Raw genomic sequence first — 65583 nt, 5'->3', positions numbered from 1 at the left:
AAGTCCAGGGTGATCCAGTCAATAAACTAGCGAATGGCAGAGGGCAAAATGGAGTCCAATGTGCAAAGGAAACAAACCAGCAACAGACAAAAGACTGAGGAGAGCTTATAAAGGAACAGGGACAAATATAACAAACATAATTAGTGAGCCAGTGAGTGGAGGAAGAGGGTTTTCAAGTATGGGTGTGGCAGGAAGTGGCTGGAGATCAGGTGAAACACAATAGGGAAACAAAATGAAACCAACCAAGGGGCTGAAGGGAGGAACTGTAACAGAACCCCCCTGGCAAGGTGCAAATACCAGACTGCCCCAAACAAACCAGGACGGGTAGGAGGAGGGGGCCCAAAGGAGGGCCCGGAGGCGGTGGCTGGTTAGTGTAGTGGTAACATCATCGCCTTCCATGCTCCATGGTTCCAGGGATCAAATCCCAGCTGTAGCCAACCTCCAGTAGGGGACCTTACGCAAGACCTCCTCACACTTACCCTCCCTGCCCTTGTAAGTCGCTTTGAATAAAAGTGACTAAATGTAAATGTAAAATCAAACCAGGTGGGCAGTTGAGCCTCGGGAAGACGGCCCGGAAGCAACCAACCAGGAAACAGGGAATCCTCGGGCGGACAGCCCAGAGGCGCCAAACCAGACAGGAGCGCCGGACAGCCTGCTGGCAACTCGAGAACCGGTGGCTGGAGAGCTGGCTGAGGAGCCTCAGGCAGATGGCCCAGCGGGGGACAAACTAGGCTGGAGAGCCCTGGGTGGACTGCCCAGTGGCAATGAACATCACCGCCTTCCATGGTTCCATGGTCCAAATCCCAGCCACAGCCTACCTCCAGTAGGGGTCCTTGGGGGTCCTTAGGCAAGACCTCCTCATGCTTACCCTCCCTTGTAAGTCGCTTTGGATAAAAGCATCTGCCAAATGACTAAATGTAAATGTAAAATCAAACCAGGTGGCCGGTTGACCCGCAGGCGGACGGCCCGGACACGACCAACCAGGAAACAGGACATCCTCAGGTAAACTGCCCAAAGGTGAAGAGCCTCGGGTGGACGGCCCAGAGGCGCCAAACCAGACAGGAGCGCCGGACGGCCTGCTGGCCTGCCGGCATCTGGAGAACCAGTGACTGGCTGAGGAGCCTCAGGCAGATGGCCCAGTGGGGACTGGAGATCCCGTGACTGGAGAGCTGGTTGAGGAGCCTCGGGCGGACTGCCCGGCGTGGACAAACTAGGCTGGAGAACCCCGGGTGGACTGCCCAATGGCGACGAACTGGGGGCCAGCTGAAGAGTGAAGGCCAGAATGGGACCACTGGTCTCAGGGGCCTCCCAAGGAGACAGGAGCAGGGTGGTGGCTTCATCTCTACAGATCTTGGAGTGACAAACAAAGTGCGTACAAAATCCCACTAACCAGACACAGAAAGTAACAACGGAAAACGCTGCTATAAGACAGATTTTTTCTATGATGATGTAGCTTGAGTGAGTTCAAACTTTACATTGCATCCATAGAAAAATTGGATCAACTGTGGAGGAATTACTTCACACAGCGACACTCTTGACATGTCAGACCAAGAAATTTTCTCACTTTTGTGCTTCTGCATCATCCAGCTCTGCAACTCCTCCGTCCCTGCTCCTACCTCTTCTTAAACCAGCTGGTGGCAGACTTGTCTTGAACCTTGTCTGGGATGAGCCCACTGATTTATATGACCCGCACTGTCAACTTTTTCTCTGTCTGGTTTTGTGGCTTACACACACAGCAGTTTAGTTCCAGACACGACACCTTTTATTTACTTAAGACCAAGCTGTTATAGAAAAAAAAATCTCTGCACAGTAACCCTGCAACACTAAAACATGAACCACGAAATTATTTACTTAAATACAACTAATACATTAGTTTGAAAAGAAGTAAAATTACTCACCATTTCAGAATGTATGCATTGATCACATTAATGCTATTTTATATACAGCTGGGTAGCATAATGTATAATAAAACATCAGACACTATTTCTTCATCATATTAATTGATATCTAACCAAAGACTAAAGCTAAAAAGTAAAATGTACTGCACTTCCTTCTAAAATATAAAGGAGTACAAATATCTCAAAAATGTAATTGAGAATACTGCATTCAAGTTGTTTTCCACCGCTACTTTCGTTCACGTTTGCGAAGCTCGAGTTGTCACTAAGATTCATGTATTAATAGTCAAATCAACGCTTATTTTTTTTAAAATCTAAGATTGAACTCGTTTTGATCACAGTCTAGCAGCAAGAATATAAGGATGAAACAAACTTGGTAGTAGAAGAGCTTGAACTCTGAGTTCCTCTGGCTTCCGTGCAACTTGTTACAGTTGTTTATTGTTGCTGCTCTGGAGGTCTTCAACTTCACATATAACTGTTAAAAGGTTTTCAGCAAAGTTGTCTTTACTTGGCGTGCAGAGTGCTGTTTCCCACATGCACCATAAAGAGAAATCTGTTCAAACGTTTTCTGAAGTACTGTACATATTCTTCTTTTTTGGTAGGATTCACTCCTCTGGTGATCTTCACAGATGTATTAATAGTGGGATTGGCACCTGTATGACAACACATCAGGATCAACACATCAACCTTCTCCAAGGATTAGTTGGTGCATGTCCATCTGCCGTTGTATAAACATGAAATGACTGATGTTGCAACACTTATTATCATTACTTTTTTAAAGTCTGACCCGCAGTGCTGATATTCATTTTCACACAGCATAAAACAAACAAAAACAAGAGGTTCTTGCACGGGAAACACAGGACCATGGTTGCAGGTTTTGCTTGAAGATGAATTAAAGCATCTTTTTGTCATTTAAAAAAACAAAGCAAAAACTCTAATTAGGGTTGATCGATTGGACACAGAAACCCAAAGCTATAACAATCTATAAATTATTAAATTGCAGATGTTATTGTGGTAAAAAGCTGGATCATCAGCTGAGCATCGTGCGGTCCAAGACCCCGAGGGGCCTCGAAAGCTCTGGGTGTATTATTAACTGGTTGTTCTGTTAATTAATTTGAATCATTAAAAAGCAATATGAGCTAAGATGGGCTTTTCATTACTGACTCTCATGGGCAGCATGTGAAAGTTGTACTTTCCATTTTTGCTTGTTTAAGTTTGTTCTTTAGTTGTATATTGTGCTCATGTCTAAATGCAGTATGTTTTATTACAAAGAAAAGCAGGAGGAAGTATTACTCCAGCTCCAGACTTGTATTTATCTGTTACTCTGGCTTCTGTATTTATATAATTTACAAATAATTAAAAAAGTTATATTGTGACAATTTAATTATCTTGCTTTGACCAGACAACCACCACAGGTTTACCATCATACACACAGGAGAATTACCATTTAGCACATTACCATTATTAAAATTATTAATAAATGATTAGAAATGTCAATAAAAATTCTGTCCACAAATGACTTCATAAACTAGTCATTTCAGCTCTTAAGTGCTGAGTAGTCTGCAGGAATAACAACAGGGGCCAGACAACAAATTTAGCCAGAAAAGTTTCCTTTAAGCCCAAATGCGGGACGAGAAATGCCCAAATTCGTGAGGAGGCGTTTGATAAGACGTCCTGCTCGGCCCGATGGCACACACGATCCCTACCGCGGATTGAATACTACTTAGCCCCGCCCGTCCGTGCTTCCCTGACAAACATATGTAACGAACCGGTGGGTGAGCGTCTTCTCTCCGCGCTGAAAACGTGCAAACGTTTCAGGTCGAGGAATCGTGGAGGACCTGCAGTGAGCGAGGTTTTACTGCAGGTTTGTTTTCTTTACTGTCACGTTTTTGTAGCTCGGTAACACCGCGTCGCGTCGTTTAATCTGTCAGCTAGCTACGACTGCTCTAATCTAATTTGAGCGCTGGCGTTGGACGGACAGCCCCGGGGTGTCCCTCGTGGTCTTCCTCGCCAGTGAACATCGTACAGTCGCAACGTGGACACTGAAGCAGACACACCTCGCAAAACAGAAGACGACTGGTTAGCTTAGCAGAGCTGTTAGCACAGTAACGTAACGCTGTCATACGCAAAAATCTTATCAATAACGCGAAGAAGCTAGTCAGCTAGCTAGCTAGCTAGCTAGCAGTGAGTTAGCTAGCTAGCAGGCTAACCTGTGATTGCAGCCACATCAGGTGACGACGCGACGCTCCCACTTAACGCGTAAGGAACAACGCAGTTTATGGATAACTTTGCTGTTTTGGATGCAGTTGGCGTTAAAACTTGCAAATGACGAGCTTTCTCCACTAAGCTTAAAGCAAATCCAGTTGCCGCTGAACAGCAACTGTTGGGGTTTTTCTGGAGACCCTCATCTGAACGTTTGGGTTGATGTCTGCGCTCTTAAGTTCAATAGATAAGTTGGTTGCTGCTAACTCCTGAGCTGTGTTGGCGTTGAGCAGCATCGCCCCTTAAGTTTAGCAAGGCCTCTGCAACAGTGGGCAGTGCATGTAGGTGGACTGCATGTGCACTATTAAACTATCCAATCCCATATTCCTACTGTTATCCCATCTGCTCAGACACATTCATGCTGCTATAACCACACTTGACTCGTGATTTCATATCATTTGTCTTAATTAAACTCTACATCAGATGTTAAAATTAGAGCTGAAAGGATTAATCAAAGACAAGCTTGACTGAAAACTAATCTGCTAGTCTGATGATTGTCATTTGCACTATTATGCAAGAGTATCTTTGTTAGGAAATTACTGGAGAAAAGTGATTGTTTGTTATTAATAATTATATTTGCCTCCTCTTTTAGCAGAACCAGGGAGCACAGCCTGTTTGCATTCTCCTGCAGGTACAAGACAATGGAGGTGAAGAACGAACAACAGGACGAAGATATCACTTTCAGTAACACTGACGCTAATGGTAAGATCACACACACACACACACACACATTCAGAAATTCATGACCATAATGTAAACTGCATGAATCAAGTCATGCATGAAGTAGAACTGAGCCTGTCTATATAGAAATACATTGTGTAGATATTTACTTCACACAAGGGAGGAATGTAGAAAAAAAACGGAACATTCCTGGCTTGCACAACGTAGCATGTGGAGGTTGTCAGATGGTTGAGGGATTCTCCTGTCCAAGATACTGCTGTTCGGTGGGCCCTGAACAGATCTGCCTGTGTTTTAATCCAGGAAGGGTATGTGGTGGTGCTGGACATATTCCAGGATACAGTTGGCTGCTGAATGAAACCCATTTTGAGGTGGAATAGACTGTAGACTTAGCACTCCACATATATTTATATTTTTGTCACTTTTCCTAATCCTCCAGTGGCTGTAGCCAGTAATAATAATACTAACAGTTAAGTTCCCTTTTTTTTTACTAAATATTACAGTGCCATAGTCCTAAAATGTTTATGCTGTCACAGTGTGGCTTCAGAAATGTCAAACTCTATTCAGTAGCATTGAAGTTAATGTTTAGGATGTTACTATTGTCTCACAGGTAAACGCCCAGCTGAGGACATGGATGAAGAGCAGGCCTTCAAACGTTCGCGCAACACAGACGAGATGGTGGAGCTGCGTGTGCTGCTTCAGAGCAAAGTAAAAGCCTATTCAGTTCACACAGTGGGCGATTTCAGTTGTTGGGCTACGCTGCTGTTTTTTTTTCTTTCTCCTATTGATCAAAAGACTTTTTTTTTCTCTAAGGAAACCCCTCTTGTTCTTCACAGAATGCTGGTGCTGTTATTGGAAAAGGTGGAAAGAACATAAAAGCTCTACGTACAGATGTGAGTAAATGGATAAAATGCTGCTAAAAATTCTGCATCCGAGGAGAAAATGTGGTTGGCTAGGGCCTCCTCTGTTGCAGAACACGCACAGGACGCAGCAACTGTGCTATATTTAAATATTGGTGAGAGATATTTAAGTAGAAAAAGGATCCAAACCTGAATTCCAAATAATTTGAACCTCCTACTCATTGGATTCCCACAGAAACAGGCCCAGATTTTTTTAATAATTTGGCATTAAGTATTGACATGCAAGTTGGCTCGTCTGGAGAGACAGAGAAGGTTCAGTAGACAGATCTGCCTCCAGTCCTCTGAGTAAGTGAGTTTCAACCAGAGTTCAGTTCCTTTCACAGAGTTGAAGGTGTGTTTGGTCTTGATGTGACAGCCGGTTCCTGAAAGCCTGGTTATAGTCTGTTTTTGCAGGGATGTAAATCTCTGTAACTCTGCAGACTGTTTATTAAACTTATCTTTTGTCCAGGTCACATTCCTGTTCTTCTTCACTCACCACAGTTTCAAGTGTCTCATTTCACTTTTGGGACAAAGTATAGCGTGTATTCAATTAAAAATGTATTCCTTCTCCCCCTCTTCCCTTCTCCTTTACTTTTTTGTTTTTATTTTTGGCCACCTTCCTCCGTTGCCCATGTACTGGATCGACATGCCCCTCCTGCGTTGCTCACCTTGACGTTGGCCCAACCTCCGCCCGCCCCTGAACGCCCGCCCACCTGACACTCCCGGTTGGCCCTGCCCATAAACCGTGCCCCTCCTTAAACGGGCGCCTAACTTGGCATCTTGTGATTGAATGCCCCCGCCCAATGCCAACCTCCTCCACCACAACCACCACCACCACCACCTCGGCCCATGCAGTACAATGCCAGTGTATCAGTCCCAGACAGCAGTGGCCCAGAGCGGTATGTCCCACCAGTTATTGCCTCACTGCCTGATTAGAACAGTGAAACACATGTCTTTTGATAACCTGCCTTCTGTTTCATTTTAACATTTTTATATACATGACGGTATACACCCCCATCCCCCAAACACACACCCTCCCCTCCACTTGTAAGAGACCTGTATTGTTCCTTTTGATTTTTCTGTCCATTTTAAGCATCTCCATTGAGTTGCACTTTGTCATTACGATTAATTGTCCAAGCAGAGAATCACTGACAACCCACTACCAAGTAGTTGGTCATTTATGGTTAGCGACACAGCTGTGGTTGTTGTTGTTTTGTTTTTGTTTTTTTAAATCTTGCTGTGATGTTTAATTTTACCATAAAACTTGGAAAGCAGACATCTTTTTTTTTTTTTCTCTCGCTCTGTTCTCTGTGGCCCACCTGGCCCTTTTACCTCCGTCTCCCCCCTTCCTCCTCCACCCCCTTCCCCACTGTTTTCAGCATCACTGTCCATAATCTCTGAGGGAGCACTGGCTGTTGTCAGGAGGCTCAGCCCCCCCCCACTCTGTCACTCATTAATGTTGTCTCTGTTTCATTGTGCTGCATCCCTTGTGTTAAATTTCTCTCAGGACACATCAGATATGAGCCGTCTGCCAAACCTTTCATAACCCCCCACCCTACCCTACCCCCCTTGCTCTTGTCCTGTCCCACAGAGTAGTCGATGACCACTTGCATTTCTTTTCCCACCTCAACTCTGCTCTGTTACTCTTTTCTACTGCCCACATCGTCTCCTCCTCCACCTCAGCCCCAAGCCCTCTCCTCCCCCACCTCTCCTCTCTCCCCCAACTCCCTGGCCACAATGAGAAGGTGTGCTGGTGGCGCAACTGTCATGGCAAGTTATATTCTCAGTTTGTTACGTTCCTTTTCTCCAACTTGCTGGTGGTGGGATGGTTATAGAAGATCTCTCTCACCCCCTCCCCCAACTCTGTGTGGCCACTCTCACGTTAATTTGAGCCGTTCTGAAGTTGCCCATTCTCCCGAGGCTTCTCTTACTTTGAACATAATATTACTGTAGATTGAGTGCATGTCAGCTGCTTATTTAATCAGTTTAGTTATGGGGAAAAGTTATAATTGTGCAACAGTCTTATTTTTCCTTTTTAATTTGAAACCTTTTGTACTGTTGTCTCTCTGTAACTGTTTGCTGAACCGCTTCTCACATTTGTTTTTCATTAGGTTTTGCTTTGTGTTCTACTTTTTGTCCCCTTTGTAATGCCTTGCTTCCTTTTGGTCAAAATGGTTCCTGACAGGATCCTGAGTGTGAATGCCAGCATCGATGTTATTGGAGAGATTCTGCTGAAAATCATACCAACTCTAGAGGAGGTAAGCCACCATGGTTAATTAGCTTGTTAATTATGTGTACATGAGCAGAGGGCAGCCTAGGATTATTGATGAGATTGACTTTTGGAATACCTAGCCTGTTGGAATTGGTAGAATAGAAAAAATATTTAATTGTAATTGTGCAGAATTTTGAAATGTAACTTAAAAGGGGAGAAGATTTTGCAGGGACCCCAAGCTTGTGTGGATGCAGATGATGAGCTATGGAAGTAGTTTTGAGCAAGTAACGACCACAGGGCACCTTTTAAAGACCAAAAACCCAAATGGGTGCACAAGTCTAATACTACACTGAAGATGGGTTTCTATGTAAATGTTGCACAAAATGGAGTCTCATTGACTCTCATAGATTGAAATCTTTGCTTATTTAATGAACTAAATCTTTACTACCACTGTTCCTCTAAACTAAGATTTATTGAGAGTTTCTCTTGCTTATATAATTTTTTTTTTAAACTGATGTTACAGCAGTTTTTATTTACATTTAGTTATTTGGCGCTTTTAGTTAAAGTGACTTACAATGAGGTACAAGATACAAAGGCACGCACAAGGTCTTGTCTAAGGACCCCTACTGGAGTTAAACCACAGCTGGGATTCGAACCCGGTGGCAATCATACACCATCCAGCCGCTTTTTGTGCTAATTACCTGGTGCCTTTAAGTTAGTTAGTAGCCCTATTTGCTTTAAAAACATGTTTGTGACACATCCTTCAGGTTTTGTTACTGTTTAAGTGTTGCTTATAAAACTCTAAAGTGACAGATATGTTTCATGCTGTAAAATGTCTATGTCTATCTAAAAGCAGAAATCTTTTAATGATCAACTGTAGGAAGAGTTTCGATCCTTTTGACATTACTGATTTTGTGTTTCTGTAGTACCAGCATTACAGCGGGATTGATTTTGACTGTGAGCTTCGCCTGCTGATCCATCAGAGCTTGGCAGGGGGCATTATTGGGGTGAAAGGTGCCAAGATAAAAGAGCTGAGAGAGGTGGGACAGATTAACGGAGAGCTCACAATGCTATAAACCAACTGAATTGTTAATATCATAATTGTAACTTGTTTTTTGAGATTTTATAATTAGGTTTTATAATTAATAACAATTATTTGTTTTAATGTCTGTTTACTTCTCAGATGCTCCATAACTAGCTTTACAGTCGGAAAATAGTTTTACTAATTAGAGTAGTAGCAGTAATAGCATTACTACCGCACTCTGGTTACTTAGCACAGCACTTTACACTAAGTTAAGTGGCCTGTCTATCACTAACTTTATTGATGTTCTTGTGCCAGAACACCCAGACCACCATCAAGTTGTTCCAGGAGTGTTGTCCACACTCCACTGACAGAGTCGTCTTGGTGGGAGGAAAACCAGAACGTGTCATTGAATGCATAAAAGTAATTCTTGAGCTTGTGTCAGAGGTGAGTTTACAGGCCTGAGAGAAAGCCCTTAACATTCTTAATTTACTCATGTTTTATCTCATGTAGATCAAACTGTTACTGTTACTTGTGGTTGAAATCCATCACTGAGAAATGATGTGTTCAGATGATTTTATTTTATTTTAATTTTTTTGTGCTTAATAGCTAGTTTTAAGTGTTATCTTAGATTTTAGATACTCGGAAAAGTATTTTGCAATCTCCCCTCCTCATTTTGCAGGCACCCATCAAAGGTCGTGCACAGCCGTATGACCCTAATTTCTATGATGAGACGTACGACTATGGAGGTTTCACCATGTTATTTGAGGAGAGAGGCAGACGACCCATTGGTGGCTTCCCCATTCGTGTGCGTGGAGGCTTTGAGCGCATGCCCCCTGTTCGTGGCAACAGACCCATGCCTCCTTCCAGAAGGGACTACGACGACATGAGCCCACGCCGCGGTCCTCCCCCGCCTCTCAGCCGAGGCGGACGAGGTGGAAGCCGAGCACGTAACCTGCCTCTTCCCCCGCCACCACCGCCAAGAGGAGGGTGAGTAAGGATCCCGGCATTTTGATTTATTTTCCCCCGATTGTTTTTTTATTGTCCAGGTGCTTTGATTTGGTGGATTTTCGTTGACCTCTGATGTTGACTAAATAACCAAATTTTGTTTAAACCAACCATTCGTTGTTTTTTTTTTGTTTTCATTTTATTTTTTCTACTCGATGTCTGTCATTTTTACAGGGGAGACAGGTTTGCACATGGCAGCTACCACAGCAGCATGGATGACAGACCAAGGTGAGTACATAATAGGGTTTGTAATTACAATAAATTCTCATATAAAAGTTTTTTGTTTTGTTCCTCAAATAAAATCTGGGTAGATCATGTATAATGTACATTTTCATTTAGAATACATCCAATTTTCACAACACTGTTGCTCTAACAGAAATAATGGTTTCATACTCTCATTCCACATTCAAAACCTATGAAGCAAAGGCTGTAATGCTTTTAGTGTGAAAAGTGTAGGGGAAGTGCTGAGAAGTCTCATACATGGTGGTGTAGCACCATTCGTGGAACAAATCCTGCTGACAAAACAGACATTATCCTGAATTAATAAAGAGGATTTGAGTTTGTAGCAACTGGAGAATAAAGAATTAGAAATAAAGCCCTGTCTGATTCTCTGTGCCACTGTAAATAAAGACTCAGGCTACTACTTGAGAATTTACATTTTTCCCAAAAGTTCAGTGACATAATCAGTGATAGTTGCTCAGCAGCATAATGGCAACCCACTGGCCCTGATTCAGAGTCTGATCACAGGTCATCTGTAGTCTGCTTTCACACTCCCAGCTTTCTAAATACCAACCCAATAGCACTGGCCTACTTGATACTGTATTCTTACATGCTCTAGAGCAGACAAACTGTATTAATGCATACCTTTCTGTGTGCAGTGACAGAAGAGGAAGAGGAGACCGTTACGACAGCATGGTGAGCGTTGTCTGTGTTTACACATGCTGCTGTAATTGTGTAGTAGCTGTTTGTGATGAAGTGACTGGAATTCCTTTTTCTGAGTGTAGTAGAAAACACAGAGGCATGGACACCGGGCTGTGTTTCCACTGTGGATGCACACTGATCTAGGCCTGTTGTTGCCTGGCAACACTTGTCTCCTTGGTTACCACAGAGCAGCTGAGTACGTAGTCCAGAGATCCATCAGGCTAGCAAATGAACTTGAGCTGAAACCAAAGCAATTCCTGAGCAGGTTCCCTTCAGGTATTAGCGGCGAGCAAATTGTTTTAGTAACGAGGCAAATAATACATTGGATCAAATAAATCCCAGTCGAGCGTGTGATTGCAAACAGCAGAAATATCAAGAGGTGACAAAGATACTAGAAGACGCACATTACTTTCTTATTCCTCTGCTGAGAGTGTCATAAATACAACATGACAAAGCTGCACATTGTGTACATAGTTAAATGGCTTAATTTTTTATTTTGATTATTTAGGGGATAACACTGTTTCATTATGCATATCCTTTATCTGAATAGTCAGAGGATGGCGGATGGGGTCAGTCAAATTATTACTCTGCATTTAAATGTCCTCAATATGTGCAATTAGTTCTTTGGTAAAATTAGCACAGATGAACCAGGTCTATAAAAATTATATCCCAGATTCTTGAAAGCTGAAACACTACAAAAGTGGAATATTTTGACCCAGTTTCTAAGTTGCTAATTGGTAAATTGCAGTTGCTGGAAGTTTTCTCAGTATTCAGCAAAATATAATAGAAGAAACCTCCAGCAGAACCCGCCGCAGAATGGGCGGCCATCTGCCTCAACTGGTTGGGATGTCAAAATTGCTGGAGGTATTCAGGTGTGCCATTTTTCATGTAAATAATGAAATGGATTAAAATAATGGTCATTATCTCACAGGATCACATGTCTCCAATTTAAAAACAACTAAGCAATTATCATATTAAATTAAATGGAATATTTGAAGCAAAAACATTATTGAAAAATATGCAGGGACTGTGGAGGCTGTGGTGTTTATACTGACTCTGATCCTTGCTGAATCCATGACACAATTTCTTGATTCATCCTAATCAGTACCAAGTTTGTGTTTTATCATTGTGCAGAAAATGTTAAATGGTTTTGATTGTATACAGACATTATTGTGACATTAAACAATTTTATGTTTTCTTTTTTTTTTTTTCTTTCACCATTTGATTGTGGCTTACAGAGTGGAGGCGGATATGGTGAGTGTTGATTTTTAAATAAATCATGCACAGATCTACAGCTAATTCATTAAAAGAAATACAACACAATAACTCATGTCTTTATAACAGAGTGCATAAGGCTGCATTTTAAACCAAAAAATACTGACTGCAAAGTACTTTTCTGATACTTAAAACTTTATTCTGCAAATAAAAAGCGGTACTTACGTTCCTGGCCGTCTTTGACCTCCTATACTCAGCATAATTATGTGGGCACAAATCTGTACAATCCAATGGAAGACTGGGTTAAGACTCATCATTTAACTTGAATTTGGCTTAAACTGGGCTTTTATTTGTAATACTCTGGTTTTTAAAACCGGTCTGGTTGCTTGATCATCTCATGTTACTTGCCCCATTAAACCCTGTTGCCATGCTGTGGCTGCAGGTTTTGACTTGCCCCCCACACTCTTACATCAGTGAACAAAGACGTCCTGTGAAAGAAAAAAATTTTAAGGCCTGTAATGTAGCTGTTAGAGCACATAGAGGGAGACCTATTTGTCTTGAACGTTTTGGCTGTGTTTACTATCACACTCTTGGCTCTAATCTTTTGTCTTTGTCCCAGTGGTGTACTTCTCATTTTTCACTTTCTTGTTTTCCTTTTCAATGTTTTCAAAGACAACAATTCTTCCTGGGAGCACTTTCAGTCTGGTGAGTGTAAATTGATTGTTTTTGTCCCACTCTTTTTTTTCATAACCTAAAGGGATTGTTTCTTGTTCCAGTTAAAGACAAATTTATTTTTAAATGCACTTCCTTCTAGGCGGTAGAGGGTCATACAGTGATATAGGAGGTCCAGTGATCACAACACAAGTCACCATCCCAAAAGACGTAAGTAATGCATCTGTTCATACTGAAGCGCACACGACTCTTACAGCAAAGAATGAAAGGAAAACTACTTGTGTGGTTGTTATGCAGCTTGCTGGCTCCATCATTGGCAAGGGCGGCCAGAGGATCAAGCAGATCCGCCATGAGTCTGGGGCATCTATCAAGATTGATGAACCACTAGAGGGCTCCGAGGACCGCATCATCACCATCACAGGAACACAGGACCAGATCCAAAACGCCCAGTACCTGCTGCAGAACAGGCATGTGCGGCTGTGATTTCTCCAGAAATACTTAAAATCATCAGAGCGGAGCTGTGTGGGCTCCTCTGGGCTGCATAGAAGAAAATAACTTTATATCACTGCTTTAAAAAGAATAGTTTAAACTTAACTTAACCGTCCCCAAGTGTACATTTATGAAATTTAGAACACAAAGGTTTTGGAAGACTGTACACTATTACTTAATTATCTGTAATTGATAAAATCTTGTCTGTCAGACTGCAGAAAGTAAGTCTGGACATTTTAAGTATTTTTATAGACAAAACAATTCATTGTGAGAAAGTAATAGGCAGATTAATTGGTAATTAAAACAAGGATTATTAGGTTTTTCTTTTGTGCAAACCTGACTTTCCTTCCTGACTGTCAGTTTTTGTATATTCTACCTCTGTGTTGAGCCTTTTTTTTTATAGCCGTATTTCCTTTTAAAGCACTTTTCACTTCACACATTTCTTTCACCCCCTCACTAAATGGCTTAGCTGGTCTCGGCAGCTATATTGCTTCTTGCAGACAGAATTTATTTTCAGCCTTGACCTTGACATACTTTTTTTAAACTTACAATTGCACTCCACATGAAAAATGTCTTAACAGTTTTCAGCATCCAGTTTTAACAGCTCCTGACCTGTGTCATGCCCCTGTTAAAATAAATATTCTAAATGTTATCATTAAATGTCCTTACCGTCGTCTGTCTCTTGTTTCAGTGTGAGGCAGTACTCTGGTCGCTTCTTCTAGAAGGAAAAAAAAAAAGTGAAGAAGAAGAGTGAAGCCAAGCTGCCATACTGTTTTCTCCTTCTGTTCAGAGCCTACATTCCTCTGCTTTGGGTAGATGTGCCCTGTCCCCTTACTATCACACACTACACCACCTGTCTATACATTAAACCTTTCATTTAGAGGAGTTTTGAAAAATCTAAAACTGTCAAACAGTGTCAACATATTTCTGTGCTGGTGTAATTTTTATTTTTTATTTTTTATTGGGAGGTTCTTGTGTCGTCATTGGAGTAAACTCATCCATGTAATAACTTTTGATGTATTGAGCCACCCCTGGCCCTTATCTCCCTAACTTCAGTACAGCATGCAGAATGTAATCTGTTTTTTTGTAAGGAACATCATGTTTTTTTTTTTTGTTTGTTTGTTTTTTTTTCTCCTTAAATGTTGAAGCACACTCTCCAAATGAAGACGCGTGGTCTCAGAATGGTCAAAGAACCATTTAAATACAGTACTTTAATTTTTACACAACATACTTTTACTCTTTACAATGAAGTGCTTTTTGTAAAACGAGATTTAAAGGAAAAGCTTGACATTTCAGGAAATCTGCTTATTTGCTTTCTGGCAGAGAGTTTAAGATGTGAAGATCAATACCACTCTCGTGGGACTTCATGGCTCAGAGCACACTGAGATACTTAAGATAGAAGTAATCTGTCTGATTCTTGACTATGTTAGGATAACTGATTTGCTGTGGCTTGTTAATTTGATAAATCAGTAAATTATTAGACATTTGCACAACTGTACTGAAGTACAGTATCACCTGTGGCTGGCCCCCCGGCCCCTATGATGTGGACCCAGCTATATGGAAGGATCCCTTTACAAACTGGGTTTATTCACTTTGTCACTTTGTGGAGTGTTGGCTCCCATTCGAGAAATGGTCCCGTAAATTTTCACCTACTACTAAAATTTGGGGAACAACGAATAGTGAATTTGGCATACTAAATATTCCAGAATATGATTTAAAAAAAAAAAAAAATGATAGCATGCTTAATTGTAGAGCAGCAGAGCTGGGGATGCTGCTGCCATCAGAGCCAGGCTAGCAGTTTCCCTCAGTTTCTAGTCTTTGTGCTAAGCTAAGCTAAGCTAACAGCTGCTAGCTGCAGCCTCACATTTGACAGTTAATAAATGAGAGTAGTATCTACTCTTTCATCTTCAACATAAAGCAAATAAATGCATTTCTCAGAATGTTGACCATTTAAATTGAAGTAATGTGCCAGTGTGATATAGCAAAAATGAAATTTAAAAAATGTTTTTTCATTGAAAGAAAAGCTGTATAAAGTGTGGGTGTGTGCGTGTGTGTGTGTGTGTGTATATATATATTTACATAGAAACTGTAATTTCATGAGTGGTTACATCGGCCCAGCTTACTTTCTACTTTCTTGGAAGAAGATGAGGCCAAACGACAGATTTGGAAATCTTGTTTTTCTTACTCCTTTGATTTATTCTCTGCCACTCACCAGGATGGACTTTGCTGTGATCAAACCCTAATAGCTGATCTGTCAGATCCATTTATACGTTTTTATTTTGACAAGCATTTTTAAACTTTTTTGAAAGGATCTTTTAAGATGCGATTTGATGTGAAGAGCTGAACAGCATTATGAGTCCGTGAGTGTGATCTCTGTATCTGTCTGATTTCTGTGGCACCTGCAGGTGTTGACTAAATAAAGACTGTGACACAGTTCAAAGTGTGCGTCTTTACTGTCAACTTACAAATATTCCCAGTTCAGAATTGGTTCCCATTGGTGAGGATCAGCCTGTTGCATGCATGTTTACTAGTTAACACCGGAAATCTGTTCTCATAATGTAATAGAGAAAGCCCACACGGTTTCCCATCAGAGCTCAGCCCTCTGTCACATGGTGCACGGCTGGGTTTTCACCCAGGAAAGGGGGGAGCCAGGTCAAAGCACACGGGACGCTGAGGAGGATCACACCGAGCTTCAGCTACAATAAAGCCTCAAAGTGTGGCCGTGGAGTCGGGCTGGTTTTCAGTGGAGAATGACTTTCGCCGTTTTTGTGTCATTTTGTAGCGCAATCAAGTAAAACACCGCCACTTCTCCTGCACCACCACCACCAGCACCACCACCAGCACCACCACGCCCGGAGCTCCGCTACAGCAAGAGGTAAAAACAGAAAGAAAGAAAAGTGGCTGCTTCAGTTTGTTTACGTTGTTGCATAAAGTGAATTTCCTCTTCACAGCAGAGAAACGATGGTTCACAAACAGCCCTGAGAAATAACATCTCCACCACTTCCTTGAACTTAGGTTTGTTCAAAGCTTGTTTCCAGCTCAGGATCAAACTGATTTAATGGACACAGTTTGAACTCAGGAGGGGTTAATCAAAATAAATTGACTTAAGGATGAGCAGCACTTTTCCTTCCTGTATAATCAACATTACGCGTGTGTGTGTGTGTGTGTGTGTGTGTGTGTGCGCGCCTTTTGAAGGTGAAGCGTTATCCAGGAGTAATGATCCTCAGCTCCATAGGAGCCTGCTGCCTCAGCCCAGAGGCCAAAGAGGCTCGAAGGATCAACGACGAGATAGAGAGGGAGCTCCGCCGGTGCAAGAAGGAGTCCCGACGGGAGTTCAAGCTCCTGCTGCTCGGTGAGAGACGACACGAGAGTTTTCATGTACTAGTCCTGGACTAGATTAGAAGCAGAGCTGAAAGGGTTTTGGCTAAGACGCATGGATGACACAGTAATAATCTGTTATTCGTTTATCAATCTTATCTACTAAAACCAACTAAAATCAAGCAAAGTGAAAGCAACACTGGACACTATTGGTTTTGTATAATGTAATACTTCAACATAATGACAGGGGCGGCTCTAGATGTTTCTGATGGGGTCAACAAGGGGCCCCAGTTAGTTAAATAGAGTTAAATGAGTTGTACTCAAATTACTGTGGAAACTAAACTGAATACTGGCACTCAGTGGAGAGGGGTCAGGAGAGGTCATTTCTCCTTTGTGCAACTATCTGTCCTGTTATCATATGAGCAACTTTAAAAGAGTTTAATAAGCTCAGATGAATTATGTGTTTCAAGTCAGTAAATGCTACATTATCATTTTCTTTGGTCACAAAAGTGCCAGATGAGGATGATAGATCCCTCTGTCACTAACATACTGTAAGCTCACACCGTCACCTCCCTTGATTCATTACATAAAGCTGCAATATGCGACTTCAGCTAGCACTGAAGTCATCCAGCTCTGCTCCACCCAGCCCTCCCCATCAACCCTCTGCCTCACTCCGCTACCCTGCACCATGCTCTGCTCAGTGCCTCAGGTAGTTAACGTTCATCCTCCAAAAAGTGGTAATCAATTAAGAAAAAAATGAAATCAAACCCACTTATGATATATTATATCATATTGGTGGAATTAATTAAAGCTCCTTACCAAGTAAATACATAGATGTACAGTACGTATCCTCTACTTAATTGAACTAGGAAGGAACTTGAGTGTTTAATTATGTCTTTCTGGTGGAATATGAACAGTTACAGTAATGTGCACTCTAAAAATGATGCTACTGCATCTGGTCACAGTACAGCAGTACCATTATCAGTTTTACTGTTGTGGCTGGTTGAGTTGGGGCTAATTTGAACTTGTCAAATAAATGTATTAGTGTAGTGCTTCTACCACTAGTTATAACTACTGAGTAGACACACACTTTAGTCCATTTTATTAGATAAATATGTGACATTTGCATCATCTTAAGATGTTGATTAAAGATAAAGGCAGAGTGGTGAGAAGACAAAGTACTGTTTGTAGTATTTCTACAGCAGTATGTATAACTCGGTGAATAAACACGAGACACACGGCTTTCAAGAGCAAGAAACAACCCGGTTATGGTAAATTAGTTAAGACCGAGATTGCATTAGAGTGAAACATTAGTGCTTCACACACAATACAGACAACAGGGAGAGTTAAGAAAGAAGTGTTCTGATACAGATACACGCCTGATTAATACGTGAAAACTAACAACGAACTGACCTCATCGTTAATTATTGCTCATGTATTGAATGCTAGTAACTGTGACGCTGTAATGTAGAGATAAATGCTATCATCAGCATGCTTGTATGCTCAGATCATAGGCTATCATGGACTAACTGATAGACTGGTATTGCCAAAAAATATATCAGCAAGTCAGAAAAGTTCTTTCACTTCTAAGAAAATGGGAAACGTAGTTTTAGTTTGAGTCGATCCTTGATTCTCACTAATGCACCACAAAAACCAAATATATCTGTGGCATAAAACAATAATATACAAGTTGTTCCTGTTGGAGTAATGTTTGCTAAATGCTACAGAGTTGAGCTGTTTAGGGAAATCATCTTTTAATATAAATTCATATATTTGTGAGGTGTTGACAGATTTACATTTGCTGTAATATCCAGTGAAAAAGAGCAACAGACAGGACAGCGATGTACCGTACATGTTGTTGATTTGGGTCTTTTAATGGGATTTATTTACAGTACAAAATACAAACTACCATAACTTAGAAGTAAAATGTAGACTTTGTTAATTTAAAAGTTATGTCTTAGCTATAAATGCTGTTTTTTAAATTGAATATATCAATATATACACATAGGTGTACAGAGACTATTAGCACACAGTAGTCAATTTAAAAGGCAATGAAATGCAATAAGTGACCCCAAAGTTTGGAATTGTAGTGTAGATGCTAAACTACTATTCAGCTCTATCCTTCTGTATATGTATGTACAGTGATCTTATGTATGTTTTTGTGAACAGGAACTGGTGAAAGTGGAAAGAGCACTTTCATCAAGCAGATGAGGATCATTCATGGCCGTGGATACTCTGATGAGGACAGAAAAGGCTACACCAGGCTGGTCTTCCAGAACATCTTTACAGCCATGCAGGCCATGATCCAGGCCATGAACACGTTACAGATCCCCTACAAGTATGAACAGAACAAGGTAAAATTGTGCAGCTGTGCCTTTATTTCACAGAAATCGATTGCGAAAGAGGTTTTACCACAAACTGTCTCATAGAAGCATGTGCAAGGTTTACGGTCTTCGACACTGACCAATTCTGCATTGTCTGTTGCTTTGAATTCAAAATGAAATACTTCTGGTACTTTGTAACGCTGTTTAGTTTTGCATTCCTGCTGCCAGACACTTTTGCCTACTTAAGGAGCAGGCTGTCTTTTGGAATGTACACAAGTTGTTGCGCTGCAGGCAAGTAAAGACAGGCAGTCCTGAGCCAAAAACAAGTTAAGCGGCAGAAGAGGAAGGGAGACAGAACTCCCCATTAATCATACAGGAATCTGGAGTCATACCAACGGCAGGATTGTATTCATCACACAAAATTGTTGGCTCATACTGATGTGCTATACTAGTACATGTTACAGGTAAAGCTGAGGCAATACGACTTTATTTCATGTGTCGTGTATGTGGCTGTTTTGGGCTTTTTGCAGAATTTACCATATCTGAGTCAGCATGTTTTTTTGTCAGCAGTAAAGATTAAATTATATGGAAGCTCACAGGATAACAGGAGGCCTATATTACTATATTGGGTATCTGCTGGTGGTAGAAGTCATCAGATTGTCCAATTTCAGATTAGCAACTGTAACAGGCACAGGCAAGCCCCCAGGAACAGCACTGGGCTGTGATGCAATTTTGTCGTAGTGGCCACAACCACATTGCTGTAACTTCTGCATTCATCATGTGATTCGCAGCGGCCCAAAGGGTTTTTCCAATAAATGATTATTGAATAAGGAGTGGCTTAAAACGTTTTATGAGCATCACAAACCCTGCAAATTGAGTCTTGTTGTAATCAGAATTTGATCCTTTCAGTATCATTTAGAAAGTCCTGTCCAGTCCAGTCTCCTTTTATCCACCGAGTCTCTGTTTAGCACACGGCCAACACATAGAGACGGACTACCATCCACACTCACACCTGCAATTTAGAGTCACCAGGTAATCTCGCTGTGAGGCCCCACCTGAACCCATCATCCACAGTTTAGATTACCAAGCAAAATGGCACTGCTTCCATCAGTTACATTGTTAACTTCTTTAATTTTTTTCTTTAAAAAGACCGCTGGCAAACATGTACGCTCTTAAGCTGATGTTATAAATTTTATGCAGTACGGGTTTCCAACAGCACTTGATTTCCAAACAACAGAATGAACTCTTTCTCAGACTCGTCCACTATACAAGCGAACATAATTATACAAGTGTATTGTGGAGGTTGCAATTAACGATACATTAGAAATTCAAACAATAAACTATTAACTTGGCTGTGTAGTGTATGTTAGCAGCCAGTTCCATTAAAGCAATTAAGACATTGAAATGTATCTTATTTAGTCTGTGTTGTCCAAACTCCTCGATTATCATTTTGAACTGCGCATGTTGAAAGTTTCATGGTATGAGTGCGTAATTTGTTAATATTATGATGAAATATTTTATCTGAGTGAATCTAGGGCAGAGAATGTAGAGAATAACAGTTCAGGAAAGACTAAAAACCAACACTAGACAACGTTTCTAAGCACCCCCCCTAGATTTGTCCCGTCATTTCTCCTAAGAAAAGAACGGGATCATGAGAGAAGTGAAGCAGTGAAGCCATGAAATCTGTTTTTTCAAACATGAATGAAAAGAGAGAGTATAGCTAGTTGAATACATGGGCAGCCTTTGGTGGGAATTTCAGATATGGCCCATCAAACTGCATTGGTTTCATCAGCATTTATAGTGGCGTAATAAACTCATTAAACCCATTTACAGTGTGTACCAATTTCATAACATCGGAGTTGCCACAGTATAGCCGCTCCTAGACATTTTTTATCACATCAAACACAGCTTCTCATCAACAAAATGACAATAGCACGCAATAGGTCTGTGTACAATAAGGACATTTATTGATGCAAACCTAATCCTCTTATGTCATGATACCAAAGTCCCCAGCAGCAACAGATGGAAGTAAACAGACTTAAAGTAATAGTTCACCCATAAATGACTATTAAAGTACTCCGAAGATCTTGTGCTGACTTGTGTTGTGAAGTGTGCTCAGCTTTTCTGGCTGAACTGTTGAACTCTGGGTCCACAAATGATGTGCAGTCATGAAAATATTTATGATTCATCAGACATAAATTAGGTTATTTAGGGTGGATAAGTAAAAATCTGACATGTTTGAATGAGGCAGAGATGTAAAAGTGAACATCAAGCCAGAATCCAAGAATAAGTTGTACACACAGCAGCCTTCCTCCTGGAAAGCTACAGTATCCAACTTAAAAAATATATATATTGTTTTAGCAGAAATAGAAATATGGAGAGATATTCACTTCTAAAGGTTTTTGAGCGAGGCATGTCCTTCAAAGCCATCAAAGTTGAGAAAAAAATGCTTTGTTTAGCAGCATTCCCAATTATTGTAATTTGATAATGATTCATCTGAAGGGCTGTGCTGATTGGTGGAGCCTAGCAAACAGTAGGACAACAAAGCAAAGCAGAGAATGGGAGGGCTTAAACACCAACTTAAGTTGCATATAGAAATTATACCTATATGGCGACTTGATAATGGTGAAGATGATAATGAGTTCAAGGCAAAAGGTCTACATCCTTACCAGTTTTGCCACAGAGTTGGAGTAAGTGCAATCACTTCACTGGAAGTGATGGGTTGCGCCATTAATTTCATTTAATTTCTCTGTTGTTGCTCAGGCCAATGCCAGTATTGTCAATGCAGTCGATGGGGAGAATGTGACAACATTAACAAACCTGCACGTGGATGCCATCAAGAGCCTGTGGAGTGACCCAGGGATTCAGGAATGCTACCATCGAAAGAGAGAATACCAACTCTCGGACTCAGCCAAATAGTGAGTGCGAACAGAGACTATTATCTCATCAGACAGTGCCAAATATTTTCTACTGTGTCATTGTTTAATGCACGCAGAGGGTTTGAGTTCTGTGGTTATTCCATTTACGGTTGCTTACAAAAGGCTTACAAGAAACACTACTTACTTACTAATAACTGTCTTGAGACACACTTATTTACTGGTTTAGTTTGCATTTACCTGACCGTGTGTTTTCTTCCTGTGTTACTAGCTATCTGAATGACATAGACCGAATTGCTGATACTGCTTATCTGCCAACCCAGCAGGATGTCCTGAGGGTCCGTGTACCCACAACGGGTATCATAGAGTACACCTTTGACATGGAGAAAGTGGTGTTCAGGTGAGTGGCGATAATTTATGCTGTGGTGGTTTTAGTGCAGCCCATAAATAATGAAAGTACTTAAGAATACGGAAGCTCCATATATTTCGGATACTGGCATCATGGTAGGTTTGGTTTAATATCACAACAATAAAGTGTTGCACACATAAATATCTAAAGCTGTGTTGTTACTTTGCCATTACGGGTTATTAAGTATATATATATATATATATATATATATATATATATATATATATATATATATATATATATATATATATATATATATATTATATTATATATAAGTATATATATATCTATAGATCAATGGAAAAAATGGCATTATATTCATTTAAAAATCTACAATAATGCAAACATTCTATATAATCCCAGCTGAATAGACTAATACACATAAATACACTCCCCTCCACATGTATTGGAACAGTGAGGCCAGGTCCTTTATTTTTGCTGTAGACTGACAAGATGAATATGAGACAGAAGATCAACATTTTAGCTTTTATTTCCAGGTGTTTAAGTCTGGATCTGATACACTACTTAGAAGATGGCACCTTTAGTTTGAACCCATTTTTCATGTGAGTCTACCTTTGGAACCTACCTAACCATGCGACTGGTGTGTTTTATTGCCCAGGTGTGTTTATTAGATTGGTTATTCAAACAATAAATAGCACTGAATGTCTACGCTCAGTTTCAGATTTAGGCTTTGCCTGTTCAGTTTGCATTTATAGTTAAGAGTTGTAACCAACATCAAAACAAGAGAGCTGTCTATGGGTGGACAAACAAGCCATTATAAAGCTCAGAGCACAGAGAAAATCAATCAGAGCCATTGCACAAACATTGGCCATAGCCAGTACAACCATTTGAATCACTCTGAAGAAGAAAGAAACCACTGGTTTACTGTAGTAACAGATGTCAGTGTCATGGCTTGGGCTGCATGGCTACTTCTGGGACAGGTGCAGTAATCTACATTGATGATGTAACACATGAGGGCAGCAGCAAAATCACTTCAGAACTCTATGGAAACATTTTGTCTGCCAATTTAAAGAACGATGCAACCAAACTGATTAAGAGATCCTTTTAGCATGCAGCAAGAAAATGACACAAAACAGCAAAGGAGTTTATCAGGGGCAAGAAGTGGAAGGTATCAGACTGTACAAGTCAGTCTCCAAACATAAACCCTATAGAGCATTTTGTCTGCAAAAGAGGAGACTAAAGGGAATAACCCCCCAAAACAAACAACAGCTAAAAGAGCCTGCAGTGAAAGCCTGGAAAAGCATCACAAAAGAAGAAGGCAAAATTTGGTGATGTCAGTGGGTCACAGGCTTGATGCAGTTATAATAAGCAAATGATTTGTAGCTAAATGTTAAGTCTTACTTACTTTAATCTGTTTTAAGTCTACATTTCCAATACTTTTGCTCACGTGAAAAATGGGTGGGTTCAGACGATACACATCTATCTTCTAAGTTGTGTATCACATCCAGATGTAAACACCTGGAAATAAAAAGCTGAAATGTTAATCTTTTTTCTCATATTCATCTTTTGATGTCAAACCCAAATGTTTTCAGTCTACAGCAAAAGGAATGGAACTGGACTCACTTGTCCAATATTTTATGAGGGAAGTATATATCATGGTCCAAACAGTATAGTTCAATCCCTAATTGTCATATCACCCAGCTTTTACATGACTTGTGTTTGGCAAATGTTGGCAAGCTAACTTGCTAAAATTGTGCCTAAAATTACAGCCTAACAGAGCAACCAGTTGGCATCTAACATAAACAATCGAATGTTGTTTTCGTTGCAGTACAGAGTCGGATTGATCTGGTTTCCCAAAAGGGAATGTATGCATTTTGGGGAAGTGGAAGTTTCTGTTCCCAGAATTTAGTCTCAGTGCCATGAAAGTTGAATGTTGTGCACTAAAGACTCAACATTCAGCAAAAAAGATTTTAGGCATGACTAGATATACTTTATAAATTGTGTCTGTAAATGGTCCGTTAATGATTTCAGTTCATTGCTCCATATCAATGATGCAACCTTAGACTCATCACACTGTTCCAAGCAACTTAATATTCTGGTTATTCATGTTAGACCTGTCGCACAGTTTCAACATTCAAATGCTAAAACTTACTGTGTGTATTATAGTTGACTTTTTTTAAATTACTGTTTAAACCTGTAGGATGGTGGACGTGGGTGGCCAGCGTTCAGAGAGGAGGAAGTGGATTCACTGTTTCGAAAAAGTCACCTCCATCTTGTTCCTGGTTGCACTCAGCGAGTATGATGAAGTCCTTGCTGAGTCTGCCAATGAGGTAAAATAACGTGCAGCAGTTGGAACTTAATCCTACATATGTTGTGTGTCTGTCAAAAAAAAGGTGCTCATTGATAATAACAAATCTCTGGGGGGAGTTCAAAAGTCAAACCTCTTATGTGAGATGATGACAGGGATGATAATTTTCTGCTGTCCACCACTTGTCTGGTTTCTCTCTCCCGCTCCTTTTGCAGTCACAATGATAAACCTCATCTTGACCCTCCTTTGTGGCAGTGTGCAGAGTTCATCTGCAGGGGGAGCTCTTTAGTCACTCTGTTCAGCATACAGCTTCTCTCAGAAAACTCCACTTGCATGAGATTACAGCCAGATGGATGTGCTCATACAAAAATGCTTCTGTCTGACACTGTCTGATTTTCTGCTCATGCCGAGATGTCTCTGATGTGTTTTTTTTTAAAGAATCGAATGGAGGAAAGCATGGCCTTGTTCCAGACAATCATAACCTACAAGTGGTTCAGAAAGTCCTCAATCATCTTGTTTCTCAACAAGATCGATTTACTGGAGGAGAAAATCTCGTATTCACATTTGGTCGACTACTTCTCTAAATACGATGGTAAGAGGAACAATTAATTCTTAGGAAAAGTCTTTAGAATGCTGCTGATGGTATTTTTATTTTATAGTTTTACATTTAGTATTTGGCAGAGTGAGGTACAAAGCAAGCAAATATATAATCTAATATCTAACACTAGAGTAGCTTTAAGGGATCAGTTCTTATCTGTTGTTGGTATTTCTATCGTCTTTGTCTTTAGAGTGACACTAGTTTTTATTCTTTGTCTTCCTAAAAGTCGATACACCACGTAAGATACACCCTAATATTTTTTCCACTGCAGCCTGACTACAGCTTATGGGGGCAATTGATAGCTGCATACACAGACATATCTAAATATTCACAGGATAAATCAGGGCACCAACCACCTGCACCAGCAAGAAGTGGACTGCAAAAGTCAGCTGCAAAAACCAAAAAGGGCAAATTTTGTGAATGAGAAACAGTGAAGAATCCATAGGTACAGCACACAAAGCAATACAAACAGTGTGTAGCTAAGTATACAGCGCCTAAAGTAATTTAATTAGCTTTAGTTAGTCACAAAATCTCATTGGGTGTATTTAAATGCATTTAAGTAACCATGTTACTCAGAGAAACCTGGTTTCGCAGGAAATTGGGGAACAAGTTTACAGTACATGCACTGCCCTCTCGTGAAAAGCCAATTAGAAACCTAGTTATGCGTTTACATCATAGAGATATGGGAGTTCTCCGGGAGAAATCTACCTGGGACAATCTGTTTTTTTTAATCCCCTACCCTGATAATGAAAACCTGCTTTGGCATGTCCATGACAGAAAACTGGAGAAAGTCGACTGTAACCTGGTTCGTTAAGTGCATGTGCTGTAAAGGCACTGATGGAGGTCAACATCTGTTTTGCAAGAGAGGCCTGAGAACAAATGGCATGTACAGTATATAAATAAAATATATACAGGATCATAACATTACTATTCATTCACCCAGCAACCAGCACTGGTAAAATGAGCTCAAATGAGTGTCTCCAACTTTATGCCGAGTTCATTCCAGTAGTAAGGTGGAAACCAGTTTTTCTCAATTCAGAGGTGGTATGAGGAACTTTTGGAGGCAGGCTGTTTTGTGATCTGGTGTGATGATTATTAACTCTTAGGTCTAAGAAAGGGAACATATCTTTGCTGCATTGACAGCCAGGGCTTCTAGATGCATGGGCTGATTTTGGCAGTAACTGTCTTGCAGACCCTCACAGCTACTTTAACTATGATGAATTGATCAAGGGTGTATTTTATCACATATCTATTTACAAGACGAAGATTTTAAAAGATATATAGTCACACTCATCACAGTACTGTCCTGTTATATATTCTCGAGTTTTTGTACTGCTAAAATACTACCATAACGTTCACATGCTATTTTCCCCTGTTTCTTTCTGCCAGGTCCCCAGCGGGATGTCAAAGCAGCAAAAGAATTCATCTTAAATATGTTTCTCTGTCTCAATTCAAACGAGAAAAAAATCATCTACTCCCACTTCACCTGTGCCACAGACACGAACAACATTCGATTTGTTTTCCGTGCGGTGAAGGACCACATCTTGCAAGAAAACCTAGAGGTGTACAACTTGGTTTAAGACAGTGGCGTTGCTGCTGTAATTCAATCGGCTTTGTGCAGCTGGCAGTCAGGAGAGCTCTGCAGTGATTCGGTTTGCCTCACATTGCTACTGAACACTATCATCCAAAACAGGAAATTGAGAAGCTACAGAGCTTGTTGCGAAATGACTATACTACTGATGTATTTCAAATTTTCCTGTTGGGCTTGTTGAAAATGGATGTGTCCAGCTATAATGAAGTGTGTCCTGACAATTAAAGTGCTGCCTTAGTGAGGAGCCTATTACAGTATGCACTCTGAAATTTATGGAGCGCTTTGTGAACGTTTTTGAGCAGTAACAGTATAAATACACATGGATTGACTGAGATGGACTGAGATAGGAAAAAGAAAAAGTATTTCAGTGGCCTCAAAAGTCTCTGAGGACAATCATGTACTAGGTCTCTCCTTCAGGGAATCTGCAGAAGTGAATGTAGACTGCAATGCAGCACCTGATGTCACTAACCCAAGTCAGTCATAGTTTATTTTTTTAAGTTAAAAACTATTTGAAATACTCTAAATGCTTAGTTTCTATCCTGACTTAAATGGAGGGTCACGATTAACACTAACGATACATTTTCTTTGTTTCTATGTATTCATTTGCACATTGTTCCTGTTTGTAGCATTGGCTTTTGTGCTGATCTCCTGTACATTTGTATCTTGCTTAGATAGACATAGTTGTTTCAAATTTTACTAGACTTTGTACACTCAGCATTATTCAATGTTAAACTACGTCTTTGTTACAAGGCCATTAGCAATTTTTTTTTATTTAATTAAACACACATTTTAAAGGGACATTTGCATACCATTGTTAAAGCTGTTAAAGAAATAGTGATCGTTCAAATCAGGGACTATTTGAATGGAGTTTTTAGTTTTTTTAGTACATATTGTGCCTAAAAATTATTTGCTAAATGTCATTATATTTTACCCTGTTATTCAGTTGAATGCTTATTGTAAATATCACACGGTACAGTATTTTCTATTATAATTGTTTTTATATCAAGCTCAGTGTTGAAATGTTAACTGCTCAAGAGAGATGTTATGTTAAATATTCTCTAAGGCATTAAACTAGTGTATTCTTGATCCTAATACATAGAATACACTGTTCAGTGGTATCAAATGCATGAATTAAAAGCTAATGGGAGCATATCCACAGTACTAATGTTTACATAACCCCTTTCTTCTAGTTAAAATAATTACAGTCTAATTTGTACGGCTTAATTTATGGTTGTATTTCACTGTCACTGTGATATCTTAATGGAGTCTTAGTGTTGGTTAAATAAACAGACATTTTGCAGTTCATTTGCTGTGCAGGTTTTCATTCTTTGCCCTGTGTTTACAAATCAGCTCTGGCACATTGTAGGTTTGCCATTCAACTGTTTGTCTTCTTGGCTGCACAGTCAGCTCATCTGGAGCGGTGTTGAAATTCTCCTCTGTGATACATCCATCTGGCTGCGGCCTCCAGCAGGTCCATATTTTTAGTGTTAGTGCACAGGGCTAATGTGGTTTGGCAAGGAACCTTTATTTCTGGTGGAGGAGACAGATTGAAAGTAATGTGGGAGCAGTGCATGGCATTAGTGGGTGCAAGGAAGGATAAAGGGGTGACAGAGGTGTATAGAGGATCCTTCCCACATTAGAGCAATCCAAATTCACATCTACCCTGAACCAATCTGCCACTCTGCAGTAATGTGATAATTATTTTCTTGACTCATCAATTGTATAGTCTTTAAAAGAGCAGATAATTAAGAATTGTCCATCACAACTTCTCAGAGAAGGTCATCACCTTTGAGAGGCTGGAACCGGATAACATTTGAAGCAAATATTTTAAATTGCTGTGTCAGAGATCAGACATGTTCTCATCTCTAAGTTTTTCTCATCTTTCTGTGGAACAATCACACAGCGGTTTTTGTATCATTAATGCAATAATGCATAAGTTAAAACACTCATTAATCTCCATTATCCCAGCTTGATTAAATCTGCATTTCACTGGAACCCATACAGCTGAGTGGACACACTGTTGTTTCTGCTGAGGCTGTAACAGTTCGATCAGCAGTTACCAGTTCTTTTCTTCATCGGTCATGGAATTGTTTGTGTAATCAAATGTCAGCAAATTATTAAAAGTAGAGACAGACTGGATGAACCAGACTGAATCTCTCAGCCAGAGAGGGCAGTGAAACACTGCTTTGAAACCGGGTGTTGTTCTACACTTTCAAACTTTCTTTAAGTATCAAAACTGATGTTGATGAATTTTCTGCTGATTAACTGATGGATTCATTGAAGAGTTATTGCTGGTCAACATTGTTCAAGTATTAATTTACTCCAATCAGGGGTCAGGTTTGTAAGTTTTATGAATGAAGGGCCAGACTGAGCATAGTACTTCTATAAGATGGATAAAATGTGTTAGGATTTAAATGTAAAGTCCTGATTTAAGCTGCACTCTAGTTTAGTTACATTATTTACTCCATGTGCTAAATGATTGACTCCTTTAAAAGTTGTAATATGACATAATATGAATAGATAGCAGCTACTGTGTTAGTAAAACTACAGCCTCAGGACGTGCGCTCTAGTGCGCAGGAGCAGGACCTCCAGCTTGGACACCTGCCCATTAAATCCTTAGAAAGAACCCGTGTGTGTGTGTGTGTGTATGTTTCCAGGGTTTTTACACTAAACACGTTTGGATATCTTCCTTTTTATGCGCTGCTGCATGTCTGACACATTTTAAAACCTGCTAATAAAGATGTGAGTTCTGCAGCTACCCTCTTATTATGTTTTCCCTCTTACACACATTGTGGGCAAAGAGTTTGGAAGTCAGCGGCCCATGGGAGCACGGTTCTGTACGCAGATTTCCTTTCACCCAGAGCCTGCCCATCCACCCGCCTCCCGAGCTCAGCAGGAATGTGAAATGTACCTGAACAGGATCCTGCAAGAGGAAGAATGACTGCAGAAAGTCACCAACCCACCTGTTCCGGGACAGGAGTTTCTCTGGAAGGTTCGACTAAAAGTCAGCATCCATTCATTCATCTAGTCCCCGTCAGCTGTGGCGTACTTTAAATTAAAGCTGCTGTTAAACTTTAACGATAAAGAAAAATGGGAGAGTGCTGCCTGTCCGCTGAGGAAGACGAGAGACTCCGGATCCACAGAGAAATAGAGAGACAACTGCGCCGTGATAAAAGAGATTCTCACCGGGAGCTGAAGTTGCTGCTTTTAGGTGAGTGTCAGCTTCCACATGTCGGGAAATAATGAAGCGCCACACATCCACTGGCTCTCACAGTGTCAGTCACAATTCAAATAGCTTCCACTGAAATGCAGATATTACAACTAAACTGCAGAAAGGTGTTGTCAAATCAGTTGAGAGAGACTCACCACCCGGCTGAGGATTCCCATTTTGACATGTAGCTGGTCCGCAGCTGTGCAGGTGGTGAAAACACACTTCTCTAATATTCTTCAACCATTTTCTTTACATGCACAACAAACACATAACTGTTACTGGAGAATAAAAACAAACATCATGTCCTGTCAGTGTCATACATTGCTCAGGGTTTTACAGCAATACCTTTAAATTAGTTGTATAAATAAAATCTGACTTCAGTGTGAAATAAAACTGCAATAATTAATTGACAGGAAATGAACATATATTAGTAGTTTAACTCACAAGTTCTAGCTTATCAATTGTTATATTTTCTAGATAATTTCCTCTAGTATTAATACAATTAAAGGAGGTTTTGGACAACCAGTAATTTCAAACCCTTTGGTAAACTGTGCTGTCTCTCTGTCCACGACTTCTGTGGGCCTGTATCGAAAGCTGTATCTGAATTGATGAGTAAAGCCATATCCCGCAATCCAACTCCACTGGATCTTAAGAATTAATCTCAATTAGACTCACATGAAAGACAGGGGAAATTGCTGCAGGAAGGGATTATGGCTGCCAAAACAATGTGTCATCAGGAGATGGCTGTCACCTCATGATCTCAGCACCAGAAAACAGACAATATGTTTTTATATTGTGCTATTAGAATAGTCTACATCCAGAATTAATAGGGCGAAATCTTCCACTTTAGAGATGTGAGGCTCCAGTGGTTGTGCATGGAGGACACTGTGAACTACACTTCTGTATAAGGTATAGCTGCTGAGTCTAGAGGAGACACCAGTATGGGTGGTTTGGTTGTTATTGAGAGGGATGTCATGGTGGCAGGGTGGGGAGTACTCGTTTTTCTGGATGCAATGTTACTAAATTGCTTTATCTTTAATTTTGTTTTGCATTTCAATTAGCAAGAGTGCAAAGTGAGGCGAATCATTCTAATCAGAGTATGTCAGTCTTTTCTGCATAACTGGTAAAGTTTGTAGCATAGTTATCTATTTTAGTTTCATTATGAGTAATACCCAAAGGGCTGGTACCAGAGCATAGCAGAGCAGGGAGGGGAAAGACCGGGTGGAGCATCTTAAATTGATTTCAACATCTATACCAGCTTGATTTCCCCAATGTAGCATACTATAGCTTCAATTAGTCAACAAAACTCACTCTAAAGGTACCATGAACATTTGGGCAAAATCTCTTGACAATTAATTTTACCCCAAGTCATAAATCAACTCAAATTTCATGGCAATTCTATTTATACAGCCCAATTTAACAAATCACAGAATTTCGTGAATGGGAGAAACCTCTGGACATGTACAGTTATTTAATTATTAGACAACTGACTAAGAGATACTGCTGTTACGAAGGGGAGGCGGGGAGTGTACTCTGGAAAAAGATTGTATTGACTCACCTGGGTTAAACCGACAAAGCCAGCAAAAACAGAAATATCTGGATTGTGAGATAACTAGGCTCTGGTATGTGTTTTGGGCTGCACTGTTCCTTCGGAAGTAGTTACAATTTACCCTCAGCATTCTTCAAATAGCTGTTAAAGCATTGATGACTCAGTTCCTTCCAGTTTTTCCTTGTTCATATCAAACTAGACTGCTGCATGTTTTCAGAAGACCAGACTTCAGGCCTTAATCCCACTTGTCTCCAATAAAAATACTTACTGTAAAAGCCATCCTAGGTCAGTGTGGCATATACAGACTGTCGTTAATGTTGATGTTTGTTAGTTTTAGCTGTCTGAATATGCTTTATGCAAAGTTAAAAGTGCAGCCTGCAGAGCATAAAAAGAGACTGAATCAACATGTGGACTCCACACGAAGCATATAACAGCTGATAATAGCTTCAGATAAGGCCCGTTTTCCCCCCATAACTATGAAAAAGCCCACTTCTGAAACCTTGAATGTTGGTTATATTGGAAACAAAACATTAAACATGAAGGACTTTGTTGAAAGGTCAGCGCTACTTTAAACTTCAACTTGAGTTAGCCTGCTTGGAGAACAATATCCTCATGCAAAGGTCAGTCTAATGGTTAACATTTTTAAGCATTTTAGGGTCTTAGCTGACATTCTTATCAAGAGTAATTTACAACTAGAAGGCAGGAAGTGGTTCACTGTTTCACTCAAGGACATATCGCTGTTGACAGACTGGTTTGGATCAATTGCAAACCTTAAAGTATGCAACACAAAAACGTTTGTATAGTCATTTTCTGTTTTTTTAAAGCTTGTGATTTTCCTTTTCATTGCTGTTTGTCTAAGTGCAGACACACATCAGTGAGTGTAGTTCAAGTGCATTCGTTTTAATGTTTTGTTTTGTAGTTTTACTTTAGGGGGAAAATCATTAAAACTGTGAAACTTGAACTTGCACTCTCAACAATGCAGCATTTTTTGTTGCTGCTTTGTCGCCAAAAGCCTGTTTAGCTGCAGTCGACTGATGTTCAGATGGTGTATTTATGGCACATGTCACAGATGTCTTATTTCTGGCGTCGATTTGAATTCCCCTACATTTCTCATCCTTTGGTCTCATTCATCTCGTTTACCTAGGGACCGGTGAAAGTGGGAAGAGCACTTTCATCAAACAGATGAGGATCATTCATGGCAGCGGATACAGTGAAGCTGACAGGAAAGGTTTCACTCGGCTGGTGTTTCAGAACATCTTCACGGCCATCCAGACTCTGATCCAAGCCATGAAGTCTCTAAAGATTGATTACATTGATGACCAGAACATAGTGAGAAACCTATGCTTTTTAAAAAACTGATGTATTTTTGTAGCATTTGACTGAGCTCAGTGTTTCACTGACAGATTAACAAGACTCTGCAGCCATACTAGAGGATCTGTCAGACTTTGAGCTAATTTCTAAAGCCAGCATACTAATGTTAACATACTCCTGCTTATCAGGTACTGATGTTCAGCATGGCTGCCATCTTAGCTCACATATTAGCAGCTTAGATCAAAGTACTAGACAAACTGAATTTTTGACATGATATTTGTACCATATTTCATGTGGAAATGTTGCTGAGACTTCACATGTACAGATGTCAAGCCCATGGTGGTACCAGAGGAAAAGTCAGTGCATCATTAATGTCTCTCCTCATTGTCTGAGGATGGTGTAAGTGTGTGCAACATTTCATGGTAATCCATCCAAAAGTTGAGATATTTCTGTCTGTAAGTGGTGTGTTGTCCAAGCAAATAGTCACACCAGAGTCACACCACTGTTTTTGTTGGGGTTCTTCACCATCCTAAAGATTTATTTATGCTGTAGGTCAGAGGTTGTCATTAAAAAAATTCCCCTGTGGATGTTTTGTATGTGTTAGAGCCACGCAGAGAAGCTGAACCAAGTGGAGGCAGAACAGGTGTCCGCTTTAGAAGCCTGGCAGGTGGACGCCATTAATAAAGTCTGGAACGACCATGGAGTTCAAAAGTGCTATGACCGCAGGAGGGAATTCCAGTTATCTGACTCTGCCAAATAGTAAGATTATTATATACTTCACATTTATTTCCCTCTACGTGTATTCACTTATTTTTAAATGAGTGTGTATTTATCTTGATAAACGGGACCCTAACAGTGCAGATTTCTGTTTGATGATCTCTTCTCTTCACTCACATTTGTGTCACAATATTAAACTGGATGCATTGTTTTTGGCTTTTCAGTTATTTGAACAACATGGACAGAATCGCAGCCCCATTATACATCCCCACCTTGCAGGACATCTTGAGGGTCAGAGTACCCACCACAGGCATCATAGAGTACCCCTTTGACCTTCAAAAAATGATCTTCAGGTAGTGCTTCATTATCTGCCACAATAGTTACTATACACTCATGTTCACCTTATACTTTTGCCTTCCTATCTGCACTGGGAATGTGACTTTGCCACCTTGCGCTTCTATTAGAACATTTCTGACCTATTTTGTAAAAGAAAAAGAAACCCCTTAACGTTCTATTGTAGTAATGTCTGGTTATATGACCCTGATTTTCTGTTGCAGTCCCTGATTCCAGTATTTATGCTAAGCTAATCTAAGCTCTAGAGTCATATTTACTTACATGACAGTGGGGTTGATTATGTCTCCCTCTTGAAAGAAAGCGAGTATTCATAACTGTTAATTTTTTGGTAATTTAAGAACTTTTATGTTTTGTTTAATCCATGCTCGTGTGTCTATAGGATGGTGGATGTTGGTGGTCAGCGTTCAGAGAGGAGGAAATGGATTCACTGCTTTGAAAACGTCACCTCCATCATCTTTCTGGCAGCTCTCAGCGAGTATGATCAGGTTCTTTATGAGAGTGAGAAAGATGTAAGCTCAAAGCATTTCAAGCCCCTTCAAACATTGAATTGTTTTTTAACTATGTCTCCAAATTAAATATTTTCTGATGAGATTACATGATTCGGTTTTTTAATATTATCTTTCTGTTCCCTCAGAATCGACTGAATGAGAGCCTCGCCTTGTTCCAAACCATCCTCTCGTACTCTTGGTTCCAGGAGTCCTCCACCATCCTCTTTCTGAACAAAACAGATTTGCTGGAGGAGAAAATCACTCAGTCTCATTTGGCAACCTACTTCCCAGATTTTCAAGGTAAAGCCTGCAACTGTCCATGTGATGAGAAAAAAAAATAAAAATAAAATAAGATTAGCAAATTGCATTGTGTATTTATGTAGGTTTTGCACAACTTTCTGGGACTGGGGTTGTATTTATTTAGTGCAGCATAAAACAAAGATCCCCTCTGTTGTTACTACCCCCACAGGGCCTCGGTGCAACGCTGAAGCTGCAAAAAAGTTCATCTTGAGCATGTACGTGAAGATGCACGGTGGACATCATAAACCCCTTTACACACACTTTACCTGTGCTACCGACACAGAGAACATCCGGATCGTCTTCAAAGCCGTCAAGGACACACTTTTCAGGGATAACCTTGAAAAGTTCAACCTTGAATAAGCAAGTTTTTTGAGGAGGATACTACAATGGTTTCACCTTTATGAAGAAGAAAGATGGTTAAAGTTACATGTTGTACAACCTACATGGACATTTTATCTACTGTATGCTGCTGGAACTCAACAGTGTCGGGTATTTATATCTGTAGGCTACTGTATAACACAAACAGTATGTGACATATTATGCAACATCATGAATGATCAAACCGGTTTTATTGATCCAGAAAAGAAATGGACAGCTGCTGTTTTAGTTACCTTTTCAGAAGTGTTTTATACCAGTAGCTTGACAGAGACACACAAACTGGTTTGACAAAGTCAGCAAGAATCCAACCTACCCTGTCTTACAAAGCTGTGGGAGGAGGAGGTAAGGGACAGACTGCCGGGAAGTTCAGTGACTTAGTTTATATTAATGCTATTGTGTTTACACTGGCCTTTTTATTAGGTACACATGTGCAGTCTAATGCAATGAATACAGCAGCTCCGCCATGAATTCTAGTTTTACAAGGCTAAAAAGGGGCCAAAGCATTGAACACCTCTTAACATAACAAACTCCACTACGACCCCACCACCCACTATGACCTCAATAAAATCCATATAGTAGAATTATCAGTTTTCTAGTTGTTTCAACAAAAATTTAGAAATTATAATCTATTAAAACTTGAATTCATGGTAAAGCTGTAACTATTTTATTGCGTTAGATAATACAGGTGTGACTAATAAAGTGGCCAGTGAGTGTATGCAACATACAATAATGTAGCCTTATTTTGTTTTCACCAAATTTCACTGTATATGTGTAATATATAGCCTATATAACATATATAATATGTTTTTGAACAAAGTAGATTCTGCACTCTTTTTTTTTGTTTGATCTCACTCTGCAGACATTATTCTGACAAAACATATGTTGTGTAGCACTAATTAACCAAAATGTTTTGGGGTAAATCTACTCTGTGCTTGAGCACAAGGCGTGGCCACACTGACTGACACGCAGTGCTAACAACCTTTGTACCAAACAACGGTCAGCAATGTTCAAAAGCCTGACGGGCTGGTTTCCGTCTTCCTGTCTGTTGGGGCGGAACGCTGGTAAGTGAAAAGAGACATTCGGCAAGATTAGACCTGTGCAGAGAACAATACCTGTTTCATTGGGAAGCAGGGACCAGAATTTATTTGCTTAGAGGCTATAGTTTGTTTAACAGTTGGCAGGTTCAGTGCTGATGCAGAATACATTTGAAGTTTCTTTGTAAAACGTGGAAGGTGGAAGTGGAAGCAGCAGATATTTGGTTTGGATCTGTCACTATTTTCCCACCAGTGTGTGACTGTTATTAGCACATAAAACTAGCAGATTAATGTTGTTTCTGATTGTTACTCTATTTTATTTTACCCTTGAGAGCTTGTAATCTACTGTCAGGCAATCCAATGCTCCTCACAGGTACTAATAGCTCTGGCCCCTACACACACACACACACACACACAGATACACAGATTTTATTCCCTTCCAGTTGAGGGAAATGATGGCACACCAACACACACCTCCTATCTTCCCATTCAGCTGCGCTCTCTCGGAGGAAGCTGCTGTGCAAAGAGCTGTTCTAGCAGGTGATCGCCCTTATTTGGTAGTGGCCCAGATCATGTGACTACAAAATGGTGGAAGCTGTGAGCTGTTTGTAAGCTGAGCATCTCCACCGACAGGCTGCTAGCAGGAAATAAGCAGGGAACTCGGAAGTACATCCATGCTCTGAGACACAGGAGGACAGAGATTCCCAAGCCCCAGCAGAGGTGAGTAGATGGCTCTTATTATGTGAAGATAAAAAGGAAAGGAAAGGAGGGATATGTTTGTTTTTCTCACAGCCAGCAGACAGGAAGAGAGAGAGAGGGAGAGAGGGAGGGAGGGGCTGCTGTCATCAGCACCGTGGTCCTGTGGATCTGAAGCAGCAGCAGCAGCAGCCAGTATGGGGGATGTTCATAACAGCTGCTGCTGATTTTCTTATTCTTAAAGCCAGCAGTGTGTGTCACTGTGCCCTCTTTACATCTGTGTGTGTGTGTGTGTAGGTGTGTTTGCACATACTGTACATATTTCTGTGAATCACCAGCATGATGTCATCCCCACTGTCCAGGAATCAAGCACTCCGTTTTGTTCTGCTGCAGCTGCTAATGCAGTCATATTCCTGAGGCTGAGTCGAGCGAGGAGGAACCAGGATGTTTCCTTTTCATGCGAACGAGCACGTGACTCCGACTGTGAATTTGCATCTCTGCCCAATCTGTGCTCAGGCGAGCGTGCAGTCATTCAATTTGAATCAGCGCTAGAGAAAAAGGCAGCGAGGAAAGGAGTGAATCGTCCTAACAAGCCCTGTTCCTCCCCTCTCCTCAGCTTTCAGCATCCTCCCCCTCTTTCAGTTTGAATGGAAGGATTATTCACAGGGGAAGATGACCTTTAACCTCAAAATCTCTAACTCCCCTCTCATTTCTCCCTTCTTTCTCCCTCTACTACCTGCCCACTTTTGTTTGTATTCCCCGTGTTTTCTGATGACTATAGTAATCTAATAATCTGTTTGGAAGAGGAAAATAAAGCCAGATGGGAAATGGGGAGTAGAAAGCAAAGTTCTCCTAATAAAATGTGATGAGAAGTAAAGGTGTACTGGAGTAGAAGGGAAATGTAATGTGAATGTGCTTTTACATTTCACAGCTGGTAGTTTTTATTTTTTAAATACATTTTTATTGGATTTTCATAGATATTTTCAAAGTTGTCACAACTATTTCTGACTAATGTTTTTATTTTCAATACATGTAGTATTTTAGACGAATCATGGTGGACTACACAACAGTCTGGGTACCTCCCAGGTTTGTTGTTGTATCCTAAAATTTCATTTAATAACTGTAATGATCTTTTTACAGGTCCTCCTGGGGATCGTCCTGCTATCAGAGAGTAAAATGAACTCTGAGGGTGAAGGCAGACCAGGTGAATGTAAATCAATGCTCAGATTAAATTTAGTTATTATATATCTCAAAGACCATGATGGTGAAAAACTCTGTTTGCCGTATTGTTTTGTTTCTAGTCCCTCCTACCTCTCTACCCCTGCAAGGAGGTGCCACCCAAAGAAAAAAGCTATCTGCCCCTCGTATCAGCCTGTCACTGGACCAGAGCGAAGATGACTTAGGGGAGACTCCTGATGATCTCGACATTAACGTTGACGACCTCGACACTCCAGATGAGGGCGATTACCTCGACTACACAGACCATGAAATGGACTGGGAAGGTGGGTCTTTCAAAATACAAATATTAATATCAATATGACCCCCAATAATCCTGAATCATCACAATCCTGGAAGAAGCAAGATGTGCAAAAATGCTGATGTAGAGAATTGAAGACCATAAGATTGCATTAGAGCTTGCAGTTTTGCCTGGTGTTTGCAGCTTTCTCCTGACAATAGGTCAGCATTTTCTAGCTAGATTCTTATTTTATGACAAGAAACTAGTGAAAAAGCAATAATATATGTTGAAGCTGATATTATAGTATTATATTGTACTTAAACTACAGAGCCTGGCTTTGAATTTAAGACTAATTTTTCATGTAACACATTCTCACACGAAAATATATAATAAAAAAGTTAATGATGGTTGAACTCCATTTAGCTGTTTCGGTTTTAAGGTCTTGGTCTTGTGCATACACTACATGCTTAGTGAAAATGGAACTGAGCCAATGTTATAAGTAAAATAATCACAAGTCAAAATGTTTGCTGTGAAAAAGGTCTAACACAGTATTTGGTCCTTTCTTATATCAGACCCCAATGCAGTCAGTAGGAGTGGGACTGAGCATTGCGATCCAATCCCGACGTACAGTGCTGAAGAGGAGCGCCAAGACGGCAAGCTATGGAGGACAGTCATTATTGGGGAGCAGGAACATCGCATCAACATGAAGATCATTGAGCCCTACATGAGAGTCATCTCCCACGGAGGTGACTATGAAAGAGCTGATTCATAGCATTCATAGCAATTAATTTAAAGTTTGCGCATATAACGTACTAAAAGTGTTTAATTTGGATTTAATGGAATACATGTTCAGGTGCAGTAGACTATACGCAGTAGACTTGTGTCACTATAATTTTCCAGTTTTAAGAAGACCTGAAAATCTGAATCCAGAAGTAACAGCATCGATAAGTCTCAATCATCAACACTTATTGTCTCTGAGCTGGCTTTTGCCACCAGCAAGTTAATGAGATGGCAGAATGGTGTCTTGTTTTGGAAATACCTCATCTTAGCCTTGGAGGCGAGCCAACACAAAAATGACGAAATACAAGTCGTAGTTGAAGCCTGTCAATGAGTTTTACATCATCCAGTAACTATCAGAGAAGAAACTCTGCCCAAGCAAAGAACAGCAGAATTTTTTGAATGCTTGTAAGTCTTCTTTCAATGATAATATCCTAAAGCACAAGTTGATGTCTTGCGCAACAAATGTCTCACATGACCAATAGTTGAAGTCAAATTAATTCATTATTAGAACAGCTACCTTTTTTCAACTAATGTATGTATCATTTCCATCATCTATTGGAAAATGGTGTTTCTCCCTCCAGCAGGAGGAAATGCTCTAGAGCCAACCAAACCCTGTTTATGTTGTTTTTTTTTCCTTGAGTTTGTCAGCCATCTACAGCTGCATTAAGACTATTATACTGAGGCCAGACATGGAGTCACACCATATTGGTTTCACAGACAGGGGCTCCGTGTTTCTCTTCCTTCTCTGTGGGGCCCCTCTGAAGCCCCGGGCCGTTGGCTTGCACTCTGTAAAAGCCTGTGCCTTAAGCAAACACTTAATTTATTGTCATTATTGGTGGAAATCTGACCCTTAACGGAACAGCCGCTGCATTTTCCTTCCAATCTGTGCACTCTGTGCTGCGGATTTAAGTGAAACACAGCCGTCCGATGGAAAAGACAGATTTCTGTCACTGAATAGTCAACATCACAAGCTCTGTCATTTAGATAAAAGACCCTCTGTTTGACTGACACCAACTCTGCCGATGAATGGGCTGTTTAATAAAAGGAAATTACATTAATCTGAAAAGTAGTGAGGAGGAAACAGGACAGAGAGACAGTTAGACAAAAGATACTCAGATTGGCAGAAAAATAGAACAAAGAGAGGAAAATGAGCGAGCAGTCAAGTTATGAAAACTATGCTAATTAGTGCTGAGCTCTCATCAACAACGGAACAAGGTCAGGTTGACTCTTATTTTCTTTTTCTGTGTTTTTAATCAAGGCTACTACGGCAGTGGAGTAAATGCCATCATAGTGTTTGCGGCCTGTTTCCTGCCAGACAGTGACAGAGAGGACTACCATGAAATAATGGAGAACCTTTTTCTGTGAGTATGACACTTTAACAAGTCACTTACTTTATAAAAGCAGCTAAGTAAGCTGCACCTTCACTCATCAATTCAGTCATTTTATTTCGTCTAGTGACATCATCAGGCTGCCATTTTAATTGGTTTCTAGTCTCCATGGTACAGACATGCAAATACCTGCAAAAACAATTTCTGCCTCGGTTAAATTTGGTGTTGAGTGCTAATTAGCAAATGTTTGCACGTGAATGCAGTAAAGATGGTGAACATGCCTACCAAACAACAGCATGTTAACATTATAATTGTGAATATATTAGCATGCTGACATTACATTTAGCTGAAAGCATCACAATGATTTCACAGACTGTAAACTATTTTAATGTCACGTGTGTTCTTAAATGTAACTTTAAGATTTGATGCTGTCCTTGTTTAGTTTATACAAAGCAAGAAATGCATTTATTGTGAAATATATAATTAAAAAATGAAAGATGCTACCTAATCCTTTTAATTGCACAGGCCACAAACTATAAATAAATTGAGAGAAATAAAGTCATAATCTAACTTGTTTGTTGAGACCTCTCATGTCGATGCCTTCACTGTTGTTCTGGCACCGTTACAGTTCATGCTTGGACAGTGTGATTGGGATCCCACAGGCTGTTCCGCGAAAGATATTGAGTAAGCTGGCTTATCCAAGAGTTTTGGATAGAAATGAAAGGAGGTAAACTGTAGTATCTGCAGTTTCTGATGCCAGATGGCTCGAGGTCTGAATCCTTGTGAGGAGGAGTAACTTTAGCTTAGCGGTGAACGGTATGCAGTTTGATGTCAGTGAGAGATGATCACAATAGTCACAAAAGAGAGTGCTCAGCAATGTTGGCTTGTAAGCTGGAGAATGACATTGGATCAGGAGGAGTTGGGAGTCAGACTGTGTCCAAAGTCACTGAAGTTAGAGGAGTTACTGAGGAGACTAGAAGGACTATGGCAGCTGAGGATATTGTCAACTTTATTTTCAAAGGAGGCGACAAAGTCCCCTGCTGATCAAGACGAAGGAGGTGGATCGAGGAGAGAAATGAGGAAGAGGTAACAGTTTCTTTTAGGTTTGAGTCAGAGAATTGGATTTTAGAAAGGTGGAAGTCTGACTGAGCGGCTGAGATTGATGCAGAGAAGAAAAAAAAAAAAAGATGAAATTCACAGCAAAACACTTCATCCATGCAGCAACATTTGTACCAATTTCTTGTACCTGACATCAGAGGACAGAAAGTTTTACCTTGCTGTCAGTTTTTGAAATACAGAGCAACACTTGTGTCCAATTTCTTCATATTGTTGGCATTCAGATGTAAATAAAACACGTGTTTGGATTTATGGTGCTTATGGTATTGTTCATTCCATCATTTTGGCATATGTGACATTGATATATGACATTGTTTTTTGAAGTGTAAATAAATAAATCTTATGGAACAGCTTTTGGCTTATAGGTAAGAAAAGGTCTTGAGTATGTTATTACTGTTTTTAAGTATTTATGTTTGTGTGTGTCTTCAGCTATGTGATCAGCACACTGGAGCTGATGGTGGCAGAGGATTACATGATCTTGTATCTGAACGGCGCCACGCCTCACAGAAGAATGCCTGGTCTTGGTTGGCTGAAGAAATGTTACCAGATGATTGACAGAAGGTCTGTGCCACTTCAGTTCAACTTGTAATGTGATAATATGATGTGATTACGTGGTCGATAAAACATTTGTACGTCTCCTAAATGAAAGTGTAAATGAGCTCAAACGTGATGTGTTATTTTTCAGGCTCAGGAAGAATTTGAAATCCTTCATTATTCTCCATCCATCATGGTTTATAAGGACCATTCTAGCCATCACCAAGCCCTTTATCAGGTAAAAATAATTGTTGGCATCATTTGTTGATCCCCTGACTTTTCCTGTGATGCCACCACGAGATCAACAAATTTGTCTTTCAGTGAAATTACTAAACTATTGGATGAACTGCCGTGAAAACTGTTCTAACTTTACTTATTATAATATTTTCTCTAGTACTATCATACTGCCGTAATTACACCTAAATCCAAATTGGTGAATCCACATAACATCTGTAAATTATGCACATGTTAGACTAGCATTTAAGCTAAAGTGTTGCTGTGCCTATAACCGCCTATTAACAGTCATCCTTAATCTTATTATAGAAGAATTACACAAGTGTAAACTACGGTTTCTAATTAGAAAGTAAAAACACAATGTGTTTTTCTTGTGTGCGCTTGTGTAAACGTGACTGTTTGTGGTTTTACTTGTGATCATGTTGGTTTTGTCACAGCGCCAAGTTCAGCAGTAAGATAAAGTATGTCAACAGTTTGGACGAGCTGCAGGAACTCATCCCCATGGACAACATCCAGATCCCAGAGTGCATCATTAGGTAAGTCCTACTAAGCTCCGAAACATCACTCCCACCTCCTCCAAGTACGAGTTGTCTTTTAAAAAGAATTTATATTCTTTTTTTTATTTGAACTCTCACCTCTAGACTTGATAAGGAACTGAAAGAATCTGCCGATAACTCAAGGTAAATATTGACTCTCCTGTCTCTCACTACTGCCCCCTGTGGAGGCTTCAGGATCGTGCTTCAGTTTTACAGTACCCTTGGCTGCAGAACCTCGTTTATCCGATGGCTCACCTTTAGCTTACAGAGACTCTTATTCTGGATGGAGACCAATTTGATTTGGCTAAGCTTTTGCAGAAGGTGACTGCAGGAAAAAAAAAACTTTCCCAAGATGCTAAATGCATTACTTTCACCTTGTTTATCATTACAATAAAACAAATGAGCCAGTCCTTACTGCAGAGTGATCTAATACACTGATAATAAATGAAACAGAGCTGTAGTCACACTAATCTCTCGCTGACTAATTGTGCACTGATTCATAAGCTGTGTGTCTTCAAATTTCCAACATACCAGTGCTTTTTTTTTTTCTTATTCTTCTTCCATTCAAGAGTGAACAGTTTTCTCCAGGGGCCGGAGCCAACGGCGGCAGGCAGAACAGAGTAAGTTCACACATGGAAGAGAAATGGCCTTGTGTCAGCAGTCTGTCACCCACACATAAACACAGTCATCTTTAATGTCTTTGTTTTTCTTCTCTTGTCTTGCCAGCAGACCAGACGCAGCCGGTGCCAGCAGCTCTTAAACCCAAGCATCCTTAATGGATGGGTCACCTCAATGTTCAGAAGTTGCTGTTGTATTGTACAGGTGAAGCTGGAAGTCAGAGGAATAGGCTTGTTAAGCTTGTGTGTGTGTGTGTGTGTTAGTGTTTGTCAATTAGAACCTGACGTTTAATATGAGAACACAACTTACAAAAGTACATGCGAACACTGGGATCTCATTCTTTCTGGCTGCTGTAGCATCTACTGTACCTTACACCTGCAATGCAAGAACTATATAGTCGAGTGTGATGCTTGGCAACACCTACAAAGTAGCACCATTGTTCACGGTAGGGTAGGAAATGCAATTACACACCAGACAGTGCACTGCGCAAATCCATTTGTAGAGTACAGTGTTGTCGTTGTGTGCATGAGAAGCAGTGAAGCAATAATATCACCCTTGACTGGTTACACAGTCTTAGTATTTCAGATAAAGAGACGTCTTGTGTGTCAGCAATATACAATAGAAGCACAAGGTGAGGCCAAAAAAACCTTGTGCCATAAAGGAGAAACTTTTGCATTTCAGCAAATCAATCTTCATTCTTAATACTTGTTCTGAAATTGGAAATTAAACCTACAAATACATATTTTAACTTGAGAATCAAACTGAAACCACAGAAGTAGTAAAAGGAAAAAACGGATTGCAGTGCATTGTGGGAGCATGTCCTTTTTCCCCATGTTCTGCGTGTGTGTGTGTGTATTTTCAGTCCGTTCCTGTCAGATACGTAAACTGGGAATCATCTCTTCCACTTCTCCTGCATCATCAGGATAGAAAAAAAAAACAAAGTAAAGCACAATATCTTATTTGTGTTTGTCTCCACACGCATGTGTGTGTGTGTTTGTGCATCAGTGCGTCTCCTCAACAGTAACTGATGAACCTCTTACTCATGAGTCTTCTACTATGGTGTACTGAGGATACGCAAAGAAATTATAGATCAATTAATTCAATAAAATGGACTGATGTCTGAACAGTGTTTCAATCATATTTCATTTGTTATTTGGAATAATTAGAATTAATTGCTTTGCTGGTAAATGAATGAGTTACGTGTTGCTTTTCTCACTTTATTTAAACAGTAACACCTTTTCAAATTAAAATTCAATAACAGCAAACACATATAGAAAAGAAAATGAAATCCCATATTGATGTATTTTAAATTACTAATCTACAATCACAACAATTAACAGAAAAAAACAATGAATAAAACTGTCTTAACTAGTTAATGCACATGATAAACCGTTAGATACACAGGGAGTTGTCATACTCCAAACGAAGTCTGAAAAAGCTCCTTAAGAAATGTTAAACATATGCTGAATTTTTCTGCAGCTTATTTCATTTTGTGAATGATTAGTAAAATACAGCTCATTATAAATGGCTTCGCATGTCTCATTTAGTTCAACTTGTATTCAGTGAAGGATAAATGAGTCTGTCCCTCAGGGCAGGAGAAGATAAACAGCACTGAGGAAGGAATCAAACGACAGAGGAGCCCAGAAGAGGAGGGGAAAAAAAGAAAATCAATTTCACCGGAAGGTGTAGCTCTCATCATCGTACTCCAGCTCATCCTCGTTGTCCTCTCCCAGCTGTCCATAACGGAACTTCCTGTACACGGTGCCATCCTGACCCATGTAAACAATGTCCTCATCCTCATCATCATCGTCATCGTCCTTACTCCCTGAGTGACGCTGGCTTATGTCAACTAACTGAGCTTCCTGGAAGCGACCGCCAGAAGAAGTGGAGCGGCCACCGTAAGACGCAGATGAAGCAGAGCTGTAGCCGCCGTGTCTGCTGCCACCTCCGTAACCCCCACCAGAGCCCAGCTTCTCGTAACCACGGGGAGGGATGTCTGAGGGTGCGCTCTTGGAGCGGGAATGTCTCACGAGGAACACAACAGCCACCAGTACCAGAACTAACAAGATGCAGGCGATGATGAAGACTGTCAGGTTACCTCTGGGCTCCTCTTCCTCCTCATTTCTGAACGGCAAGTTGGTGCTTAGCACGCACTCTCCTTGAAATTCCACAAAGACAGGATGTTTAAACCCTGTACGGTCTTTAGTGTGAACATGCAATACGTGCTAAAATGACATGTATAATTGACAAGATGTTTTGACACTGATTTTACACATGTTCAGTTCAGTTTCCTCATTCAGCCTCCTGTTCAGCCTGTCAAAACAAATGAATGATGACTTCTATGGATCTGGAGGTTATTTCCTGTCTCAAAAATAGAGTTGTGAAGTGAAAGGAGCTGTATCAAGTGCCCTGGGTACTGGAAGTTAAAGTAAGGCATTCATTTTTTTTTTTTCTTCAGACAATGTTATGCAACTCACTGTTGGAACATCTCTACAGCTTGAATGTGAATAAAACTCCATTGATTAGGTTAATCAGATTATGGAATACATAAGAAAATATGCTTTGATTTAAAAGTTACAAAGAACAAGGTAAAAACCTGTGAATATAAATCTCCATTTTAACAAATAGAGCTCAGAATAACATAGTTGGTTTAACATAACCTAAACCTACATGTTACTCTATCCAGGAGGATACAGGAATATAAAATGGTAGCAAAAGGCTGTTATAGGAGCTATAGCCTCGAAAGAAATGCTCCAGAAAAAGCATCTTACACCTCAATCCCAGCCATGAACCTTTTCATTCTCAAACCAGGAGCTTACCTCGAGACTCTGTGCAGTTACAACAGTCCTGCTGCTGTGCTGCAGCTTCCTCCTTGTCGTCCTCATGGAGGCAACAAAGCAGACAGCGCCCTTGAGCATCTAGGATGGCCTGAGTAGGGCACATGGTACACTTGGCTGGACCGGGCCCTTGGCACTCCAGACAGGAGCTGTCACAGTCTTTGCAAACGTGATGCGAATCCTGATGAGTTACAAGAGAAAGGACTGATTATGAAAGGTAACAAGCTAGTATTTAGACATCACAACTACTCATTATTTGCTTTTAAAGATATGCAAAAATCTATATTTGTAAATGGGCTGAACGCAAGTCATGCACTGCCTCTCAGCCTAATCAATTAAAATGCATCCACCTGTTGTGAGTTGCCTCACATTGTGCGCCCGGAGGTTTACAGTGAAAGCAGTAATAAGTTTCATTCTGCTGTTAAAGATTTCTCCTGGTATAGTAATAAATCAGTCTGAATTAAATTATAAGATACCTGGGGCCAAAACATTTGGAATATTAGTATTTCAGTGAGGTAAGGACAGGATTTTTTTTTTTTAAATAATAAAATAAAATCTACAAAAGTGTTGTTACCTTTTCTATGGGGTACTGGCCGATGCTGCACTGGGACTCGCACTTGCCCTCTGAGAGCTCGAATCCAGTGTAGCAGGAGTCACAAGATTGGGAACCTTTTTCTGCAGATACAGGACAACTTCAACAGTCAAATTATTGTTACTGGGAAATCTCACAAATATGAAAACCACCAATGAATTGTTCCTTTTAAAAACTACTTCCTGTGTTGTTAAAATAGTCTAATATTTCTTTTTGTCTGCTGCAGAACTCTGTTGGTGACAAACATTAGTTTTAGTTGAGTAATGAATATGTTCCATTAGTACTTTATACATGGGAGATGTATTATTTTAAGTACACACAGACCTTCTGCTTATATTATAAAGTGCACTCAGAGCCGCACACAGATTGAGGGAATTAAAATCTATTGAGAGACAAACTAACACATGACCTTTATGGGATTTGTTGACAAAAACTAAAAATATACCTGAGCATGTTTGACAGCTGGCATGACAGGGTTCGCAGGTCCAGTGCATGGAGTTGTGGTAGTATCCCTCAGGGCACGAGGTGAGGCAACGGCCTTCTTTCCGCAAGAAGATGAGACCCAGAGCACAGCTCAGGCAGCTGTCTTCCCCGTCTCCGTTGCACTCGCCGCAACTCGGGTCACACCTCTCACACATCCCTGTGACCGTGTTTCCATAGTAACTAGAGGATAGATGATTAGAAAGTTATGACAGATTAGATTCAGTCAGAAGAGAGAAGATTAGAGCTTCGTCTTAATTGGAAATTCCTCTCTATAGTCACATGGTCACATAGACAACCATAACTACTCAGACATGGCACACACCAGCCCATACTGATAGATGGCATGGAGTCATAACAAACCATTACTGAGAGGAGATAGATTCTCGTATGATAATAACATTTCATCTTGTGGATGAGTGGCACAGCTGGATGGCGAGCAGGTTAAAGTACCTGGGCTGGCAGGTCTCCACACACTCTTTGCCTTCTCGAAATAGGTGGGCTTTGCAGACGTGACACTCATGGCTGTGCTTTCCGACACAGGACTCGCAGGACGGATGGCAAGCTTCACATCTCTGCCCTGGCTCGTCCTTATAATAGCCTGCTGGGCATTCATCCACACAGGTGCCATCTGCACAAAGAAACACAAGTAATGATGCAGCTACTCAAACATGCCACAGATGTCTGAAGAGCTTTCCAGGACATGCAGACTTCAGAGAATTCATGTGAAGACCATATTCGACTCACTGAGCAGGAGATGTCTCTGGTTGCAGGTCAGACAGTGGTTTTTTCCAGGACCTGAACACCTGTGGCAGTATTTGTGACATGGAAGGCATTCCCCATCCTCCCCTGTGTATTGGTGAGTCAAGCATTTGTTGGCTGATGGTACACAATGGCCGTGGGATTCCAGTCTCTGACCCTCGTTGCAGCTGGTGCAGGAGCCAGCGTGGGGCCCAAAGCAGGTGAGGCAAGATTCATCACAGTCTGGAAACCCAAGTAAAAAAACCAAGAGTTTTAACGCAGCTGCAGTGAAGCACATGGATGAAAATAACATTTAAATATCCTCCACTGCCCATTTTGCAGTACAACAGTGTACTTCCTTTTAAACATCTTACTGCTGGCAGCAACTGTAACATTTTCCTGGGAGAAACACACCATCCTCTGTGTTTTTGAAAAACAAAAAACCAGAGCAGTGCGTCTTTCTCTAGGGAATTGTCTTTGGCATCGCTGTTTTGTTTTCAAGGTTTGACAGCTGCCTGTTAACAGTCGGAAAAGCGTTGCTATTTTAGGCTGAGCTAAAGTCAGGAAAGACACTGTGGCATAGTAGAGACTATAATCGAGAAATGCATGAAGGATGCTTCAAAAACCTTCAGGAGAATGCCTGACTTTGTCAAACCCTTAAGGACAATAGTTCTACATGTTAAACATTGGCAAATGTGTTTTTGCTTACTTGTCATGCATCTCGACATCTAAAATTAAACCTTATTTATTTAAGCAGGTTTTTAAAATTACGCTTTACGTTTTCTGTTGTACCTTTACATTCTCCTGTGGTAGCATCCCTGTAGTTATGGGAGGGGCAGGGTACCAAACAAGCCCCATTGTGGAGAGTGCTCTCAGGGTCCATACAAGCATCACAGTCATTGCTGTTCGGCCCGTCACACGAAGCACAGTCAGGGTGGCAACGCAAACACTCCCCTTGCTCTTTATCATCATAGAAGCTCTCAGGACATTCTGGCACACACCGGCCCTCGTGGAGAACGAGATACTCCTCACAACCTGCACAAAATGGAAGATATGGTACAACTCAGTGAAACTATAGGTATCCTACGCTACAAGCTCCCCTCTTTACACAATTTCAATAGTTATTGCAGTTATTACAGTTCATCCTGTGGGAACCATGAAAGTCTAACTCAAATTTTAAGGTAATCCATGCAAAAGTTGTTCCACTAAAAACCAACAATGTCGACTATGTGGTGCCAGTGATAGAGATACTAGGGAAAAGTCAGTGGTGCATTTAGGATTAGCGTTACTAGGGAAACACTACATGGTACCCATTTTCACATACTGTATTTGTGCAAATGTTCATGTTGGTACATCCAAAACCTTACTGTATTTCAGTTTAGATTAAAGTAGAGGGCTAACCCCACGTCATCCCTAAAGCTGTTTCGCAAGTGTGGCTTAAAATAACAAAAAGAAAAAGTAACGCCTTCAAAAGAGGATTAGAGAGAGGTAAAAGAGCATTGTGGATAACACCGAACGAGCTCTAATAACAGGATTTGTCCTGATTTATTTTGTGTTTCGGTACCTGTGCAGTGTCCGAGTGGGCTGCACTCACGACAAGCTGAGGGGCAGCGTTGGCACTCCCTGTCCTGGACAGTGTACGCAGGAGGACACTCCTCCACACACTGGTGATTGTGTAGGAGAAGAGGTTCTTCACATGTGAGGCAGTGGGTGGCGTTTCTCCCACAGGTCGCACAGCCTGCCGCACAGCTACGACACACCTGGCCTGCAGCGTAACCTCTGCAGGAAACCAAAGAAAGACCAGTAGAAACATGTGCACAGGCACAAGACAGCACACTACACTTGTGCACATATTTTTTTCCACTTACAGCCTCGTCTATATTCTATGTTGTAATTACATCAGTGCAAACAGGCAACACAATGAACCACATGGACATTTAAACCTGTCTTTAATGGATTTGTTCATACCACTATAGCAATCCGTGAAAAATAAGATTTAACTCACTAGTGATGCATCAAGTCTCCTAACTGATTAGTTTTAATATATAATATAATACATGTCAAGCTGTACTTCTTTTTATCTTTTTTCTGCTACGATGAAAAAGAAACAAAAAAAATAATAATAAAAAGCCAAACAGGCTGTCATGAATGTGTTTGCTGCTGCTGGGGTAAACAAAGAGAAGTGACATTTTGCTCTGCTCCGCTCCACTCTACAGGGGACAACTAATAATTCATCCAAACAATCATGCCATACTTGCTAAAAAGCTGCTTGGTAGTTGGTAGTAAAAATAAAATAAAAATCATAAACCCTCATGGCCAGAATGTTAATATGGTGATCTCAGTGCTAATGGACCTTCAAGACCCTCTCCAGCGAGGATGAGGTATCATTCAGTCCCAAGGTTGTCACAATTTAATGGCACATAAATACTGAGTAGGAAATGTCAAAATCAGGGCCAAACAATACATCTTCTGACATTTTAGTTCTGGCTCTTCAGTTGATGATTCTCTCAAATATGGCTTGATGCTCAAAAGGTGTGATTTAAAAAAAAAAAAAAGAAAAGTCTAGAACTGACTGCAGACCTGAGACACTGCTGGACACACTGTCCACTCTGCAGGAATAATGGAGCTTTTCGAGTGCTCTGACAGCGGGTACAGTGCTGAGCATCCACGCACTGCAGACAGCCTGGAGGGCAGGCCTCGCACACACCGCTCAGCCGACTGGCGAAGAAACCCCCCGGACACTTCGACACACATGTTTGCTGCGTGGTCAGAAACTGCCCTATAGGAGGAAGGAGAAAGCGTAAACACGATCGCTGCCAAAGAGCTGCATGAAACCGCTGTGTCTGAAGTCTCCCGACACCAAAGCTAAGTAAGTGAATTAAAGACCTTTTGCACACTTTGTACACTGGTTCTTCTCCTCTCCAGAGCAGGATTCACAGGATGGGTGGCAGTCTTCACACTCGCCGTTCTCTGTGCAAATCACAGTCGTGATTAAGAGAAGAAACATTTGATACTAAAGAAGTGAAAGAAAACAGTTCACAGTTTGAAAGTTTAAGGCCCTAATGAAAGGTTTTGTAGTTTCTAAGATTCAAAGTTTAAGAATAACTTTACTTCTGCATGTTAATTTTAAACCTCCGAATTAACCTATGTACTTTCCTCAGAGCTATTACAGTTCCTATAATTAAGATGTCTTGCCTCCCACTAATTGCCGTATGTTGTTTTAAGGTCTGTCCAACTAATTCTTGGGGGAACTAAATGTTCACCATACACAATCAATTAATTCAAAGTCCGTATCTGGCTGACGTTCAGTAGGTCTGTCCGTTTTGAGTACTTAAGTTGGTACAGGGTTCAGGGACGGTGGCACACAGACCAATTACCCTCCAAGATTTCTTTTCTGCCCCTGTGAAAATGCTCAAATCCCTGATTCATTATTGAGAGACAGTTGGATTAGTGGAATACATAAGTATTAGTCTCACCGCTGCGAAAGGTCTTAATGGGACAGACCTCATGGTCAGACACACACTCTCCATTTTCAAGCGTCTTCCCCTCGTCACATGACAGACAGTCATTGTACTCTGGGCCGCTGCATGTCACACAGTCCGAGTGACACTCCTCACAGTCGTTGTTGTCTTCGTCACCATAGAAACCATCAGGACACACTGAAACACACCTGCCCTCTGAGGGGGAAACGAAGTTTCTTAATTATCTGAGATTAACTTTATTAGACTTTAGACACTGATTTGAACTGTAAAAGAGTATTTCCATCTATTTATACTTGTAATATGTCCACACATGCTAAAGTAATATTAAGACCAATGTAAATAATGCTTTATAACTTAATGTCCTGACCCAGAGGTGCAGTTTTACCCGATAAGAAGAGGTCCGTCTCACACCAGTAGCACTCTTGTTCATCACAGCTCATACAGTTGTCATCACACGGGACGCAGGTCATCTCCTCTTCCACACTATACGTCTTGGCCGGGCAGTTACTGTGGCAGCCATCCTGAAAACTAATAACAAAAGCTGCAGTCGATACCTGTGGTTTTTCCGCCACGCATACACACACACACACACACACAAATACACTTTACACTCACAGCAAAAAAGGTCTTTTTATTCTAGTACAGCAGTGAACTGAAAGGTAGAGCGGGTGCACAGAGTTGAGATCACACATGGCGACAGCGAGGCACACAGCCTTACTTGTAAAAGCCCTCAATGCAGGACAGGCAATGCCTGGGGTTATCTGTTGAAAGCAGACAAAAACTCAGCTCTCCTTTTAAACAGGGAAAAACCCTTGAACATGGTCGGCAGCACTCAGGGAGCAGAGCTCGGCCTATTGTATGCAATGCTCGTTTTGGGGAAAAGTGTTATAATGGCTGTGGAGCTGGGACTTACACAAGACACATTTCTTGCAGCCCTCCTCACAGGCCATGCAGTTGTCGTAATCGGGATCCTCCACCTCTCCTGAGAAAAATAGAAAAATAAAATACAAAGGCTAAAGAGAAACAATCAGAAGAAGCGGATAGATGTGACACTATGGTTTTCAATGTCATCTCTCACACTGTAGCACAACAGATAAAAGAAACGAAGCTCATAAATAATGCTGTGACCTTGTTTACCTTCTCCGCACTCCAACTTTGCACACACTCCATCAGAGACGTAGTAGGAGGAGCTACAGTTGAGGCAGTGGGTGGGGCCTGTGCAGCGCTGGCAGTGGTCCGAGCACGGCTCACAGCTCCTCTCCTTGGTGTGGTAGAAGGCCTCAGGACAGGCATCCAGACATCGATTGTTATAAAGGTACCGCTGCTGTCCAAACTTATCTGAAGGAATTTATGTTGAAACACAATCTGACTTTAAACAATCTGTAACTCTCACCTGCTGAGTTTTGAGAGTGAAGTGGCTGCTAGAAGCTTTAGGTGTGTGTGTATGTGTTAATCTAATTAACATACTTTTTATTTTTTGAACCATTTCATGTTGTATACATTTTTATGAACCTAGATATAAGGGTTTAATGTGTATAGTAATTTCCCTTGATGCAGAATAGTTTCTCCTGAGGGAGGCAATAGAGTAATCGTAACCATATCCATTTATCTCCTTCCCTTATTCTACTGAGACAGACCAATACACAAAATACTCCACTCATCATTTAGCTACATAGCAAATGAATAGATTATTGTGCAAAATGTAAATTTCAGTTGGCTTAAATGTCAGTATTTTAAGTTGTAGCCCTTAAAAGTGCAAAAATCAATATTTCTACATTTATTAGAGGAGCTATTTTGCAGTCTGCCACAGTCTCATTTTTTAAACTACCATTTTAAATGCTATTGAACTCCGACCCTGATCATGATAAAACTGAAAATATCACTGTTCGTTCTTTATGTGGTAATAGATTATTAGATTTTCCTCTAATGTATTTTTACAATAGATTGGGGGAAAAAAACGGTCTCAAAATCACACAAAGAGCAATCAATACGTAAAAAAAGGATATGCCCTGTTATTTTTAGGAAACTGAAAGCAGTCATACCCTTTAGATGAATAAGTAAAATGACTATGTCGTTTTAGTTTTTTGTACATGCACAGGATCAGTTTTGTTCAGCGTGTGTGATGTGACCTGTTTCTGCCATTGCAGGCATTTTAGCCTGGTTCACTCTCATTACAAGCAAAAACATACTGTCTCTTGACTTTTAGCAAATCTGCTTCTACTTTTCTTTTTATGCCTATTTTACACACAAATGCACATGCTCACACACACTGCTTGATTTACTGTTTGGCCCTCACCAGTGTCACAGCTGGTACAGTTGGCAGGTCCACCATCCACACAGGTAGCACAGGTGTGGTCACACAAGTGACACCGGCCACCTGATTGATACTTTCCCCTGGAACACTTCACTACACAGTGGCCCTCATCCAGAGCTCTGCAGCCGACAACAACATCAAAACGACTTTTTCACATGTGATATCACAGCCGTCACAAAAGGAAAGAGTGAATTAGACAAAGAAGAGAAGAGTGAGGTGATGGATGCTAATTCTAAATATTTACTCTCTAACACTTTTTAAAACTTATTTTTTAACAGTCATAACCAACTCACCGTGAAGAAACGCAGCTGATGCAGTCCTTACTTTGTGGCCCTGTACACTTGAGACACGTTGCATCACACGCGTGGCACTCTCCGTTACTGTCCTGGAACTCTCCTGGAAAAAAAATATAGCAAAAGACTGAACTGAATAACCATCTGAAGTGTTTATGGTGGGTTTAATGTCAGATGCCAAAGAAGAGAAGGCACACACCTCCACGCTATTTGCTTTTAAAATAAATGTCTGACTTATGGTTGACTCACATTACTTACTTCATACAGTGGAGTACAGTACACACATACTGTATATATACAGTATGCCTTCATACTCTAAATGATATTAATTCAGTTAAAATAATATTTGCAGAGAAAAAGTCAGATATAAAAACTAAACGAGTTAGTATAATGTCAAGGTTACATTATATTTATCTAGCTAACTTGCAGTAGAGGTAGTAGAGGGTTGGCTGACCGTCTGCGCACACTGTGTTAACAACACACACTCCCTCGTGTAGGCTGTGACCACTGGAACAGCTGCTGCAGTTCCCCCGACTTGGCCCCACACAGGTGAGGCAGCTGGCGTCACACCTGAGGAAGAGGGTATAGAGACTGAACACATGCACACATACTGACCACAAAAAAACTTCACCTATACTGGCACACAGCAACAAACACAAACATGAAAACAAGCGCACACACACACACAAAAGTCAACAACCAGAATAAGGCCTGCCATCAGCAGATAAACAAACCACCCACACCTGAACACACACCAGTGAGCTTACCTCCTACATATCCTGTGCCCATCAGCTATCTCTGGGTTTGGCTCTGTGGCGTAGAAGCCAGCACTGCAGGAGGACACACACCTCCACTCCTCCATCAAGTAGCCTTCTGCACAATGGTTGCACGCTTCAACGCCTGCACCTGATGTTCGCACGAGCCACAAACACACGTTTTTAAATGGACAAAGGACAAAAAGGAGAACAAAAGTTTCGCCTCATGTATTTTAATGACACTGAAATACATTTTCATGTAGGTCACGACCACCAACTCTTAACCCCTGCTCTCACCTGCACAAGTAGCGCAGGCCTTGTGACAGGGCTTGCATGCGCCTTCCTGCTCGTCATGGTAGAGTCCTGCTGCGCAGCTCCGCTGGCATCGATTCCCCTGCAGACTGGAGAGAGCAGAGGGAGCATGTGGCACTGTGACACACACACACACACAGCCAATCATGTGACACCGTAAAGATGACTCATTGCCTTTGGACTGCAGGCTCGGTTTTCCAACCCACAGCACACCACCACAAGCACTTGGTGAACTGAGTCAGTGAACACTGTATTCCGGAAACTTCTAACTCAACAATATGCTGAATTTGTCAGAGATGCGTTTGGTTTTCCCTGATGAGTTTGCAAAAAGGAAAATCACTATCCATTTTTCTTGTTGGAGTTGTGTGTAAAAAGAAAATGATGACACATGATGTGTTCAATACAGAGTTAAAAATACTTCCACTTTTTCTAATTGATATGAATCTGCAGTGGGTGTATACAGTACACAGGGAGGATATGTATTCTCAGCAATTGGGAGAGAGAAAGCTGTGTGTAATGAGCAGTTAATTCAAGCATCATCAGAGAATTTGTTTCACCTTGTGTCTTGTTTGCATTCTGTACAGATGCTGTAGGAGGTGCACTTCAAGCAGTTTTCACTGCACTTTCTGCACATATTTGCATCTGTGGGGAAATCAAACAATATGCATGAAATTCACAGAGCAATTAATCAATCTCACACACCTCTCAACTGCAGTTACATCAACTGGCTATTCATTAACAGGATTATACGCAGCTGTATCCAAACAGCACTTCTATAAACTATGGTTCCTTAAAGGTTCACTCAAGGATATTGCTTAAGTTTTGTGAAGGACTGTGGAAGAAAAATGGGAAAAAACCTCTTTCCTCAAACACTTCTTCTTCTTAATAAATACAAATCCATCTTTCACCAGCAAGATTCCAATAAACAATCAGCACAAGTGAGGGGAAGTGTGACCAAATGACGACACCACAAAGGAGTAAAACAAATTGATGCCTGTCACGTAGGCCATGCTAACCTACTCTATATCAATTTTTAATTTATCACGTGTAGTGCCCCATGCTAAACCTAACCAAAACCTAATTCTTACCCTAACCCTACAACCTAGTCTCAAACCCGACACTACATGCATTGTCATGACTTATTTAATCAGCACAACATTTTTAGTTGTGATGATATAATTGCAAAATTACTTAAACTAATGTTTAAATGCCCCTGTGTGGATATTGCATTTTTAAAAAAACATCTGTTTCTGAATGGTAGTGTACTCGCTCGAATAAAGAACAGTTTTAAAAGAGACTTTGACCTGAATGTATACTGTATGCAAGTTTGCTGATTAAGGGAAGGCTCCACTCTGTCCGCCCTGACCCTCCCAAACACAAACTCTGCTGTAGCCTTATTCTGCGGTGAACAGACCATCTCTATTCCCTGGGCCCACAAGTACAACTTTACTTCACTACTGCCAAGCCAATGCTTGAATTAATTAGTTTTGCAATTACCAGCTGGTCCACAGTCAGGGGCCAGTTCAACGGGCCATTTTCATGAGTCCATACATCTACCCTTCAGTACCAACTTCACACTCATTGTAACATTGACATTGTTTAATGTTTGTTTAGTTGTTGTGCTGCTGTAGCATAGCCTAACGGTTTATTTTTTAGTACTAGCAATAAATGTGTGTATTTAAGTTTGATTTTCCTCTGTTTGTCTTTGTGTTATATCTCACATGCCTAAATTATATAGATTCTTTAATACTTATACCCATATATTTATAGCTAATTCTTCCAAGAAATGAAATAATTCCTGGAAATAAACCATTACTGGCAGCCACTAAGATGAATATTATGCCAAACTCTATAAAGTCGTCTTGGTGGACAAATGGCAGAAATATGTAAAACGTATAATAATTTAATTTTATATTATTCACATCCTAACTAGGGACACTGAATTATAAAAAAATGTGACAAAACACTCTGCTTCAAATGCAGAAATCCAACCATGGTCGAGGTAGTAGTTATCCCCACAGATGGCTGTGCAGGTGTTGGTCCCCTCAGTCAGGTGATAACCAGGTTGACAGGACGTGCACTGGTCACTGCGACTCCCAGTGCAGCTCTCACAGGAGGAGTAACACCTTTTACAACGCCGACGGTCTCCCCAGAACCCTTTAGGACACTCTGATACACACATCCTATTGAATAGACAAATAATAAAAAAACATTTTTCATCATCATAACGTATAATTGTGGCCATTTACACTTAACGTGACATAATCTATTAACATGTATTGTCATTTGCAACATATCAGCCATAGTGCATCTTCTGCACTAAGATTATAAGCAAATACGCTGTTTTATGGATCTACTAACTGTGCTCTACTCTGTGTGATCAAACTAACCTTGTGTTGTTTTTGAACTTGAGAAAAAAGTGTAAGCATGTAACACAATGCTGCGGGCTGGGCCCCTCACAACCATCGTCACTGCATTCTGGGTCACAGGGTCCTGGAAGGGCAAATACTCACAAAGTCACTGCACCATCATGGCAAAAACAAAGAAGTTCCCAAACAGCTGATACCATTTTATATTTACTTAAACACAACGTGTAGTAAAACTACTACCTGAAGCATTTACACATACTGGAGGAGTTTAAGCTGGGAATCAGCGTGTCTGCTGTCATACATTGTTGTTTAAAACAAACTGCACAGTAAATGTGTGTTACAGTAGAGTAAATATAGCTGCTGTCTACGAAGAACAAGGCACAGCTTAATACCAGTACATGACCCACCATTGTACTCTTCAGTTAGGTCACCATCCGTTGGCCACTCAGCTGATCGAACTCGCTCACGATGTGCAGGATACGGCTGCTGTGCAGTGCCATAAATCACCAGGGACAACTTCTTTAACATCCCTTAGAAACAACACAGAAACAGAACAAGATAAGAGGTCTGTCCCTGTAGGCCGGTACTGTATTTAAGCTTGTGTTCTAGTTGAAGTTCAACATACATATGCTTCACAATACTGAGATGTTAAAGAGGACTAGCAGACCTAGTTCGGTGTTGTCTCTCTTCTGAGAGGGAGTATCCTGGATTTTCAAAGTCCATTCCCCTGCTGCCTGCTCCCCCCAGCAGTGAGTTGTCATGAATTCCCAGTTGTGAAAACCCTCCGTGGAATTGTCAAGAGGCCTAAACCAAAACATTACATAATCATGATAATGCTAATATACTACTTCAGGTACTGTAGTACTACACACAATGAAGTGCTTCATATTATACAAGCTGTGGAAGTATTTGTATCCCTCACTTAAAAGGTAAACATAACAAGTTATTAAAGAAAATAATGCAAATGAAAAGGTCTCATTCACAGTATTCTGAATATTAACTGTGGCAGTTCAGTATGAAAGGTCCCACAATTACCGCTGTACAATACATTAAAAACCAACTGAACCACTGTGCACACCTGAGGTGCACAGACTCTTATGATGCTACCTGTATCAGATAGTTGTTAATGTTTTGCTAAGAGCATCGTTCAAATAAAAATATTTGATTACAGCAGCTTTAGGTGGACCATTAAAGCAACAGTGTCAACTAACGTGTTTTTTAAACTTCGTTGCACCCTTGTTGCTAATTAGTGGAACAAAATTAGACATAGCATGTTGCATAAGAATTGCCAGATTTTCTCTGGCCAGAAACTTTCCCAGATACCAGTTTCCCTGAAACACCATATGAGCAGCACTCCTGCGACCTTCTAGTAGTATGTGCCAAATGCTCACAGATTAGAGTACAAACAAGTCGTGTAGAGAAGCCATTTTATTTTGGAGGAAGCATTGCTGTTAGTTACCTGTTACCAAGCAGCTGTGACATGGTGCCTGAAGGTGATGTGAGCGCAACAGAAAGGTCGCCACGACGACTGTGAGTGATGGTAAGACGAACGACGACATGCTCCACATAAACAACGTGCTGGAGGGGCTTGCTAGAACAACCTGTGGTCTCATACACAGACGTCAGCGTGGAGCCGGGATGAATAGCTCTGTCATGAGAAGAAGAAAGCAAAGAATAAAGAGACACAGCGAGCGGGAGAGATATGAGAGGAAGCAGAAAACAAGGCCCAAGAGAGAGTTACAAGGAGTGGTAAAGAAAATGACACCCATTAAAGAGTGTGAGAATCAATGTGAGAGAAATCCATGTGAGAACCGAGACAGAAATAGATAAAGTGTGATATAAGGGGAAGAATCAAGGGAAGCCCTGACTCAAAGTGGAGAACTCTTGCGGTGTGATTGGTGTGATACCTGCTCAGCTGAATGGGAGACTCCACCACACACTCGTGCTGTGAGGGGACTTGTTTCCAACGCTCAGCCTCCTTCACCATGCTCTCAGCATCCAGCAGGCCAAAGCCATACAGGTGGCTCACTGACAGACCCCCGCATAGCCCCAAACAGACACACACACACACACACACCATTAGCTGGGGCATAAAAGGCACTGCAGCTTATAAAAGACTTCAAACACTCCTGGGACTTCGTAGGCGTTTATCACTGTTCTGCTCACAGTATCTCATTAGTTTGTATGCTCCCTGTTTTATAGTTTCCCTAAAAAGAGCTGAGAGAACATTTACCAAAATATGCTTATCAAGCTGTCTCCTCTCATCTTCTTTATTATAAGCTTTAGGAGTTTTGCATTAAAAAAACATCATAGAAATAGTGAAAGAAAAAACAGAAATATGATACTGATACCTTTGTATCCAGCTCCATTAACCTGCCAGTCAGGAGCAATAAGATGATGAGCTTTTGATGTCCTGACGATAATGTGCTGCATGTCCCTCCACGTTAACAAAGGGCTGTGAAAAGGTTAAAGAGACAAAAACATCATACCTTCATCACCACATTACACAGGATTGATTTTAACAGTGCCTGTAAGTATGAACTGTGTGTATGGGGCAAGCTGCTTACTTGGCGTCCAAAGTGAGAGCGATGACGCCTGCAGCCATGGAGGCGGAAAGAGATGTCCCTGACTGAGCCTGGCTGCAGCTCTGCTGAGGACCCACGATTACCTGTGGGTGAGATAATATTAAACAGCATGTTTCTCCTGTTGTTACAGAGAGCTGTGCTTTCTTTGGGCATCTGTCATAAATTCAGCTTATAAAAGTTATTATTGTCAGTTTTTGTTGAAACTGTCAGAAAGGTTATAATCCCACTATATGTTTTTATTCAAGTTATAGTGAGTGGTGGAGTCATACTGGGGCCACTGCTTTAAAAATAACCCCAAATCTTTTGCAGTGCAGTGACTGGAAAAATGCCCTGAAAAAATAAAGTCACTATATTTTTGGAGGTTATCAGGTCTACGTAAGTAATTTCTCTTCTGCTTGTGTCTTGTGAATATAAAAGTTATTCTTCTACCATGAAGACAGTTCACGGAGTATATCTGGGGCGTACCGCTTGATTGACATGTGTCTAAGACTATCAAACTCAGCTGCAGTAGCTGTTGCCTGCTTGCCCCAGCTCTGCTCCCCTCACTTGCCAAATGTGTATTTTCTAGCTTTAAGCAGCTGGCAAGAAGGTGGCAACTCATAAATCCAGCTAAAGGCTTTACCCTTAAATTTAAAAACCTGAGTTACAACTTTCATCAAAAAAATATAAATGTGATTTTCTAAACATGCTAGAAAAAAGATTTGCACACTACGTTTAGGTTTAGTTAGAAGAAAGAATTCATGTTTTACTATGACACAACATGTAACTAATTTACTTATCTTTATATTTACATTCATTTAGCATAATTTTCATTTTTATTAAAATGCCTCTTGCCTATTACTACTGTATATACCAAAGAGAATAAGTACCCTCACTCAGCACATTAACGTTTATCTACAATACTTTGTCACCTTTACTCACCATGTCCTCTGTCTCCCCACCAGCATACGCTGTCGCCAGTGAGGAGGTGCACTGCTCCAGGTAGTCTGGCTGGCTTCCACGCCGAGTGGTGCTACTGATAGAGACCGTGTAGATACTGCTGCTGTAGCCATCGCAGGAACAGTGGTCACCCCGTCGCCCTCCATTTCCTGATGCCCAAACAAAAATGGATCCCCTCCCATATCGGCCCTGAGATTCATTGGGGAAGCAGGCAGATGATTTATTTATTAACGATATATTTAAGGAGAAAACGATAACCCTTTACGCAGGGCACAGACACACTGTAAGCTTGTATTCTTTGTATTAACTTTTACACACAAACTTTTCTCTCTCTCTTACTGTTTTGATGCCATTTTCTAAAGCGAGACGAGTCAAAGGCCCAGGCCCCTCCAAAGTGACTCCGTCATCCTCTGGACCCCAGCTAGCTACGTAAATATCAATATACTGGGATCTAAAGCTCAGCGATTGGGCCTCAACAATGTCTGTCACATCTCCATCCAGCATACGGATGCCTACAGGTAGACAGGGAAGAAAAGAAATGAATGTCTGGAGCTATTTTACACCAACTGTGACCTCCAGAAGTCTTTCGACATGCTAGTTTCATGCCGTCACATGGACTCACCGCCTATCTGTGCATAGAAAGAGACTCCAACTGTGCAATGAGAGTTATTTGCAGTGGCAGCAACCATCCCTGCACACTGAGTCCCATGGCTTCGGAGAAAGGAGGAGAACATCAGAACATGAGGTTAGATGCATATGCATGAGGGGAACATGGGCTATTTCCGTTACATCAAACCAGTGGGAAGACAGAATTTAGACTGGGGAATTTGCATACCCATATATGCATGTAATTACTGCAAAATGGAAAGGAAAAGCATGCTTTAATTAAAGTTAGAATTATGATGGGGAAAGGAAACTGCAAAACAGGTGAAAAGAGGAATCTAGAAATAAGTACTCACTAGTTATCAGCGTTGTTGGAATAATTGGGAGAAGGATCTTGGTCCTGTCCATTCACATCATAGCTGGCGAGAGGATCCTGAATCAGATAGATAGAAAGTAGCAGCACATAACAAGATGCCAGCGGCTATCTGTCTTCATTTCATCAGACAAATCACAAAGAGCATTATTCACCAGTCCACTCGACAGTTAAGTGGATCAGACGTTTAATGTCCATTCCAATACTCTTAGCTGGCTTTCCAAACCTTTGGCCCAAAAGCTCTGCCTGAAATATCTGTCTCAGCTCTGCGCTCTTACACTAAGAGCTCTGCCAAATTGCTTATGATTAATGTCCCCTTCCCGAGAAGAGCATCCCATCCCAGGGCACTTACATAATTTGACTTCAGATCCGGATGCTCTCTCTCAATGCCATCATCTAGGACAGACACCACCACACCCTTCCCAGTATACCCTCTCCTCCAGGCCGCAGCAATGTTCATAGGAGACTGGCAGTGTTTGGACTCATCACTGCAGCGCTGTGGAACAAATAGTGGGACATCGAATTTAGCCTTTGGGAATAAAGAATAAATCAGTTCTATTTTAGGCTCTGACTGTCTGGGTTTACGTGTCTGTGTTTCAGACTTGAGCTTAGTAAAATGAGAATAACTGACTCACAATGTACCACGGTCTGTTCCACATTGGGTCGTTGAAGTGCAGCGTCTGAGTGTAGTTAGACTGAAGATGGAACGTGGGAAAGTTTTGTTTGGTCTTCTTATTAAAGGAGTAGATGTGACCGGCTTTGGAGATTCTCTTTGCTCTTCTCTGGACCACCTGTTGTTGGAGCCACTCCACCTGAAAAGGAGCACACAGAAAATGCACACAGACTCCAGAGATCTAAGCTTTAGCAACATAAGAACTAATCTGGTTCAGTGTATCTCGGATCTTCTTTAAATGCACTATAATTAAAAGATCTGGAAACATCATTGTATTTGAAAGAAAAGCTTCATAAAGAAAACAAAGTGATGCTAATGTAATTGCCAGCAATAAATGACATACATCTCCATAGAAAGAACTGAACTAGGGGACAGATACATTAGCGTGTCTAGTTTAAGTAACCTCACAGGCCCTCAACTGGCAGCTTTATTAAAAAGTGCTCATAAAACACCAGCCTGAACATCAGTGTCTGTGTTCTGGGATGCTGGCCTTTCAAAACTAATCTCAAAACTGACCAATAAAAAGAAAACATTACGGTGGGATAACACACACTGGACAGAGAAATGTTCTGAACAGACAAATCCAAGTTTTGTGGATTTGTGAGCTGGACGAAACAAGAATATTCAGGGTCTGAAAGGCTGTAATTGCTGCAATTATTTTATTTCCTGTTCTTTTTGTGAGGATGTATCTTATGAAAAACGAACGGTTTCTAGCAGACTCTAGCAGTATATTTGGACATGTTTTATGCAGTTATGATTGCGCCGTACCCACTAAAGGACTACAGGTAATCAGAAGATTTGAGATGTTGTACCCAAATGAGTTAAACTAACTCAAAGTAAGTAACATTTATTTTAAAGTAAGCCAGTTATTCTTTGAATTTGGTGCGTGCTACTGGACGTCCCTGTTTGTTAATGACTCTTGATATCAAGTGCGTACCTCCACCATGTGAGTGAATGAGTGTGGAGGCAGGGAGATGGTGCCAATTAATAATCCAGCAGACCCTTCCAATTCTGCTCATACGGTATCCCGTTACTATACCTTAGTCTCTTTGGTGACCCTAGCAGTCACCTCTCTGTTGGACACTGTGGACCGCGTTCCTGTCTCATGATGGCGAAAACTGTAGTAGCTCTTCAGGTCTCCAATCTGGTGAAACAGACATCAAATCCTGTAAATTAATTTGTTTTCAGGTGAAGGCGTGTTGCTTATCCTGCTCTGCCAATGTACTAAAGAGCTGCTAAAATATTAAACTGCCGTCGGTGTCTTTCATTATGGTGGCTACCTTACACCTGTGATAGTTTTTCAGGTGAGGGTAACTGGAGCCACAAGAGCCCAGCCACACTGCTGCTCATGTTTGTGCGAGTTTGCATCGTGTGTGCGACATGTTGTGCATGTGTGTAATTTTGTCTGTAATGCCCTGACATATATATATTATATATACATATATATATATATATACATACACACACACACACACACATACACACACGAAGAAGAAGAAGCTCAGAGACTAATTTATGTTTCACAAAAGTCACAGGTTGGCCATTTTCTGTGAATGAAAGGAATAAATTAGGGGGCCTAATTTATTCCCCGATGGCTCCGTGTAAAATGTGCTCTTTGATTTCTGACCTCAGCACTATAAAGCAAAGTAGTCTCTTCAGTTTGAAAGGGTATTTCTGGTTCATATCACCGATAGTGAAATATAGAGCTAAGACCTGCAACTTTCATTACTGCACCTATCCTGAGGGAGTACATGTGTAGAATTTTATGAGCCTCGGGTCTATAACTCCCTGTGCTTTATTTATTTGCTTTATTATTTATTGATTTCATTTTATTTGGCCACGCTGAGTGTATTGACAAGTTCTCTCTTTTTTTTTTATATCTTTCATTTAATTATGTACATTTTATTTGCAGCCTTGATTAAAAACAGCAATAAGGCTCCTAAATATTAGCTCCTTTGTGTGTAATTGTTTTCAAAATGAACGTAAAACATTCAAAAGACGTCAGAGTTGTGAAGGTAAGAAAACAAAATTAGATTTTTGGCAGCTTGACAGATTTGTAATGTAGATGAGCAGCTGCTGAGCGATGATATAAGACGTTTTTCAAAATGCCACATTAAAAAAGGAAATGTTCAGTCTGTTTTTAGTATGTAACTTCATATCAGTGCTTAGTGGCATTTTTTTGAGATACAGCTACTCATCAGTTGCTGAAAATTCCAGTTTCTGCCAAGTCCATGTGTGACAGTCCACTGCAAACACAGTATTTACTGTAATTACTCTTAAAATGTCAAAACACATTTCATATAACCACACCAATTACTGCAAATATTTGCATCCATAGTTTTCAAAATGTCACTTTTTATTAGTTTCTGATTAAATCCATATTAATCACAAAGATAAGTCAGAGTAGGTTGATACAATATTTAAAAACTATCACACTTTAGACTGAATTTATTTATGTGTGGTGAACTTTGCTGTGATCAGTGGGGTGTCCTCATTAAAAGCTTTATTAATCTTGTGGAGGCCTACAGCACATCTTTGATCCAACTCACCTGCCCCATGTTTGTAAATCCATATTTCTCTGCTATCCTGTTCACAGACTGCAGGTCTCCTTTGATTCTTATCGCCCAGTCATTGGTGTAAATCGCTGCATGACAAAACTGGAAGAGAGTTCCCATCCACAGTGCGAACAACAGCCCCATTACTGCAACCGTGAAGAGGTGTCCTCTAATTAGACGGTGCCCAGGTGTTGCATGCGTGCTCCCCGCTCCCTGTGTCACTGCAGGACGTTTTCCTTTAAAAACAAACGGACTCCAGTGTCCAGAGATGCTCAGATCTGCTCTCTCATTCACTGGGAACACGCAGATATCAGGTTACTGCTTCAACATGGGAGCCACGGATCAAATGCTGTGTCCTTCATAGGGATCCGACCTGCACGTTG

General features: G+C 40.7%; 5 protein-coding genes across 11 annotated transcripts; 4 read left to right on the top strand and 1 right to left on the bottom strand.

The window, feature by feature from the left end:
• Positions 1-3673: 3673 nt before the first annotated feature.
• On the top strand, positions 3674-15712 carry hnrpkl (heterogeneous nuclear ribonucleoprotein K, like). Of its 6 annotated transcripts, none has more exons than XM_026355326.1 (16): positions 3674-3759; positions 4753-4859; positions 5446-5543; positions 5672-5728; positions 6590-6633; positions 7920-7992; positions 8873-8986; positions 9286-9414; positions 9650-9957; positions 10150-10203; positions 10854-10890; positions 12135-12150; positions 12784-12816; positions 12926-12993; positions 13081-13250; positions 13964-15712. In XM_026355326.1, the coding sequence occupies exons 2-16, from the start codon at positions 4799-4801 to the stop codon at positions 13992-13994; spliced, it is 1293 nt and encodes a 430-aa protein (XP_026211111.1). In that variant the 5' UTR covers positions 3674-3759; positions 4753-4798; the 3' UTR covers positions 13995-15712. The 6 variants fall into 6 exon arrangements, with proteins under 6 accessions (XP_026211111.1, XP_026211110.1, XP_026211114.1 ...); XM_026355325.1 differs by having other exon boundaries at positions 4750-4859; XM_026355329.1 differs by lacking the exon at positions 3674-3759 and adding an exon at positions 3819-4154.
• Positions 15713-15893: 181 nt separating this feature from the next.
• Positions 15894-27962, top strand: LOC113158567 (guanine nucleotide-binding protein G(q) subunit alpha-like). The gene is made up of 8 exons (XM_026354550.1): positions 15894-16147; positions 16468-16624; positions 18760-18944; positions 21678-21832; positions 22062-22190; positions 24361-24490; positions 24907-25060; positions 26456-27962. The coding sequence occupies exons 2-8, from the start codon at positions 16489-16491 to the stop codon at positions 26644-26646; spliced, it is 1080 nt and encodes a 359-aa protein (XP_026210335.1). The 5' UTR covers positions 15894-16147; positions 16468-16488; the 3' UTR covers positions 26647-27962.
• Positions 27963-29554: 1592 nt separating this feature from the next.
• On the top strand, positions 29555-35784 carry LOC113158569 (guanine nucleotide-binding protein G(q) subunit alpha-like). The gene is made up of 7 exons (XM_026354552.1): positions 29555-29868; positions 32562-32746; positions 33333-33487; positions 33670-33798; positions 34179-34308; positions 34434-34587; positions 34757-35784. Exons 1-7 carry the CDS (start codon positions 29748-29750, stop codon positions 34945-34947), a joined length of 1065 nt encoding a protein of 354 aa, XP_026210337.1. The 5' UTR covers positions 29555-29747; the 3' UTR covers positions 34948-35784.
• Positions 35785-35886: 102 nt separating this feature from the next.
• prune2 (prune homolog 2 with BCH domain) lies at positions 35887-44426 on the top strand. Of its 2 annotated transcripts, none has more exons than XM_026354554.1 (11): positions 35887-36719; positions 37836-37899; positions 37997-38197; positions 38724-38897; positions 40190-40292; positions 41805-41936; positions 42061-42147; positions 42581-42679; positions 42785-42823; positions 43249-43299; positions 43409-44426. In XM_026354554.1, exons 2-11 carry the CDS (start codon positions 37872-37874, stop codon positions 43437-43439), a joined length of 945 nt encoding a protein of 314 aa, XP_026210339.1. In that variant the 5' UTR covers positions 35887-36719; positions 37836-37871; the 3' UTR covers positions 43440-44426. The 2 variants fall into 2 exon arrangements, with proteins under 2 accessions (XP_026210339.1, XP_026210338.1); XM_026354553.1 differs by having other exon boundaries at positions 43406-44426.
• A 200-nt stretch (positions 44427-44626) lies between these two features.
• pcsk5a (proprotein convertase subtilisin/kexin type 5a) lies at positions 44627-65344 on the bottom strand. Its single transcript, XM_026354551.1, has 37 exons — positions 65195-65344; positions 63685-63789; positions 62608-62784; positions 62325-62468; positions 61956-62032; positions 61619-61707; positions 61336-61508; positions 60979-61185; positions 60040-60140; positions 59824-59927; positions 59380-59500; positions 58932-59120; positions 58140-58276; positions 57880-58002; positions 57494-57596; positions 57096-57286; positions 55661-55745; positions 55089-55192; positions 54804-54942; positions 54491-54606; positions 54037-54139; positions 53726-53862; positions 52567-52767; positions 52343-52411; positions 52148-52190; positions 51815-51957; positions 51424-51624; positions 50834-50917; positions 50528-50726; positions 49512-49726; positions 48740-48982; positions 47954-48190; positions 47660-47837; positions 47172-47389; positions 46709-46809; positions 46117-46315; positions 44627-45455 (listed from the first exon to the last, which is right to left on the bottom strand). The coding sequence occupies exons 1-37, from the start codon at positions 65342-65344 to the stop codon at positions 44971-44973; spliced, it is 5691 nt and encodes a 1896-aa protein (XP_026210336.1). The 3' UTR covers positions 44627-44970.
• Between the last annotated feature and the right edge of the window lie 239 nt (positions 65345-65583).

This window comes from Anabas testudineus, chromosome 12 (assembly GCF_900324465.2).
Source record: "Anabas testudineus chromosome 12, fAnaTes1.2, whole genome shotgun sequence".
Lineage (NCBI taxonomy): Eukaryota > Metazoa > Chordata > Actinopteri > Anabantiformes > Anabantidae > Anabas > Anabas testudineus.
This window is presented reverse-complemented; position numbering and strand designations above follow the sequence as displayed.

Bases quoted from the DNA above. Each gene is read 5' to 3' on its own strand.
- hnrpkl (XM_026355326.1), top strand. From the start codon at position 4,799: ATGGAGGTGAAGAACGAACAACAGGACGAAGATATCACTTTCAGTAAC. The intron at 4,860-5,445 runs GTAAGATCACAC...ATTGTCTCACAG, and splicing joins CAGTAACACTGACGCTAATG to GTAAACGCCCAGCTGAGGAC. The intron at 10,204-10,853 runs GTGAGTACATAA...TTCTGTGTGCAG, and splicing joins AGCATGGATGACAGACCAAG to TGACAGAAGAGGAAGAGGAG.
- LOC113158567 (XM_026354550.1), top strand. From the start codon at position 16,489: ATGATCCTCAGCTCCATAGGAGCCTGCTGCCTCAGCCCAGAGGCCAAA. The intron at 22,191-24,360 runs GTGAGTGGCGAT...TTAAACCTGTAG, and splicing joins ATGGAGAAAGTGGTGTTCAG to GATGGTGGACGTGGGTGGCC. The intron at 24,491-24,906 runs GTAAAATAACGT...TTTTTTTTAAAG, and splicing joins TTGCTGAGTCTGCCAATGAG to AATCGAATGGAGGAAAGCAT.
- LOC113158569 (XM_026354552.1), top strand. From the start codon at position 29,748: ATGGGAGAGTGCTGCCTGTCCGCTGAGGAAGACGAGAGACTCCGGATC. The intron at 29,869-32,561 runs GTGAGTGTCAGC...TCGTTTACCTAG, and splicing joins GCTGAAGTTGCTGCTTTTAG to GGACCGGTGAAAGTGGGAAG. The intron at 32,747-33,332 runs GTGAGAAACCTA...TGTATGTGTTAG, and splicing joins ACATTGATGACCAGAACATA to AGCCACGCAGAGAAGCTGAA.
- prune2 (XM_026354553.1), top strand. From the start codon at position 37,872: ATGAACTCTGAGGGTGAAGGCAGACCAG. The intron at 38,898-40,189 runs GTGACTATGAAA...TTTTTAATCAAG, and splicing joins GAGAGTCATCTCCCACGGAG to GCTACTACGGCAGTGGAGTA. The intron at 42,148-42,580 runs GTAAAAATAATT...GTTTTGTCACAG, and splicing joins ATCACCAAGCCCTTTATCAG to CGCCAAGTTCAGCAGTAAGA.
- pcsk5a (XM_026354551.1), bottom strand. From the start codon at position 65,344: ATGGGGCTGTTGTTCGCACTGTGGATGGGAACTCTCTTCCAGTTTTGT. The intron at 53,863-54,036 runs GTGAGTTGGTTA...TGTCGGCTGCAG, and splicing joins ATCAGCTGCGTTTCTTCACG to AGCTCTGGATGAGGGCCACT. The intron at 52,768-53,725 runs GTGAGGGCCAAA...AAATTCCTTCAG, and splicing joins CTGTACCAGCTGTGACACTG to ATAAGTTTGGACAGCAGCGG.